Source organism: Coffea eugenioides, chromosome 11, assembly GCF_003713205.1.
Source record: "Coffea eugenioides isolate CCC68of chromosome 11, Ceug_1.0, whole genome shotgun sequence".
Classification (NCBI taxonomy): domain Eukaryota; kingdom Viridiplantae; phylum Streptophyta; class Magnoliopsida; order Gentianales; family Rubiaceae; genus Coffea; species Coffea eugenioides.
The window spans coordinates 20318523-20390611 of record NC_040045.1 but is presented as its reverse complement, the minus strand read 5'-3'; the positions used below and the strand labels follow the sequence as shown (position 1 = coordinate 20390611).

The following is a 72089-nucleotide window of genomic DNA, read 5'->3' as shown; positions in this document are numbered from 1 at the left end:
TATCCATGTCCAAATCCAGAAATTCCAAAACCAGCTGAAAGCTAAGAAACAGGGATAAATTTCATCAGAAGACCTCAACAACCAATTCGGAAGCAATTCCAGCCACAACAACCAATTACAGGCGCAATTCTTACATTCGGGTAAAACCAGAACAGCAATAGTAATTTCGACTTTTCTCATTCTACACTACTCCGATTGATCTGAAATTTTGTAGGCGCCTCTAAAATGTCATTCCCTACAACTTTCATGTTTTAAGCCAAGGCCAATTCGGCCTCTAACTAGGAGCTATAAATTCGGGCAGAATGTTCCTTCACAAAACCTAATTTTCTGAAATTTCTTCCAAAACAGAAATTGATTGCAATTGACCACTTTTTCCACCTTCTAGCTTCATTACATAACATTTCCAATCATCATACATGACCACACAATCATGCTTATATTAAAACAGAAAAATCCCCAAAAATAATAAAACTTCATCATTTCAACCACAAATCAAGAAATAATCCATAAACTTGCATCTCATACTACCACTAAGCATGATTTAAGCATCAATTAAAGAAGGAGAGTGGTTCTTCACAACTCACCTTAGAAACAAGAGAGAGAGAGCTAGTGGTCACCTTAACTTTCCAAATAACTTCACCAATCACCTCAAAATCACTAAGTGGAGGGGTTTTATGGAGTAATTGCAAGATCAAATGGTTGGATGGTTCAACTTGAGCAAGATTGGAGCCTAAAACTTGAAGAGTTTTCTTTCTTTCTTGAGAGAGAGGGTCGGCCAAGCTTGCAGAAATTTGGGTGCTTTTTGGGTCAAAATTGAGTATTAGTAAAGGTAAGAAATAATGGTCAAAGTCAAGGTTGAATAGGAAGGTGACACTTGTCACCCTTAGGTTCAAAACTTATATTTTTGTCTCTCCAATACAAATATCTTAACACATTGTAAAATAATATCACTTAATACAAAATTTCAACAAGTTGTCAAAAATATAATGCATTTACCGCACTTGCGGGTCCCACGTTCAAAATACGCTCTCAATTTCTCAAAAACTAACCGATACTAGAAAAATCATTTTAAAACTATCTTTGCTCATAAACTTTATCTGGGAAATTTTTCTAATAAAGAAAATGTAGAAAAGGCGGACGATTAAATAAAATAAACACCAGAAAATTAGAAAATTTTCGGGTTCTCACACTCATTCTTTTCGGGGCGTCACATAAATAATTAAAAGCGTATGCACGTATGCTAGTGCTCGTTTGGAGGGGAGGGATCGAGAACCAACGCGAGGCTCTAGGGTAATGTCCCCCCACCCAAATGCAATGCAAAGCGCGGAATTACATACATAAACCAATCATCCATCAAAACAATCGTATGCCAAATGGGTGAGTGAGTGAGTTGATACGCGCGAAATGGAAAAATCCTAAAAAAAAGAAAAATGCAACCCTAATATCCAAATGCTACGCATAAAAAGGGTAGAAAAAGGAAAAGAATAGCTAAATCAAATGCTTGGACCCACTTAGGAAGTCCCCAGTGGAGTCGCCAACTGTCGCGCCCCACTTTTTGAAATGTGAAAGTAGTGTGTGAGATATGTATGTGAGCCTGTGTGAGAATGAAAATAAAAGGCCGTGGGACTTGAAAATGCGACGATTTGGCCAAACAAAGTTCAAAAAGGGTTTTGAATGGAAAATGGAGTCGCCACTTGGTATAGAGTTAGGGTGTACCAAGTCACCCAAAAAGTGATTTTTGAAAAGGAAAGTAAACAAACCCTTTTTAAAGAATTTTTAGGTCTACGTAACCAAAGAAAGGGATCGAGGGTCACATTTGATAAGGGAGAAGGCAAAGGCAAAGCCTAAGGCACTCCCTTACCCTAGCCAAAGCTAGTTGCGTGACTTAGCCCTTCTTTTCCTAATTTTTCTACCCAAAGTATGCGTTGCGTGTTGGATGTGACTAATGGATATGACAAAAATGCAATCCTAAATCTAAAATGTCTCTTACGAGGCTTTTTGGTCCCAACCACATGAGTTGTGGTGGCCAATAAGGAAAGTCCTCATAGAGGTCACGAATGATGCAAATGAAGACTCCAATATGAGTGCAAGTGTGAAACTGTAAGAAAACGTGCATGTGTGCGAATGTAAGACAAGTGCATGTGTGCAAATTGGGAAAACAAAGGTGTTTGTGTGCTAATGGATGAAAATATAATAGTAGATACATATAAGTGCAATTTGGTGCAATTTGTGAGGTAAAAAAACAAGTGACAAGAAGAAAAATGTGTGAACATGGCATTTGTATTGCGAAGGATATAAGTAGTGAGAAAATGTGGATAAAAAAGTGAGGAAGTGATATGATAAGAATGAGAATGTATGAACCTATAGGAATGCATCAAGTCGGGTACGGGAATGACTCCTAAATTCATGACTTTAATTTTCCCTTTGATTAGAAGGAAGAACTAGCGTGCTAAGGCTATTTTGTAGCCACACTCGCTCGTTTCCCTTATCTAAAGGGGACCCTCAAGAAAATGTACCCTATAACTAGCATGAGGATGCAAAAACCTAAAATGAAGGGAAAAGGATTGGAGGAGCATGCCAAATGCTAGAAAACTAAGAAAAATGTATGAAAAGTAGTGAAACATGCAAGTATGAACTAGCGAAGGAAATCCCTAAGGGTCTAGCGTTGGACTAGCCCATATCTATGAATTCCGACTAGCGTTGGACTAGTGGAAAACGGGACAATGAGCCACAACTAGCGTTGGACTAGTGTGGTGACGTGCATTCATCCATTACATTCATCTATGACTATAGAAAGCAAGTAGACATGCCAATCACCTATAAACACGTAGCACATAACACTTAGCATGCTCGACTAAATGCAAGAGCCTAATAAAGTAAATTAACACATAGCAACAAAAGCAAGCAATCAAGCTAATGAACCTATTACATTTGCTAACTAAAACAAAAGGGGAAGGGGAAAAATGGACAAAAATGCTCGCCAGGCCCTATCTATTACAAGCCAAGAGGTGTACACATACCCCATAAATAAATAAAAGAAAGACTTAATAAAAAAGCAAAAATAAATGAAATAAATGAAAGGAATTAAGGAAAAACAAGGAAAGCAAAGTAGACATGCAATTCTCACTTAGCACGTTTGATCACATAGGGTCAAATAAGGTCAAAATAAGGGATAGAGTGTACCTCCCTTGAATCGATGCCCTAACGAAGTGAAATTACTAATTGACCCTCCAAAATAATAAAAAGGTCAAGGTACCACTTTAATTAACAAAATCATATGAAATGGTAATAAACATGAAATTTAATCAAACAAATCATTCAAATGAAAATGAACGACCCCTATTCATCAAATTGAAACAAACAAAGACCCATTTGAAAGAATCGAAGAAGTTTCAAGGGATCAACGTATTATTACAAAAATTAAGGGTCTAAAAGGAAATAACTTGAAATGAACTTTAGGTGAAACCTATCCCAAACCAAATGATAAAGTTCGCAAAAATAAATGAAAACTAATTTGCTATGACTAAACAACAAAATTTCCAAAATTCACCAAAATAATTCAAATCAAAACTACAAGTCTAGAGCAAGTTACTAAACCCTTCAAATTCATCCTAAAACTCATTAAGAATCTATACAAAAATCATGTTAAGACATATTAAAAAAAAACATGTTAAGGGGGGGCAAAATTGATTAAGTTACCCAATTAGTTGGGCCATAGTAAAACAAATGGAGACTTGGGGGCCAAAGGGAATTTTTTAGAAATTATTTCATGCAATCTTCATGCAAGCTACGTAGACAAAAAAGCTTCTGCAACTACTTTCTATTAAGCTTCAATCAACCGAGAATGAAACTGCTGCACTTTTCATTCAACAATTTTTGCAACTTCAAGAAACTTTCGGCCAGCCAGATTCATGCCAAGCCTTGATTTCCAACATGGCTACAACTTAATAACAATGAGATTCTTGGAAGACTTTCATGCAAGTGTTATGCAGCAAAAGAAAACAAGAAAGTTTCTACAACTAGAGCTCACATGTTTCTGCAACCGAAAAAAAAACATCACTGCAACCTCCATTTCCGTGCGCAAAACATCAATCTTAAACATGAATTTGATCAGAACTTTTTCGACCCAACATCCCAAAACTTAATCTAAGCAATAAGGCTCACGATTTCAGCATCCAAACAAACCAAAACATAGCAGGGAATTTGCACAAAAATGCTAGAAAATGGCTCGGTCAATCCTGGTTTGTCCATTTTTCAGAAATCATCTGGTCATAGTTCAAGTGTTTAAGACCCAAACATGCAAATTCCAGCACCAAACTTTCCATTTCTTCCATTCAACATAAGATTAAACATGCAACTTAAGTGTAAAGATTCATTGAACAGCCATGGAAAAGAAAACAGCAAGAAAAATGCAACAGCTTTTTGCTTTGCTACGAATTTTGCAGCTTCAGGCTTGCGTGGATTAAATGCCGAAAACATTGTATTAGACCCACCATTTATCTACCAAACCACACATAATCTTCAAACATCTGTCTATCACTGGTCAAGCATGGCTGCCTACCCCCCCCAAAGTGCCCCAACCGAGATGGTCCAGGTCCAAAACAGCAAGAACAATACAGAATTGGCGGCAAAGAAACTCAGACGAAACATATGCACATACTATTTCAATCGATCGAAACATGCTTACACAAATGATTCAAGTACATCCCCACTCATTCAATCCCGAAATGCATAGACTTGAAACAAAGGGAAGGGAAAATATCTAACAAAGCTTTCGAACTCAAAATTGCAGCAAAACGATCTAGAAAGGCATGCTAACTCTGACTCAAATTTCCAGAAAATAAAGCAGCCAAAACCTGAACTAAGAGACCTCATTAAGCTATCAACTTTGATAGAAAAAGGAACAGATCCTTGGGCAAAGAATGGACTGAAGAAAAGGTGGAGGGAAGCAACAGGGAAAAGATCGAAGATTACCTCTTCACTGCCTTCGGACTTGAATCTGCAGCCGGCGTCTGCAAGAGGTTGAAGAGACCCTACCAGAGATCGAAAAGATGAATCTTTGCAGACTTTGGTGAAGAAAGCGCGGGCTTGAGATCCTGGCCTCTGAGCTTCTTCCCTTCTTGGTCTGGTTTTCCTACTCCTTCAACTCTCTCGGCTCCATTTCTGTCTCTTCCGCTGTCATCCTCTCGTTTGATTTCTTTGCCCAGAAAGCTCTTCCTTTTCCGTTCTTTTCTCTAGCTATCTCCCGCTTTTGCCCTCACAAACTCTCTCTTCCTCTTTCCTCTTTCACCCTCAGCCTTACCCAGTTCTCTGTTTCTTGCTCTCTCCCCAGAACCCTCGTAGCTTTTCCTCGACAGCCGTCAACTGCAATCCCCCTCTTCGGCTGCGGTTCCTCCTTTTCTTTTTTATATCCAGATAGCAGCCCCCAAAACCCTCCATTCAATGGCTACAAATCATCTCATCGGAAGCCCTTTCCCTTGACCATCCGATTCATCCGACAAAAATCCATGAAAATGATATAAGAAAATTCATGCCGCATGCATGTGCGGTTTTTTTTTTTTTTTTTTTAAAGAAATAATTTAACAAAATTGATAATAAAATTAAGTAAAGAAAAACAACAATTTAATTAACATCGGATAAATAAACTAGAGACAATGAACAGCAAAGTTGCAATTTTTCCATTTTTTCTTTTCTTTTCTTCATTTTTTCAAGAAAACATTGAATTTAAATCACAAACAACTAAAACATATTTTTTAAATGCTTTTTTTTCTTGTTGTTTTTCCTTTTCGAGAAATTCTATACTAAAAACTTAAAAATAAAAATAATAAAATAAAAACTAAAAAACTAAAAACTAAAAAGTGAATAAAACTAACACGACAAATAAAAAAACTAAAAAATAAATAGCAAATGAAATTACACTAAAATTTTGGTGTCTACATACACAATTTTCCAAAATTATTTGCTTTACTCTAGGATTTAAATCACATATTATATGCTATTGCATTATATTCCCTATGTGTTACAACATTTTTATGTATTCCATTTCATTTCCTTTTATTTGAAGTAAAACATTTTCTTGAGTTGGTTTTAATTAATTCACCACTTGCATTTTGCCAAGTGTTCTTTTATTAGTGGTAGAGACTTTACATGTAGGATTAGAGGTGTTAAAGAGTTATTGGTACATTTGGAAAGGTTAGTATATCATTAGTCAAAGATTAAGAAAGGATTGGACAAGGATGGAGCCAAGTGGCAAAACCCTAGCCATGGATCTTGTTTGACCAAGGGATTAGAAAGAATTTAATCCATCTTGGAGCTTTTCTTTCCTTAGCTTGGCCGACTTTCTTAAGCCCTCAAAAGAAGGAGAGAAACTCCATTTTCTTGCTTTCTAAACTTAGTTTGATCTTGAGAGAAAAATCAAAGAGAAAGATCTTGAGTTAGTAAGAAACTTTCCTCCAACCCTAAGTGTTTGATTCAAGCTTGAAGCTCTCATTTTGGTGGACTGATTTGGTGATTCAAGTTACCTACAAGAGAGGTAAATATTCTTTAAATGATGGTTTTATGGTGTTTTATCATGCACTTGAAGTTTTAATGGCAATATACAAGTTGTTTGGTTGAGATTTGGGGTTAATCTATTGAATTAAACAAGTAGTAGTTGAGTTAGTTAGTATGCCTACCAAGTGTTTGATGAAATATTTGAACCTTGTTCATGGTTGTTTATGATGTATTTACATGTTTTAAACCTCTTTTGAGTTAGATTTAGCACTTGATATGTGGTTTAAGTGAAAATCATTTGAGGAGGAAGGTTGGTTGAATAGAGAAAATTGTGGACTGTTTTCATCCTCTTGGCTGACCGGCATGAGAAGAAGGGGTTTCATCTGGATTTTTGTGGTTTATTTACACCTTAATCATGCCTAAGAAACTTGGCTAGAGAATGGTTGAGCTCATGTGTGAATTGGAATGAAATTTGAGTGAGGAAAGTAGTGGTTTGATCTATATAGTGGATTGGTTTTGTTTTCTTGAAGGCTAGGCTGCTATGGTTATTTATTTCATGTTGATGTGTGATATTTTGAACTCAAATGGCCCTTGGTGATGTGACCCCCTGTAGATGAATATTTGAGAACTGATTTGGGTGAATTTGGACTAAAACAAATGAAGATAGCACCAAGAACCAATGTAGTTGGGCGTGCAGTTAGGGCTGATCCAGGATTGGAAAAACAGCCAAATTGTCCGAGCTACTGGTACTTCTAGGAGATGAAATAGAGTTTTTAATTGATACCGTTGGAAAGCCCTTCAAGTCTAGTTTCCAACACCACTGACGGCACCTAATTCTGACCTTCCTACAGTGAGATATAGCCGTTTTACCGAGACTGCACGGGCACGACTGTTTTACACGCGAAGAACGATTTAACCTAGAATGAAACTTATCTTTTGCCCAACTTTCATGCACTTATCGAACTTGTTTTCTCATGACCTTTTACTGCATTTTGGGCCAAATTTGCATGATGAATTGTGTGGCTTTAACCACTCGCTTGGTTTCTTAATGAGCCTACGATTGAGTGAGAATGAATCTAATTGTTAATGGTTTTCGCTCGTTGCCTTAGGAGTGGGAAACGAAGGTGGTCGTAACCGAGACACTTGACGTTTAACTACTGCTTTGCTCGACAGGTGAGTGTTCCACTACTTGCTACCTGTTATGTGAAATATCTGAATATTTGAAATACTTGACTGATAACTGTTAGAGCCAAATACTGTTTTGATAAAATGGAGGCGAGTGTGTACTTAATCGCACTCGACCTCCCTTGTTTTTTTTACTGAAGCTCTATATACTGTTATTGTGAGATGTGATATCTCTATGTATGACTGTGTTTGAGTTGTTTGGGTGATATCCCATCAACCACTGCTATTGTTTGGGTACCCAACCTCATTGGTGAGTCGAACGTATCGAGCCAGCAAGGGCTTGGTCGATAAGGCCGACAAACCTTGGGAACTAATTACTAAACACTGGAAACCGGTATACTTGAGTATTACCAAACTACTGTTTATGGCGTGCGGGTCCGATAGGGTGTTGATTGGTGGATGGAGATCGGTGAAAGTGGTGTTCTACGGACTAGATATTCTGCGTATACAAGTATTGACGGAGAGTCAACGGGGACATTTATGATCAAGCTCAAGGGAATTTTGGCTTCTGAAAGCCACCCGTATCCTTGAATTCAACTATATTTAAACTATCTTTCCATTGTATGGTTTATTTGGTTATTTTGTGCCCTTATTTGGTTATGTGATTATTTGCTTTGCTTGGAACCTCACTGGGTTTTAGCTCACCCCACTCCCTTTGTTTTCCTTAACAGATTGGGGATGGACTAGCGGTCGAGCGCTTTCTTAGCTTTATCTTGCTTAAACTTGTAACCCTTTTGTTAAGACGACTTTACTTTTGACTTTTGTAAGCTTGAATACATAAGTTCAACTTATGTTATGTAACTGTAGTATGGAGTGGTAAGTGTGACTTTTAGCTTACCATTTTATGTTTGGGAAAGTTGGCTTGACGTTTATATGCCATTAGGGTTTGTACGCTTTGATTTGAAGTTCTTTCACCAGTTATTTTGGGTTGTTAGTTCTTTGATCGACTGAGCTCCGGTGAGAGTTGGGCAGGCAGTCCACTGATACCCTAGGGTTCGCCCTAGGGAGAGGCGGGGCTGTCACATTTCTTCCCTCCAAGTGCTTCAAATAACTAATTAGCACCCTTAAACTTTCACATAAGGTTTCAAACACAATTAAGGTATTTGGTCCTAGTGCATATAGTGAAATAAAATGATGCCAATTTAAGGAGATGTTACAATTCATGTGGAAAAGCAATGCAATGCAATGCAAGGAAATGTTACAATTTATTTAGTCTTTAGGCAATACAAGTGATTTAGGAGAATTTTTATTTTTAAGTGAGGGTTCTCACATCCGTTCATCCCTTTAAGTTTGTTATTCCTTAACAGGAATTTGAAGCGAAGAATTGGAGGTGCTAAACTAGCCACATTTGTGTAAAGATAGTGTAATTCCCTGAGCGACTTTTGGACATTTTGGAAGTGTAAATTTCATTTGTATTTGAAATATTATGATTGTAATAGTTTACGGTATCGTCTAAGGATTGCTGCTATTATTATTCAAGTAATTTCTTGGTTTTAAGAAATTGTTAGGATTGAAAATCTTGATTCGGTTCAAGTGAGCGCGTGAATCCTGGTGAGAGTTGGGCAAGCGGTCCGCCAAACCTTTGGGCTCGCCCTAGGAGGAGGTGGGGCTATCACAAACTACTTCTTGCTTATGATGGGAGTTTTGACAAGACATTTTGGTGACTTTTGTCATTTAAATTCTTCAAGCAATTTTTTGTCAAGAGTTCACATCTGGGAAAAAGAAACCTTCTTTTGTGTTGAAAAAGAAATAGAACAAAGAAACTTATATAGAATTCTTTATAAATAGGGGCTTGTTCTCCTCATTTAATAGGTTAGCTTTTGAGAGCTTGGAGGAAAGAAGAAAATCACTAAAAATGTAGCTTTAAAGCTGCAAGCTCCTAGCAGTTAGTTTAGGAGTTGAATAGGATAGTGTAATTGTTATCGATTCTTACACTTGTACATAGACTTAGAAGAAGATTTGAGGAGAAAAGATAAAGAGGGTGGGACCTTATATGATAAGGGTGACCTCTCTCCTACTATGTTTTCTCATGTATTTGATTTCATGGTTTAGCCATAATACAAGTTTGTTTATTTTTTAAAATTTTTACTATATTGTTCTAAAGTTTCATGCCTAAGTAGGTTTAATCTCTTCTTTAATGGATGAAATGAACTTGCTGTATTTGTCCTTTGAGCAAGTGTTTAGCACTTTTTGTTTGTAACTCATAATTAACTAACCATTAATGTCATTATCTAAAGGTGTGTTAGATCATAACGAGAATTGAGATTTAATACTAGCTTAAGGAAGTGCTAAATTTAGGGAGTACAATCATGAGAGTAGAGTTGGAATTTGATGCTTGTTCAAGGTGTTTATTTATGGTTCTTAGTATAGTTTTATTATCTTCTTCTTGTCATTAGTCTAAATAATAAAGCAATTGGAATAATATCGATAGTTGGATATCTTTCCTTGTAGGATCGAAACTCAAATATTCCTATACTCGTGTATGACCTATACACTTGTAATAGTGGAAGTTTTAGTATAATTTAAAACTCATGAATTTGGCCAAAAAAAAGACCACTCCCTTCTTCTTCTTCAGCCTCCCTATAGAGATTGTGAGCGTTGAGCATGGCCTTCAAACCATACAAAACCATGATTAATGCTCTCTACGTAAAGACAATTATAGCATTTTCTCTAGAAGAACTTCTCCTATTGCTTGTCCTATCTAGAACATCAGTCATGTCAAAGATTATAGTACAAGCATCCTTATCCTTGTGAAACTACAATTACAAATTATATCTCCTGAGAATAGGTCCTTCTATGTTTGCTATCCTTTGGTGGGGATCATCCTTTACCTCACTCAAAAACTTGCGGGAGCTGTGCTTTCCATTTATTTGTCTTCACCACTTGTTCTGACGTTGAGAATTGCAAATCTATTGTGTGTGCTACTATTGAACAAACTTTACTGCCTCTTTACTTGGGGAGTGGAGGTGTTTGGAACGTAGTCACGTTGTGAAGCATGTGTTTTATGAAATAATTGGAGCTTGTCAGAACTTAATGACAGTATTGACTAGTAGATATGTTTCAATGTTTCCTATGGTCATTTATAAGGGCTATTAATATGTACAAATTTGGCACCTTCTTGCTCTTATCTTATTTATTCTGTCTACTTAGCTGCACTTGAAAAAAAAGAGCAAAGGTGGTTTTCGTACTTAGTTTATTTTGATTAATGAAAAGTAGAACTTGGAGCTTAATGTGGAGTATCAAAATCATTGACCTAATGTAATTAATGATGCATAATAAAAAATGAATTACAACAATGATCATAGAGTAGGAAGGAACATATTGTAGTAATGGCTATACAATTTGAATTAAAAGTCTATGCGGTTGTTGCTTTGGTGGTTAGGGTTCTACAATAGTTTTCTAATATTGGGAAAAACAAATTAATGCACATAAATTGCAAAAAGAGATCTTGTTCTGAGCATAGGCTATTCAATCTCGCACTTGTACTATCAAGCAGCTATAAAGAAGTTTGGTTCTAGCACTTAATATCCCATTGTGATGAGGGAATTCACTTGAAATACTTCATTGCACTGCCTTCCATGTGTGGTTGTAGGGCAGGGCTTTCAAGACTCAGCATAGGGACTTCATCCTCAATTTTTAAGGATGTCTGGGAAGTGCTTGAAGATTTTTCAATTTGCTGCTCAACATGGATCCATAAACTTAATGCATAAGCTAATTATCTCATCATTTTTATATAGTCTGCTATAAAAAACTTCAAAAATTGAAATGGTTGTGTGATCATTGTAGCTCACTGTGACGCCCCACTTCTCCCAAGGGCGAACCCAAGGGTATCGGTGGAACGCCTGCCTAGCTCTCGCCAGGACTTGGTACTAACTCAATTTACACTCAATAATAAACAATCGATACTAAAAATCGAAGAGATAAAAGAAGGTCAATTCCTCCATAAACATTCAAGTCTTACATCATAAGTTACTCGACATTCCCAAAATATACAGCTTCCAAAATCAAATTCTAAACAAATACATTCACAACTCTAATCAAGTGAAGCATCAAGTAAGCTTCTCCAGAATTCCTCCCATTGCAGCTCCTGTTAAATAAGACAAATCTAACGGGATGAGCGGATGCTCGTGAGGCCAAGAAAACATGCAAGACAAGTAATTCAATAGCAATAGTACTTACACAATAGTGACAACTATAACATTCAATAACAATAGCACTTACACAATAGTGGCAACTATAACATTCAAGAAATTAACAATTTATAATAAACCCCCTTAAGTAGGATGTAGGAGCTCTTAGGAGCTAAATCTTTGTTTACTTTGCTCCAAATTCAATTCAATACCTTCTCGTGACGACACCCCGTCACCCGGGTAGATAATTAAATGCATAACACTTTACGTATTCCATTGAGACGACTCGAGAGGCACCTCTCACCCAAATCGGTGTGGTATTTACTATCACCCAATTTATAGGTCTGAGACGATTCGAGCGGTACCTCCCACCAAATTGGTGTGGTACTTGCTATCGTTCACAGGTCGATGAGACACCACTCCAATCGACTTAAAATACTTAATGGTTCTGAGACAATTCGAGAGGTACCTCCCACCCGAATCGGTGTGGTACTTGTTCTCGTTCAGAAGTCTAGGGTACTGAGACGACTCGAGAGGTACCTCCCACCAAATCGATGTGGTACTTACAATCGTTCAGTGGTCAATGAGACATCGCTCCAATCGATTTAAAATAGTTTATGATTCTGAGACGACACGAGAGGTACCTCCCACCAAATCGGTGTGGTACTTACTATCGCTCAGTGGTCGATGAAACATCGCTCCAATCGACTTATGCAACCATAGCATAATTAATCACTGAAACACTTCACGTAATTCACTTAACAAGTCACTTCAAGCAATTCCCTTCAAGTAGTTCAAGTACACTTCACGTAAATATTCACTTCAAGTATTTCATGTCAAGTAATTCAATTACACTTCACGTAAATGAGAACGAGTGCGGTAAAGTTCACACTCGACTGAGCATTTTCAAAATATTCAATCACTAATAATGATTAATCACTTGAAGTTTAGGCGTTCATCGTGGGATCCTTTTGAAGGTCCTCGTGTGAGCCTGAGCAATTAATAGTGAACTATTATGTATAAATTCCAATTATCATGAATGATTGTACACTTGTATAATCTAAGAAAATTTCACGAAAGCAAGCCTAAATTATTCGCGAATCAAGGCTCAAAAGTGGGGTTTTTAAAGCACAAGAGAAATCGATTTTTCATCTTTGAAATCAAGTATAAAACGTTCAAGTGATATCGAGGGAAAAAGGAAAATTCGAAAAACTCTATTTCCTTAAGTTTCGAAAATTTCAGCTTTGATACTAGATTTTTGAAAAATCATATCTCACTCATTATAACTCCAAAATTGGAAACATTGGTACCGTTGGAAACTTCTTCCAAAGCACTAAAAGTTCCTAGAAGACACTTTTCCATGATTCCAAATGGATGACATTCGAAATGTGGCTCAAAGTGGCTGTTTTGGACCATTAAGACAGTTTTGGATTGATTTTCGGCAAAGTTTGGAAATTCGGAAAAATTCACACAATGCGAACTAGCCTCTAAAATTTGGAATGCAGTTAGAGTTACAATCAAAGTTTAAACAGAACAATTGGAATAGGAATCGGAGTTTTGAGTATCGAAAGACATCAGTCCAAAGTTGGTCACATTTTGCAAACTATTCAGTCATTTTCCAGATTTAAAGACTATGTTTGAAATATCATTTGGCCATCGATTTGGCATTAGAAATACATCAAAATTGGTACACTAAATCTTCCATGTGTGAACAACATTTCTACCAAGTTTCATGCAAAAATTCCCATGGGAAGGCAGTCATTAAAACAACCAAAGTTCAAGAAATATTTCCAAGCTAATCTGCCTTCTCACTTTTCTTTTGCTTGCAAATGTTTTGTGCAATGAAATCAGTTCTAAATCACTCCATTTTCGAAACCAAGAGTCCATAGACATCCACTAAGCAATTTAAAGGTAATGGACATCACAATTTTTGAAATATAATTCCTCAAATCAAATTTGACCATTCGGCCAAGAGAAAAGGAAAAGTTTTCCAGATTCGAAGAGCAAATTTGGAACATCATTTGTATATCGAAATGTCTTAGATTGACACCAAAATTGGTACAATTCAACTTCGATATGAGGACTACTCCTCTACCAAATTTCATAGAAAAATACGTACGGGAAGTTGGTTAACAAAATCATTAAAACTCCAAGAACTTCCAAGACAAAACTGCCTTGTGGTCCCGTTTTCCGTTTTCAAAACGTTTGGCCAACAAAATGTCTCAAGCATGGTCCATTTGTGCAGACAATGTCTAAGAAACATCAAGATACATTTGGTAGGTGATCAACACCAAGAATTTCAAAACAACAAGTCCCAATCAAGATTTAGGCATTTACTAGCCAAAAAGAGGGTTTCAAATCTTTGAATCAGTTTCGGATTTCGGCCACAACTCACTCAATTAAACTTGGAATTGAGCATGGTTGGTGGCGTTAAAAACTAGATTCATAAAGCTACAATTTCTTAGAAGAAATCATTTCCAAAATCTGTCCACAGCTAGCTCATATTTGAGCACCAATTCGCTGCTCAAAACAGAGCTCCCAGTGTAAATGCGAAACAGGACAGTCATGTTCAAATGATTGGTATGGACTACTCAGGTGGAACCAGGATGTACATTTTATACCGTTGGAAAGATGGGAATGTCTAGTTTCCAGTGCCACAAACGACACTCGATTTTGACATCGGAACAAAAAGTTATAGCCAAAAAAAAACACTGCCAGAGCAGTTACGGGAAATTTCTAGTTTTTGCTGACTTCCGAAAACACATCATTTGGCCAACCAAATCATGAAATTTTTTGATGAAACATTCTACACCACCCACACAACATGTATATATCATAAACAATTCATTAGAACCACAAACAATTGCTCTAAGGGCCACGGCATGTACAGGGGCAGAATTGGAAAAATTTCCTCATCATTTCCTTTGAGTTTTCCATCAACAATACAACCTATTTCAACTAGATTAAACACTAATCCAACATTAATAACATCAAAACACAACAAATCAGTCCATCAAGCCATAGTGGGAGTTCATAGAGCCCACACACCAAATTTCTAACAATTTAAAACTACCCATGAGAATCCAAGAGCTCATGAGTGTAATATAACTTATATAAACTAAGATTTTTGAGGTTGATCGTTCATTACCTCTTTGGATGAGCAAGACAGAAATTTTCGGCCTCTTGAAGCTCAACAAAATCGTGGAAAGCAAGCTCTCTTCCTAGCTAATGTGGCTCACCAAGTGTTTAGCAAGTTGTCCGTAAAATTTGAGGTGATTTAGACAAGAAATGAGCAAGAAAATGGAGAGCTTTTGGATCTTGTTTCTTCCTTCTCCTTTGGCCAGCTGAAATGAGGGAGAGAGGAGAGTGTTTGGGCTGCAATGAAGCTTCCAAGAAAAGCTAAAATGTGTGGCTCTAAATCATTTCAAAAGTCAACTCTCTCTCCCACGCGTACGCGCACGTTTCATGCTCGATTCCTCTCGAGTTTGTTTCACTTGTACACTAAACCTCTAATGCACTTCCAATCATATTATTATTATTCACTCTTAATAGTCTAAAAATAATAGTCTTAAGTCCCTCAATTAATCGCGTACGGAAAGACGCGTACTTCCTATTTGTGCCCGATAAAGTGGAATTTTCAAGAAATTCTTATAACGATAGTATCACTAACTAATAATTGAACACTTAGACATAAAAATACCAATTTCAAGACTAATGTACAAGTCTTTAATTTTTCAAGCTTATTGTATTTTCGAATCGATTATTGGCTCCAAACGCACATTCACTATTCTCACTTAATGAGCCTTTCGAAAATTAAATTTTGAAACGAGTCATTTTAAAAATATAAGCAAGTCATAGTTCCATGCAATTGGGTCTAAAAAGATTGAAATAAATTATTTGGAGAAAACAGGTGGATAAATAATTAATTAAGCCATTAAAATAAGATTAAAATAAGTAAAAATTCGGGTCCTCACACTCACACTCTTTCACGGACCAGGTGAGGAGACTAGTGTTTGCTATCATAGTGTACCAATTGTGGAGAACAACAAACCAAGTTATTTGTCAACAAGGTATGGTATCTGCTGTTGGCATAATTTCTGTTGTGCTTGATTCCGCGAAGGATGTAGTTGCAAGTTTGAGATGCATGCCTTTAGCAAAGCAAAACTAGGACTTGGCTATGGAGCTGGGGCTAGGTCACATGTGTTTCAATAGATGAGTATTCTAGCTGACTGATGATTAAGTTGTGTAATAGTAATAGTGCTAGCTACAGATGCAGTTGGGATGAGTACATTCCTTTGTATACACTTTCATTGCTAACCAATTGGTTAACTATGATTGATGACTATAGCGATTTGCTCATAGGAACAAAAATAATGTTGTTGACATTTTTGGATAGTCTGGAGTAGAAACTCAAGAGCACAACAGAAGAACACTCAAAAGTTATAGGCAGGAACTTTGGTTAACCATGATTGATGAAGATAGCAATTTGCTCATAGGAACAGAAATGGTGCTATTGACATTTTTGGATAGTCTAGAGCAGAAACTTCAAGGGCACAGCAGAAGAACACTCAAAAGTTGTAGGCAGGAACTTTGGTTAACCATGATTAATGAAAACTATTGTAGGGAACATACTCAAATTTTCATGAATTTCATGATAAGCCAGGCAAATGCTGCCTTCCTGGCAATTTTAAAGCCTTGCTCTATTATGAAATCTCAAAGAAAATTAATAATTTTCCCTTATGAACCATTACCAAGTTAAAGAAGGAAACTAAGAAGAAAGCTGCTTAGTTTTGCATAGTATGAAAACAACACTGATTTTTATTTCTTCTAGGGATTTTGCTCCCTTAATAATACAAAGGATTCTTATATAAGAGAATTCTTGATGTTTCAAACTTATGAAAGGTCTCTTGAAAATAAAGCAAACTTGACCTTTTGTACAGTAATTTGACTTTTTGAAAAAGTAAAGCCCACTTAGACATTTATTTCCACATCAGAGGTGTGTCTGATGGAGTGCTATCAGGATCAGTAATATTATAATCAGTAATATATTCCTAATGCCTTCTCCTATTGTGCCTTTTGTTGAGTGCACGTCTGGCCTCTGCTCTACTTTTATACTTTGGTGAGAGCCTACTGGTACTTTCAGGATACGGATCTTGTGAATCTTGCATCATGCTGTTTGTCATCATACTAGAGTAATCTTGCCTAACTTTAGCAATGGCTTCCCAATAGGGATGGGAGGATGAGAAATTCCACAATCCATATGGTCCTGGCCACATTTCAGGGGGAATGGTCCTGTTTTCTTGAAAAATGTATCTTTGTGCTTTAGCATATTCTTGCTCTTAATCAATGATGGTGTGAGAAAGTTGTCTGTAAATTGTGATGCATGGTAGAGCTTGGATTTCCTATCCTTGAACATGAACTGGTCTATAAAAATTGATACTCAAATACCCTGAATGTTGCGAAAATAGATCAGTCCAGAAAGAAAGAGGTTTAAACCATTGCGAGAAGATTTTGAGATTTGGTTAAATGATGCAATCTCGACCCAGCAATAACCTCTCTTGAAGAATCGAATCGATCAGGCAACGGAAGGATCTATCTTGATTAGGTTACAGATTCTAGATAATCAAGGACTGCTTGAGATTGAATAGAAAGGTAGAATGACGCCACAATTCAACATGATCTTGAATTGATAAGTCAATTGAAAAACTCAAGAATCCTCTCAAGTATTCAAGTTGGATCTCTTGGACAAGAGATGTTGCTAACACAAAGTGTTTGCTAGAAATTTTCTTTCCTAATTCACCTCCCAAAAAATGTTGGACTTTAAAGCTCTTTTATAGCCTTTACAAAGATTCAAAAGGAATCTAACTAGATTAGGAAACTTCTTAACTAAACCTAACTCAACCTTGACTTAAGGCTTAACTATTGGTCCACATGACCTAACCATTTATCATTAAAGTAATGGCTCAACATGACCTTAACTTAACCAATCATTGCTAAAAATTAATGACAAATGACACCAACAACGAAATAACCATTGCAACTCAAATAAATACTCTAAAACCAAGGAAGGAATGGATTTGTAGAGCTCCAATAGATCAACCACTCATACGTCTTGAATCATCATTCGAATTTGACACCATGGATCCCATGTTCACATCATTGAAGGGATTGAGTTTGTGCAAAGAAAGAACACTGGAATTCCATGAGAATGTGGAATTGTAAGCACAGATACCAGAAAAACCATAGAAGAGACTCAGTATAATTTCCATTTTGAGCAATGAAAATTTGTCCAAATAGGTATTGAGGATTTACTTCATAAGGATTGAGAATTGAACCTCCATAAGATTTGAAGACTTCAATCTCATGATTGATTCTATTTCTCTCTAAATCCTCCTTTTGCCATGGGATAGGTATAGAAAAGAGACTAGGTGGATAAGGAAGGGCATCTGGAGTAAACATCAGAAAACTGGTTGGTTTAGATGGTGGTCTTGAAAAGAAACTTGCAACAATGTTGGATTTCCCTTTTATATGTTTGACTTCAAAGGTGTATTGGGAAAACCAATTGGTTATCTAAGAAGCTGAGGATTTGGTACAATTTTTTGCTTGAACTGCAACATCTTTGGGAAGCTGGACATATCCATCTCAATTAGAAAATTGTGAGAAATAAGATAAAAAGAGAACTTTTTAATCCTATTTTTGATAGTTAATATATCCTTAAAAGAAGAATGGTAGTGTTGTTCACATGGTTTGAACTTGCCACTCACGAATCCACAACATTTTCAAATTCCTTTGTAAGTTTCTTCAATAAGAATTGCTCTCCAATACTTATCACTGGCATCAATTTGAAAAATTCTTTTGCCGGTGTTTGGAATATGGAGAGTAGGAAGCTTCTGCAATTGTTCTTTCAACTTTCTAACAACTTGTGTTTGAGGTTGTCCCCAAGAGGGTGCATTTTTTCTCAACATTTTTGTCAAGGGATTGATGAGTTGTGAGGTTTTAGGAATGAAATCTCTCACATAATTCACAATTCCAAGGAATTGTTGAATTTGGGTTTTTGTCAAACTTTCCTCAAGGAAATTGAGAATGGATTCTCTAATGTGTTGTTTAGGAGTGCAAGATCCAACAGATATTTTCATACCAAGAAAATTGATATGGCTTTGACCCAAAATCATTTTTTTCTCTAAAAGCATCACACCATATTTTTGAACAATATCTGCAAACTAATATAGTAACTATATATGCTCTTCAATAGTAGAACTAAATAATAATATCATCTATATACACTAATGCTAAATGAAGAATAGGTTGAAAAATCCGAATCATTGCTTTGTGGAAAAAAGAAAGAGCAGTCTTCAACCCAAAGGGCATAACTATCCAATTAAAATGATGATTTGGGATACAAGAGTTTTTCAAAAATTAGTTTTTCAAATGCTATTAAAATTTTTAAAAAGTACTCTAAAAGGTACTCTAAAAAATTTTTAAAAAATATTTGAAAATATATTCTAAAAACTCTTCTACTCTTAAATATTTCAAAATATTTTCTAAAAATATCCCAAAATATACTATAAAAACTCTGCTACAGTAAAATTTTTCAAAAATACCCCTAAAAACAGCTAATCCAAACGGAGCTCCATTTTTGTGTTGCCTATCTTCAATATGAATGCCAAGCTGCCAAAATCCAGATTATAGATCAGATTTTGAAAATCATTTGGCAGTAGCAATTTGTGAAAATAAAGGCAATCTATTTGGTATGGGGAACTTATCATCCATCAAAAAACTGGTATAATGGCCGATAGTTTATGACAAGCCATAATTAATTTCTGACCTGTTCAGACCTTTTGTTAACATAAAAAGATTGATAGGACCTATTAGGAAGTTGATATTTCAATAAGCTCAAATTCAAGAATCTCAAAGCACTCTTTTTCAACAAGTTTAGAATGCTCAGGGTTCGTGCCAGAATGATTGGCTTTTGTGGAGTTTATGTCTTCATTCTTCTTGAAAGGAAGTTTGATAAAGAAATCAAAATTTTTCCAAAGGGGATGGTGGCATTTGGTCAAGAACTCTTTATGATTTTTTGCACAGGACTGTTGAACAATCATGTTCTTGAAGGAATTGATTTGCTCAGAAGGTTCTTGGTGAGGTTGAAGGTAGATTTTTGGAATATCAATGTACTCTTTGAAAAACCTCTTCGATTTGATAGCATTAGGCATCAACAAAAAATCCCCTTTTTCATAAAAATCAAATCCAATGATGATATCTTTTCCAGTAAAATCTGCTCCAAGAATGTGGGTTTGAATCCTACAATCTGGCAAGAGTTGGATGATGATAGGATTTTTAGTGACAATGCTGGTTGCAAATACTTCGCCATTTGCTACTCAGAACTTGCGAATTTCTTTTTTCCAATATTATTCAAGAAGGATTTTTTGGTTAAGAATAAACATGGATGCTCCTGAATCAAAGAAAGCAATGGCAAGTATAGGCTTGTCATATTTGGTGGGAAGAACATGGATAGGGGTTTGAGGACATGTTTTGGCAGGATTAAGGCTTTTTCGTCATAACTACAAGGATAGTCATCTCAAAACACCTGCAAAGCCAAAAGAATATCATCAATAGGTACACTTTCTTCAGAAAACAGATTCAAGATCATCTGGAATATGAACTTGTAATTGGTTTGTAATCTCTAAAATAAGATGTACTGCCTTTTGATTTTGAGGCTAGTCCTTTGCAAACTGTCCTTTTTTGTGACAGAAGAAACATTTATCTCTTTTTCGGTCTTCTCTTAATGCCTTGGATGTTCTCTTTTTCCTAAAGTACCGCCATGTAATCTTCCTGTAAGAGGACTTACTAGATATCCCGAATTTTTTGAACTTTTTCCTTAATTTCCCTTTTGGATTTTTGCATGTAAGACATTTTCCTTTAAGTTCCAATTCAGGTTTCTTGCACGCTTGATCCATGCAAGCATCTCCTTTTAAGTATTCTCGGACAATTCTTTTCTTGTGACACAAGTCTTCGAAAGCTAGGAATACAGCTTGTTTAATTTGTCCTGCGATAAGATTCAAAATAGAACCATACTTCTTGTGAATATATAATTCAACACCATCAGCCAAGGGTTTTGGAAGAGAACTTGAAAAAGTTTGTTTCAAATTTTATATTAGCCTCGAGGGTAAAGAAAATTTGAACCATCCTTTTGAAATGCTTGTTAAGATCCTTGCGATAATAAGAAAAACATTTCATTTGGAAAACTCTTTTCTTTTTAATTCTTTATTTTCACATACATCTCATAAGAAAATGAAGTGAAGAAGATTGATAGTTTCAATAAACTCTTGATGGGTCAAAAAATGTAATTTATCAGATTCTCCTAAAGTTGGCCACCAATCCTTTAGCATGCTAGAAAATCTTGCATTGAAATCAGACAAGATTTCAAAATGAGATTCTTTTTTAAGATTTTGAATAGTCAACCAAGCATGAAAATCTTAGAATCTTGATTCCCATTGTGAAGAAGGGATATCATCAAGAGTAAAAATTTGAGTACTTCCCTGAGTTTTAGGCTTGCTTCTGCTGGTGGATGTGAAGGTGCCAATTTCTTCCTCTAGTTCTTTTGGATGTTCTACCTTACTCTCAGTATTTGTTGCCATTTGAATACGAGAGATATCAATGTCTTCAAAATCTCAAAAAGGTGTAGAACATTTTGAAAATTCCTCTTTTGAAGATTCCTCTTGTCAGAGGACCCTTACTCCTCTAAAGATTCTTGTTCAGTATGAATCTCAATTGTTGAGATTTGTGGAGTTTGGTGCTGCTGAACTTCCTTTTGTTTTTCTTTTTCTTGCTCCTTTTCTTTTTCCTTCTTTGCCTTTTGTACAGCTTTTTGTTCTTCTTTCCTTTTAGCTTGTTACTTCCTGCACCATTTAGCAATGTCAAACTCAGGTTTTTGTAGGGTAGCCATTTGGCTAGGAAACATAGCTAGTGGTTGGCTTGTGGTATTGGTAAATAACATGATGTAGGAAAAGAATTTATTGGCTGTGCACCAAAAGCAGCTGTAGCTTGACTTGCTTGAGAGTCGGGCTTTATTGTGAATTCTCCTGTACTTCTAAGGCTGGCAATTTGCCTCTTCAAAAAATTTTCTTCCTTGTCTTGTTGTTTCTTAAAATGGGAAAGAGAGACATTAGTAGAAGGTAAAACAAACTTAAGATCATTTAGTCTCTTTTCTAAAACTGAGATCATATGGGAAGTTTGAGAATTATTAGTTTGCTGAGTTTCCATATGATCAAGCTTAGAAGATACCTAGGTGACCTTTTCTTGAAGAGAAGTCAGTGCTTTGTTCTGAGTCAATGAGTTTTCTGTTTGCCAATTTAGAACTTCTTCTGCCTTGCTCAGAGGAGAGGCTTGTCCAGATGGCAAGATGGTTGGAGAAGCATTATAAATTTTGGTAGAATGCCTAGCATGATTTTTTGTAAAAGGCTCAAGAGGGGGGAAAATCAGCTGGATCAAACATGAAGACCTCTGGAACGGTTAATGAAGAAGAAACAACTGGATATTTCTCCTTTTGTAAGGACGTCAAGGCACTTTTTGTAGTATGGACACAAGTCTTTATTTTTTTCCACTTTTTTGGTCTTTTCAATCCAATGGTTTAGGATTTGTATCCCATCAAATTTACTTCTACTCGAAATAAATAAAGGGGGCAATCCATTCTCATTGTTTTCTGGCTTTAATGGGGATTTGCATTTTTGTTCATCAACTATTTTCTTTTTCCTCCTTTTGGGAAAATCGTCTTCCCAATCATCCCAACAATTATCACAGAAGCATACGTCAAAAATAAATATGACCTGAAAATGGTTCTCAGAATACCTCATTTCCTTGGTTATCAAAATGATGAATTAAGTCTTGTGAATGATCTGTCCGTTCTTCATATGCTCCAAGTTGTTCATATAATGAATTCGAATATTGAACTAGAACCTCCATCATAGAAATAGATGGAAAAGATTTAGTCTTGTCTATTTTAAGATGAGAATCATCAAACCTAATAGACATAGATCCATCCATTTGAGTAGAAATCTTAGAATCAGAAGATTCTATTGGTTGATTTGCTGCTTGATGTAGTTTTTCATAATTAGTTATCCAAACTTTTAGAAGCAATTGGATAAGTTCTGATTTTGAGATCTATCTTGGGACATGGGTACAAGTAGCTGAATGCTTTTCGTCAACTTTGATTAAAAGAGCATCTTCTCCTCCTGGTAGTGTTAAATCTAGAGCATGGTTTTGCATCCGATAAACCATCTGATAGCATGGTTTTGATCTGCTCCAGTAATCTGTACCCGAACCTTTAAAGCTTCTAAAAGATGTGAATCAGATAAAGCCATATTAAAGTTAGGAAAGAGTGTGACAAAAACTATTCCTGCATTCAAGGTAGTTTCCACAATTGTAATACATGCATGTTGGTACTTGACAAACCTGGTATCCAAGAGTGCAATTCTAGCTACCACTGGTAATCCTTTTCTTCCATGGAAAGATAAAGGGAACCATATTGCACCAAAATGGACATGAGTGTGGCCTTCTTGTTGCCACTGAGATGCAAAATATGCATGCATTCAATTTTTTAAATAGAAATTGATCCTATACTTCTGGTGCCTGCAGAAAATTTCAACCAGAATACGCGTATAGTTAAAGTTACACATTTCTAAACTTGTTTTTAAATTAAATAAACTATTCTGCTGTGACACCCATATAATCTCCTCTTTTATGAAAGCCATCTCCAGCAAGGACTCCATACGGCAAGTGTTCACCTATAATCTATTATTTAGACTTCCAGTATGTTGTAAGACAAGATCTTACCTGGTCAGAAAATCACTGTAGTTGTCTAATGAAAAGCTTGCTTTCCTGCAATTTGCTGTAAAAGAGGAAAACTTTGCTTCAAAAATTATTATTCAATTTGTCAAGCAAAGAAGCATAACAGAAGGAAATTGTTTTATGTAAAACAGAAGAAAATGGGAAGGCAATGCAAGAATCTCATTTTTAGAGCTCCAGCAAGTTGATAGAGTGCAAATGCTTAAGGAACAAGGAAAGGAAACAAATCTTTCAAGGCCCAATGTACCTGGTGATGGATGACTCCTGCAACATATGTCTTGAGTAATTGTCATTCAACCTTCACAATGTTACCATTTACAAATGCAGTAATCAAAAGTTCAGATAAAGCATAAACTAACCTTGTTCCAATTCATTATATTAGATAACAAAACTAGTAGGAAGTGTACCTCTACATACAACAAATTTAATTTGTCCAATCTTGAACTTCTAGACATCAAAAAGTTGAGGGACTTGTAACTGACATGCAGATTCAAAGCAGCGGAATGGATTGCAAATGGTAAACTCTAATGCTTGCAGATAAACAATCTTAAGGACAAAGGAGACCAAAATCCCTATCATCCTTTCTCAAAGGATATCTAACATCTTGATCCTGCACCGTCAGCCCTGACAAATAAACTCATACAAGGTCTACAAACCATAATCTTATTCAGCATAGCTTCTTGAAAACTGGCAAGGTAGAAAATAATAGACCAGAGGAGTGTATAATATTAGTCAAAATTAAATTTTTAGCTTTATTGCGCATATCCTTTTATGCTACCATCAGCAACCCATTTTAATGCAATAAGAACCAGAAGGACAGAGACATATTTAGAAATAATTCTATGTTTAACATAGAAGTGCAAAAATCATTCACTACATAAAATAAGATTAATCAGGTGACACGTAAAGATCCATAAAGTTGCTGGACATTTCAATTTTGGATGTAACAAAGAATATCATCACCCATACCTTTATTTACTCCAAACTAGAGTTCATCACTGAAGAATCCTGAAGCTTCAGGAAACCAAATTGACATCTCATTTCTAAACTAAAGTATGAACAACTGTATATCTCTTCAACCTTCTAAATAGGAGAATACTCCACGGGACTAACTTAGGAGCAAAAGGGGGAAGAGAGAGAGAGAGAGAGCGCCCATGCGTAGGTCAAACTGGATCATGTTTGGTACGCAGTGCAAAGAGGGAGAGCCACAAATACGAGAGGGCACTCTAACCTATATAATCATGCTCTATGATGCTATACTAGGAGGCATAAACCGCGTGATGTGCAGTAGTAACTAAACAGTACATGTCCAGTTAAGTGTAAAATATGGAGGCACTCCCCTATTCATGTTCCTATGTATGTACATCTTTATCTATAATATATATATATTTGTTATTAATGCAAGTCATTGTAGAAAAGCATTCCGAACCAGATACAAACATTATAAACCAATAAAAAGCCTAATCTCTGAAGCAGCTTTTGTCACAAGCATGTATTTTTCTTAAATCAGGGTCAGACAGAAAGCTTCGCCCAATCATTTGAAGATTAATCTATCCCAGCTATCATCCAAATATTATACTTGTTTGCACTATTCTTTTCTACATCACATATCCCAGCGTCAAACCAACTATATTTTCTTTTCCAATTAAAAAAATCGTTACACTCTGGCATGTATGCACAACTTCAAAACAATCCCAAACAAAGTCTCGAAATTCTCCAAAGCAACCACAACCAGAGACTCCATAGTCTGGATGGCTGGTGTTGAAGATATGTGTAAATATTAGGAAAGATGTGATTATAGGTATCATGTATTAATTAGGTATCATATGATTATAGTATCATGTATTAATTAGGTATCATATGATTATAGTATCATATATTAATTAGGTAGTTACATTTGTGTATATATATATGTATATTGTGTAGTCCAAAGGTATGAAAAGAAAAGTATTTTCTCTCCCTTTTTCTTAGTTTTCATGGTATCAGAGCCCTACCATCAAGGTTAGGGTCTCTGTCCGCTGCCAGAAAATTCATTAGTCATCATTCGGTTCATCTGGTTCTGTATAGGACACATCTGTGTTCTATTCTTCACTCTTGTTTTAAAGAGTTCAATCTGTCCTTTTTTTTGTTAATTCTGAACCCATGGCAGAAACGAAATCTGTCGTTACGTCTGATGTGGTTCCTGTGATGTCTAAGATCACGGACCACAAACTCAACAATTCTAACTATCTTGATTGGAGCAAAACAGTTCGTCTTTATCTGCGAAGCATTGATAAAGACAATCATCTGACTGATGATCCTCCAAAAGATGGTTCAAGACAGACATGGCTAAGGGAAGATGCTAGATTGTTCCTGCAAATACGGAATTCTATTGACAGTGAGGTAATTAGCTTAATTAATCACTGTGAATTTGTTAAGGAGTTAATGGAGCATTTAGAATTTTTGTATTCTGCTAAAAGGAATATTTCTCACATATATGAGGTGTGTCGAGCCTTTTATCGTGCAGAGAAACAAGATAAGTCCATCATGACTTATTTTATGGATTTTAAGAAAACTTATGAGGAGCTTAATCTGTTATTACCGTTTAGTTCTGACGTGAAAGTGCAGCAAACTCAACGGGAACAGATGGTAATTATGAGTTTTTTGGCTGGTCTTTCACCTGAATTTGAAGCTGCTAAATCTCAGATTCTTTCCAGTCCTGAGATCTCATCCTTGCAAGATGTGTTTAGTAGGGTGCTTCGCACAGAGAATATCCAGTGTTGACCTTGGTCGATCAATCCTTGGTTTTGATGATTAACAAACCAAAATGTAGATTTGGGCTAATGTTTTTATGTGAGCAATTTGTTAGAACAGATTCTTGTGGCACAAAAGAAGAAGCAAAAACAGGGCACTCATGTCGGACGTCCGAAAAGAAGCTATCGGACGTCCGAAAGGATGAAGAACATCAAGAAGGAAACTCTGTCGGACGCTCGTGAGGAAGCATCGGACGTCCGGAAATATCGGACGCACGCATCAGACGCACATCGATCACATCGGACGTACGAGAAATTTCGCAAAGATTTGATGTCTCTCCGACGACGTTCGGACGCAGGGTTCGGACGTCCGACAGGTGGTTTGGACGTAAGGTTCGGACGTCCGACAGGTGGTTCGGACGTCCGACAGGCCAACGGCTAGTTTTGACAGCATTTAATATTTGACCGTTGGAGAGTCTTTTGGAGCCATTTCTCACCTTCTATAAACACCCCAAAGCACAAGAAGACAAAGGACTTTTGCCAACACAAAATACAAGCTTACAAGTGAGATTTTTGAGTAGAAAGATTCTTTGTTGGTTGTATAAGGGGTTGGGGAAGTTGGGTTGTGAGGTTGCTCAAGTGAAAGTTACTCTCTAGGAGAAGTAAAACCTTGGTGAAGGTGAACCTATCACTTGAAGTGGTAAAACCTTGGTGAAGGTTGCCTCATTTGTTTAAAATAGTTCTTAATTGGGTGAGTGATCTTTCAAGTGTAGGTTGTTGAGGGTTAACTAGAATAGTTGTAAAACTCCTTGGCTCAACCAAAGTGTGTTTGGGGTGAGGAAGGAGTGAGCCTTCACTTGTACATCTTGGTTAGCATCGCCATCTATTGAAGAGGCTATTGGATTGATATTTGGTTTGCATTTCTTATCTTTTCTCTTTAATTAAGTTTTCTTTATTGTGCTTAAATTTGATATATCTTTGTGCATCATTGTGAAATTGTTTGTACTCATTGGGTTGCACCAGGCCTTACATCCAGTCTGTTCAGTCCAGCAGTGCTCTTGTTGGTCTTGGAAAACAGCAATACAAAGGTGGTAAAGGAATTGACACTCAGGGACAGAATACAGAAGTGGTAGCGTGTCACTATTGTCATAAGCCGGGTCATATGAAGCGTGATTGTAAGAAATTGCAGTACAGGAACCAGAGAACTCAATCCGCACATATTGCCTCTACTAATGATGTTATTAACCATGAAAAGTCTGTTACGATCTTTGCAAATGAATTTGCTAAATTTTCTCAGTATCAAGAATCATTAAAGTCTTCATCTACTCCCGTAACTGCCATCGCTGAGTCAGGTAAACCAAAAACATGCCTTGTGTCCTTGTCCTCCAAATGGGTAGTTGATTCTGGTGCCACAGATCATATGACAGGTAATTCTAGTCTATTTTCTACCTTTCAACCACACACATCCGCACCTACAGTTACCTTAGCTGATGGGTCAAAATCTCGTGTTCTTGGATCAGGCCCAGTTAACCCCACTCCATTAATCTCATTGTCATCTGTCTTAAGTTTGCCTGAGTTGTCTTTTAATCTAATTTCTGTGAGTAAACTTACTCGTGCCCTCAATTGTTCTGCCCAATTCTATCCTGACTATTGCTTGTTTCAGGATCTTACGACGAAGCAGATTATTGGTAAAGGGCATGAATCTGGAGGTCTTTACATTCTTGATACACAGATATCACAGTCCATAGCTTGTTCTGGAATTGTAACTCCATTTGAAGTACATTGTAGGCTGGGTCATCCTTCTCTCCCGTTGTTAAAGATACTTTGTCCACAATTTCAGAGTTTGTCTTTATTAGATTGTGAGTCGTGTCAGTTTGCCAAACATCATCGTGTTAATCTAAGTCCTAGAGTCAATAAACGAGCGGATGCTCCTTTTGCATTAGGTCATTCGGATGTCTGGGGACCTGGTACTGGATTCAAGTATTTTGTTACTTTTGTTGATGACCATTCTCGTATGACTTGGTTATATTTAATGAAAAATCGGTCAGAGTTGTTTTCTAATTTTTGTACTTTTTGTGCTGAGATCAAGAGTCAATTTAAGCGTTCTGTACAAATATTGCGAAGTGACAATGCCAAAGAATATTTATTCGTACCTTTTCAATCTTATATGGTGCAAAATGACATTATTCATCAAACCTCTTGTGTGGATACACCATCCCAAAACGGGGTTGCAGAACGAAAGAATAGACATTTGCTAGAAACTGCAAGAGCCTTATCATTTCAAATGCATGTTCCTAAACATTTTTGGGCTGATGCAGTGTCCACATCTTGCTTTCTAATTAATCATCTGCCTTCATCTGTTCTGAATCGTGGGACTCCTTATAACACTCTTTTTCCAAATAGACCTTTGTTTCCCATCGAACCTAAAATCTTTGGGTGTACATGTTTTGTCCGTGACTCTCGTCCCCAAGTCACTAAATTAGACCCCAAATCATTGAAATGTATTTTTCTGGATTATTCCCGTGTCCAAAAAGGATATAGATGTTATTGTCCTAGTCTCGGCAGGTACATTGTGTCAGTTGATGTTACTTTTCTTGAAAATACATCTTTTACCCCATCCTCATCTCATTCATGTCAGGAAGAGGATGATGATTTGTTAATCTATACTGTCACATCCTCAAATTCTTCCCCTGCTAAACCTCCAATTACTCAGGTATATTTTCGACGACAAAAGTCTCCTGATGCATGCCCTGAACCAGTTCCTTTGTTACTAGATCCTGTCTCAAGTGATGATCTTCCTATTGCTCTTCGCAAAGGTAAGCGTCAATGCACTTATCCTGTGTCTTCGTGTGTATCTTATAATCATTTACCCACCTCTTCTTGTTCCTTTATTACATCTATTGATTCTATCTCCCTTCCTAAAATTGTTCATGAAGCCCTATCCCATCCCGGATGGCGCAATGCTATGATAGAGGAGATGAATGCTCTAGATGGTAATGATACTTGGAACTTAGTAAATTTACCTGCAGGAAAGAAGGCTATTGGGAGTAAGTGGGTTTTTGCAGTTAAATTCAATCCTGATGGGTCGGTTGCTCGGTTAAAAGCTCGCCTTGTTGCCAAAGGCTATGCCCAAATCTATGGAGAGGATTATTCTGACACTTTTTCCCCTGTTGCTAAGTTAACATCTGTCAGGTTATTCATTTCTATGGCAGCCACTCATAATTGGCCTTTGCATCAACTAGATATCAAGAATGCCTTTTTTCATGGAGACCTCCAAGAGGAAGTTTATATGGAGCAACTACCAGGGTTTGTTGCTTAAGGGGAGTCTGGGAAGGTTTATTATCTTCGGAAGTCCTTGTATGGATTGAAACAAAGTCCTCGTGCTTGGTTTCAGTCCATACAAGGACTTCCGAAGATGACAAACCTTCCTAGATGGTATCAGAGCTTCGGGTTTTTAGTCATGGTCAGATTTTGGGTTCTTGATGACAATAACAAGTTTTGGGTGCTACAAAAAGTGAAGAAAAAAAATTTTGTAGGAGTTTTGTTGGGTGTTGAAGAAGAGTTATTTGACCCGTTGGAACTCGTCAAGGGTTTGGAGAAGATGGAGAAAGATTACTATGTTTGTGGTTTTTAACCCGTTGGGATCTATTGAACCTTCTGTGAGATTTGGCCCGTTGGGACCTATTGAGCCTTTTGCATTTTGATTCGTTGGTGGCTCGTTGTGGTTCGATGGGACTTTTGTGGTTCGTTGACATCCGTTAGGACTTTTATGGAGAAGGTGGAGCTTATTTGCTATTCGTCTATTATTTGCTGATGTTGGATACACGCCAAGGTGGAGATTTGTTGGGTGTGTCTTTTGTATCCCACATCGGGAGTTTAACAAAGAAAGCTCTCATTGTGGTAGTTATAAATATAGTAGGCTTAAGTGAGTTTAAGTGTGCTAAGGGCACTAGCCCAAGTGCCATGTGCACCAATCCAAGAGAGTTTTTAGGGGGCCCACACCCCAATCTGAGAGGAGTTCTGGTTTGGCATCAAACCAAATGAGCAAGTCATGGGCCTTTGGGCCATTAAGTTTTTACTACTATTTAGGCTCTTTTATGTTTTCAGTTTAGGTGCCTTTTGGGCCTGAAAATTATTTCCTAAGGTTTTGTATTTTCTCTTCTGTACTCTCTTTCTGTTATAATAAATCTGCTACCCCTTCGCTTGTGGACGTAGGTCAATTGGACCGAATCACGTAAATTTCGTGTTTCTCTGTTTGATTTATTTATTATGTTATTGTCATTATTGAGTTGGCAAGAACCCTATTGTTCTCGTTGATCAATTTCCTGGGACCAGACCTAACAAACTGGAAAATTTAGTCAAGCAGTTGAAAGGTTTGGGATGCAGAAAAGCAAATCTGATCATTCTGTTTTCTACAAACAGTCTGAAGCTGGTATTTTTTTTTTGTTGGTAGTATATGTGGATGATATTGTTATCACTGGGAATGATACTACAGGTATTTCATCTCTTAAAACTTTTCTCCATAGTCAATTTCAGACAAAGGATTTGGGACTGTTAAAGGATTTTTTGGGCATTGAGGTAGCAAAGAGTATGAAGGGGATATTCCTGTCCCAAAGAAAATATGTTCTTGACTTACTATCTGAAACGGAAAAATTGGGGGCTAAACCAGCTAGTACCCTAATGATTCCTAACTTGCAGCTCACAAAAGAAAGTGAATTGTTAGAAGATCCTGGGAGGTATAGAAGATTGGTTGGAAAGTTGAATTATCTTACGGTGACTCGTCCAGATATCGCGTATTCAGTTAGTGTTGTTGGTCAATATATGTCTAATCCTACTGTTAATCATTGGGCAACTGTAGAACAAATTTTGTGTTATTTAAAAGGAGCTCCTGGACGTGGTATTCTGTATAAAAATCATGGTCATACTAGGATTGAGTGTTGTTTAGATGCTGATTGGGCAGGATCCAAGGCAGATCGAAGATCCACAACTGGATTTTGTGTCTTTGTTGGAGGAAACCTGGTCTCATGGAAGAGTAAGAAGCAGAATGTTGTCTCGCGATCGAGTGCAGAGTCAGAATATAGAGCTATGGCACAATCGATATGTGAAATCATGTGGATAAATCAACTTCTAACTGAAGTAGGTCTCAAAACTTCAATGCCTGCAAAATTGTGGTGTGATAACCAAGCAGCTCTTCATATTGCATCCAATCCCGTATTTTATGAGCGAACAAAACACATCGAAATAGATTATCATTTTGTTTGTGAGAAAATACAGCAGGGCTTGATTTCTACAGGATTTGTAAGGACTGGAGAACAATTGGGAAATCTCTTTACGAAGGCTCTACATGGGGTTCGAGTTGATTACCTTTGTAACAAGCTGGGCATGAGCAACATCTATGCTCCAACTTGAGGGGGAGTGTTGAAGATATGTGTAAATATTAGAAAAAATGTGATTATAGTATCATGTATTAATTAGGTATCATATGATTATAGTATCATGTATTAATTAGGTATCATATGATTATAGTATCATATATTAATTAGGTAGTTACACTTGTGTATATATATATGTATATTGTGTAGTCCAAAGGTTTGAAGAAAAGTATTTTCTCTCCCTTTTTCTTAGTTTTCAGCTGGCCTTATCAAAATATCTCCTACCAGTAAGCCTAGGCAGAGGACAGCAATCTCCTCTTATAAGTGGTAAAAAACTAGCACACAGCTTAGCATCAATTCAACATAATCAATAAGGAGACAAATGCAACAATAGTGCTGTCTTCCAATCTTTCAATACCATTATATAGAGCACTTGATCACTAATTGCAAGTAAATGCTCAAAGCACTGAGAATGAAGAATGCCACAAACCTATTAGACCTCTTAGATACAAAATTCATGACCTTTATTTACTGGAATTCAGAGTAAAAAGTGAAACTGGAGCACAGGCTGCAAGCTGTCAACTCTATCAGCTTGATTTCAGTGGTGCCAAGGCCGATCAAAAGCTGTTCTCAATGGTTTTACATACAACCTCATATCTCTATAACCAAACCCCGTAAATGCAGAACCAATGTCCCCAACCTGCCACATAGAATGATGAAACCAGCATCCTAATGCTCAAAAACTAAATGAAACTGATACTAAGGGTGCCTGTTGATGCCACCTAGCTGCAGTATACAGGTTAAACTTTCTTCAATTTCCATCTAAAAGATATGGAAAAAAATGAACTCGTGCAAAAGTAAAAATACAATAACTAAATTAACAAAAGTTCTGTATCTTTTCAGTGACAAGAAGCATCAAGGACAAATGTTCTGATTAGCATGTGAAAAGATTTTGGAACCTCAGAGTAGATGTTTAATACCTTAGCAAATGATTGAAGCAAAATTGGGACATAATTAGCATTGCCACGTACATTGATCAAATCAAATATGAAGCCTCATAATGAATCTAGATTCTGCTGTCTAAAAACTGAACGTAACACTCTTCAACTCTAGATTAAAACCCCAAAACAGAAGACAAGAGCTATTCACGAGTATCAGAAAACAACAAAGCTAATTTACAAAACTTTCACCCTCTGTAGATGCATCAGTTCCACAAGTCAGAATACATCATTCAATTTTGATATCAGCTGTATCTGTTAAAAAGAGAAAAATGACAAGAAGAAACAGTGCCAAATTAACATTCTTCTGTATGTTGATACCAAAACCATTATGTTGCAGCCAACAACCTCAAACATTTTTTAAGGTCTCAATTGTAATTTTGCAGCTCAAAAGATGCCAATGTTAGCAATAAGCTATTAATTTCAGCCAATTAATGTGCCCCTCTCTGCAGATAAAATGATGCCAGAGTTTACCTTCAAGATTGACCAGGAAAATTGTGAAGTAGACATCTAGCATTGTGCTAAACAGCAATGGTCTCCTTATTTGAGGCACCAAGCAACCATAGTTCCTGAATCTCCTCCTCCCACTTATCCATATATGTTCCTTGTGGATTCTGTAGACATACATGCTTCAGCCAAAAACAAATAAATAAAAATAAAAATTACACCAACCTGATCTTGAAAACCTAATACCTACTTTTCCAATGACGCACACAATTAATCTTTCTTCAAATTCATGACTAAGATCCTTCAGCATTAACTTCCCTGATTCCAGCAGCTCAGACACCTTCATCAGGTAAAAATGAAATCCAGCACAGAATTTATATTCAGACAAACTGAAACCAGGCCCACCATAATTACTTGCAATCAAGGAAGGTGATCTTTCAAACTTTTACTTCTAGAATTACACCATGCCTAAGCAAATAGGACTGTTTTCCTTAATATATTTTTCTGGTTCTTTTGAAATTTTGGACTCTCCACATTTCACTTTTCCCCTCAACTGATCTTTTCACGAAAAGACAGGGTAGAGCAAAACTACCAGCTGAGTAAAGCGATTAATCTTCTAATGAATGTGAGCAATCTCCATCATCATTTGTTCAAAGCCAACAATGGTGTTGCCCTCGCCCTCAGTGTCTTCGCCTGAAACCCACCCAATTCGATTCCTATCATCCTCTGCCACGCTATCCATCTGTTTGATTAAGTGACAGAAACAAGGACATAGTTTAATTATAATGATATTAGCATTTTACAGATCAGAATGCCAAGGGTTTAATCACTGAAGGTTTCATGTGCGCCTCACCGTACTCTCCAGTTTCCATTTCACCTTGTAGTTGCAATTACTGCAGAAAATTATTAAACTACAGAGAACCAATCCTTATATCATGAAATCTCAATCAAATCAGGCACAAATAATTTTCTCTGCTATCATCCAATCTTACCGGGTTTTTTTTTTAAAAAAAAAAAAATTATGAGTTTTTTTCTCGTAATGTAGCAGAAGATGAACATCAACCAGGAGAAGCAAACAGAAAAGGAATTGAACTTTAATTAGATGAAAACACAATCAAGTATGACAATTAGAGAAACATATCAGAACTTAATCAAGCAACTCAAGCAAGACACACATTCAACATGCTCATAGTCGACAATGATGTAGTCTCTTACAACTGTTGGACCTCCTGCACGATAAACCTCTCTTGGAGGCAAGGCACAGAGGACAAATCCAATGACGTCTTTGGGCAGCAAAACCAAACAAGGTAAATCACAGGCTCTCAGCAAATTAAATAAAAGGGAAAAAAGGCACAAATCCACAAGAATTTTACATAAGAAATTGTCTGTATTAGCAACAAAGTGAAAGGTATTGCATGATCTCAGATCAAAATAGTATGGTAGATTTGGAGTTTCAGCCTGTTTAACTTCCTGGATAACAGTCTTGTCAGTTAGAACCCAAAAAAATGATGTGTCTCACCATCAGGAGAATCTGGTATTTCATAAACCATAGACTTTGAGATGCAGTACTTCTTAAAGGACACAAGCAAGCCATCAAAATGAGCAATATTGTCAGCATTTGCAAGTGCAGAAACTTTAACAACCTGCAAAATATAAGCTACAACCTATGAAGACAGAAAGATACAAAGAAAGGGAAAACAAAGACACAAGGATCATACCATACCTGAAAATCATCAAAAACAAATCACCGGAATTTCTTTGGTGACTCGCCACCAGAGGTCTTCTCAACATGTGTCATCTCAATCAATTGAACCTGCAATGTCCATCCAGACGCATAGCTATGAACCTTAGGCACACGCAACTTCCCTTCGACAAACCCCAACCATGTGACTTCAAAACATCGAGAAACAGAACCAACAATATCAAAAGTTATGCTTCTCAATTTATAAAAACCACAAGTTCAAACAAACAAAAGGGAAAAATCAGCCAAAGGAGAACAATGCTTAAACATCTGAATAGGTATCATAGGAAGAGAAACAAAGAAAAATCTCCTGTACAAGACTTATGATCACAACATTAATTTCAGATGAATTTTGAAAAGTCAGGATACTAAAATCTCAGGAAAAAAATAAGCAAACCACCCAGAAAAGAAGAAAAATAAAAAGGAACACAGGGAGATGCAGAGAGAGAGAGAGAGTCAGAAGAACGCAAGCTTAGAAGCATATGCAGGAAGGGAAAATACACCAATAGCCAAACCAAAAACAGGAGAAAACAAAGCTTGAAAAAAAAAAATAAAGGCTCAAAAGAACATACTCTCAGAAACACATAACAAAATAGAAGCAAGTTACAAAAACACAAACTCATAAAGGCAAAAAGAAAAAAATCTGAATAAGCATCATAGGAAGAGAAACAAAGAAAGATCTCTTGTAGAAAGCTTACTGTCACTACAATAATTCCAAATAAAACTCTAAAAAAATCACAAGACTTGAACTCCATATAGAAAAGAAGAAGAAAAAAGGAGAGGCAAAGAGAGGCAAAAAAAAAGCCTCAGAAAAATGCAAACTCAGAACCATATGCAGGGAGGGAAAAACATTAGAATTAGCAAAACAGGGAGAGAAGCAAAGGAAGACATATCATACAAAACCATAGACAAAGCAACGCAAAAGCAGGAACCATTCAAACTAAAAAATAGTAGGAAAAGAAAGCTAAAAAAAAAAAAATAAAGGCTGAAAATAACACAGACCCAGAAACATATAGAATAAAAAAGAAAGAACAGAATAGCCATCATTTCTGTCTTACAAAACCATAGATAAACCATCATAAAATCAAGAATAAACCAAATCGAGAATAGAGGTAAAACCAAAGACCCAAAGATTGATTTCAAACCTCGCAACAAAAAAGAAGATCCACTGCATAAAGCAGTTTAGTCTCGCAAGCGGAAAATCACCTGCAGGCCAACTCAAACAGACGCAGACAAACAGATGCAAAATCAGAAAACAAATTTCTGGCCATAATAAAATGAAAGACATAACTGGGAAATAGCATGAGGAACTAAATAAGGCACTGAGGAAAATTACTGAACAGAGAATGATTGTAAACACAGAGAAAACCCACAGTTCATGGAGGTTGCACAAAGAAATGAGAGAAAGAATAAAAGAAGGGGGCACAAGGTAATAGATTAATGACATGGCAAAGACACTCAGTCCACTAATTTCTAACCCAGCTGTTCATACAAAAATTGCACTGCAAAAGGGAAAAAAAAAAAGGTTATCACTAGTATCCCTACACCTGAACGAACAAAATCAAATAATATACATACTATTACTAATAATAGATAGACAAAAAAAGGCATTATCAGCCAGTAAAGATTGTCCAGCAAACAAGACTACATTAACATAGTGCAGATGAGAAAGGGGAATAAAAACAAAAGAAGGAAAATGCGGGGAAAAAAAAACAAAGAAGAAGTACAGAGGATACTTACTTTACTATTGGGAGAAAGCCAAATGGTATTGAATGCATTAATAATCATCAGCATTGACAAATGAGCAAAAAAAGGGGAGCCATGAGCACTGCACATGCTTGGCTGACAACGAAAGATTGTGGTTGAATTCCTTTCATGCTTCTCCTATTTATGTTGAAAAGCCTACAACCCATACCAATTCACATTTTTGTGTATTAAGTTTGTAGGTCTAACAGCTGAAAGTAATTAAAGGTCCCTTTGATACACGTGAACTGGGTTACGTAGGTGTATGGGCTGCATGTGCGTGCATGGGTTGCATGTGGGTGTGCATGGGGTTTGCATGGAGGGCCGCAGCTGGAATTTGTTATAGTTAGTTACGGGAATTTGTTACAGTTAGTTAGTAATGATTTGTAAGATTCTTATGACATCAGCAGATGTCATAAGTTTGTTAGCCGACTATAAGCTCACCACCTTAGCTCACTTATAAAAAGGTGAAGCTGGGCACCAGTAGCGGAAGACTTTTGATTTGTTAAATCTGCACTTTCCATTTCTTCTGTAATCTTTCTTCTTTCCATCTTTATTCAAGTCAACAAAGCTCTCTTGGTTTTCGGATTACTTCTCCGCCAGTTTTTGTAACCCCTAAGCCAGAGATTGAGGACCTCTACTGCTCTTTGCATCACCCTTGCAATCCAGTTTAAGTCACTTCATATATCAGCCCTGCTTGGTGTGCAACCGCACATAAAGATCTACTAGGCAAATATTCCTAGAAAATGCTTGGGAGAGTTAAACAAATTTTTATAACAACAATTTTCTGCTAGCAGACAGATTTAATGCGGAAGCAAATAACCTAGATGCACACAAAAGAATAACTAATAATAGAAATGTTAATAGCATCTGGTTCCAGCCTTGGCACCTTTCTCCAGTCCACCCACTCCCCCCCCCCCTACCCCAAGAAAAAGAAAAGATAAAAAGGGAAAATCCAAAAAATCATGAGAAGAAGAATAAGAAATCAGCAAAAGGTATTGGTCTACTCCTATCTCAAGCACAACTCAGGAAACCAACAAACTAGTGTTAAACCATGTTTACTATGGAAACATAACCAGCAATATTCCATCTGAACAAAAATGCATACACTGAATTGGTTGCTATTCAAATGGTAGTCGCTCATAATCATGTACGAAACAGGGTTAAGATATCATCCAAACACAGGAAACCATTTAAGAAAACAAAGTTCTATCTATTTTTTCAGTAACAGAACAAGATGAACTGCAAGTATATTGTAGGCACCTGCATTTGCAGTTCCATAGCCAGTGGGGGCTAGCACAAATTAAGATTGTTACATAGAATAATGAGATTAGCATAAACATGGTTAAATATCTTACTCTATTTGCTTCTTAATTCTATGGAATTGTTCTTCCCCTTTGAATAGGATAGTGTTAAGGGGCTATGCAGGGTAGAGGGGAATTTTGCAAAACACAGAGGATACAAGCATGGAGGAGTATTCTGACCTTAATATATCATTCCCCGCCACTGCTTCTAAAGTATAATGCCTATACATCACAAATAACATGCCTTTACTCTTTGTACACAACATATATATCTAAAATTAGCTCACTTGGAAACTTCTCAGTATTATCGGAAAATAGCAATTCATGATCCTAATATAATATAGAAAAGGAAGAGTGGTTCTGCCAATAATTGAGGATGCACTATGCCTAACCATCCAACTGAGGAATATTGAATAAAATGAATTCAAGCAATCAAAATTGAAATTTCGTAAAACTCATGTCAAAGATAGAATAGTTCAAATTCAGGATTTCTTTCTCCTTTCTTACCAACTAATTAGAACAGAAAAGAATTTACAGGAAAGGAAGCAAACTCATAATTTACACGTTAAGGAGCATAAAAGAAGCTCTGAAGTTCCATGTTTCTCTAAATTCTAATAGCAGACTCAAAGAAAGATTTTGTAATCAAAACTCTCTCTTATTATTATTCTCTGGAACATACAACCAAAAACAAGCACAAAAATTACTGTAATTCTAACTTACAGTTTATATTGTAAGAAGCAACACTTTGTTTTGTCAGAAGGTGTAGAAAAATGAGGACGAAAAAGGGAACATAGAATGTTGGAGGTAGAAAAATTCTTGCATCACCAGTAATCACACCACAGGAAAAAGTCCCATTTTTTAATCTACGAAATCTGCTGGCATCCCTCCACTACAATTTCTTGCCTTGCAACCAAACTCATCAATTACATCATGATGATCCAACGGCTCAGGACAAGAAGGTTAAACTGTTTTTGTATCCACATATCACATCACCAGTAATCACCACAGGAACAAGTCCCACTTTTAAATCGATGAAATCTGCTGCCATCCCTGATGACAATTTCTCGCTTTGTAACCAAACTCATCAATTTGATTGCATTATGACAATCACAACAGATCCTATGGCTCTGGACAAGATGCAATGGTGTCAAATCAACTGTGTTGATTAGACCAAAGGAAATTGCCAACCTTTCACTATGATGAAGTCGTAATTCTTCTTCATGATTGTCCACATCAGCAAGAAACGACTTGCTTTCGAGAACATAGCCATGTTCAGAGATCTCTTGCATCATTTTGTCTAATTTTGCATAGATTTCATTGGTTTGGGGGTGCCACTTATCTCCAGAGAAGAAAACATAGGGTTGCTTTTTGATGTCTATCCAAGTGCATGCAGGAAACATTCTCAGACCCTTTTTCTTCAAAGTTTGTACAACGCCAGCTGCTTCCTGCAACTTTCCAGAGTTATTGTAGATATTCAAGAGAACTATGTAATTACTCAGCTTTTCTGGCTCCATCCCATAAAGTTTCTCGGCAGCAAATTTCCCAAGCACAAGATTTTTATGGACCCTACAGGCAGTAAGCAAGGCAGCCCACATATTCAAGGTTGGCTCAAATGGAGCATCTCTTATTAATGAAAAAGCTTCATCCAGAAGTCCTTCTTGACCTAGCAACTCAATCATACACGCGTAGTGCATTGCTCGAGGCTTTATTTTGTAAACTTTACTCATTGACTCAAATATTTTCCAGCCATGGTCTGATAACCCTGAATAACTACAAGCGGATAAAACAGCAAGAAATGTCACATGATTAGGAACAAACCCTTCAGAAATCATTCGCTCAAATAGCTCAACAGCCTCAATTCCTCGACCATGATTACCATATCCAGCTATCAGCGCATTCCAAGAAATAACGTTCTTTCGGGGCATTTTCTCAAAAACATTTCTTGCATCCTCTAATCGGCCCCATTTGCTATAGAAGTCCATAAGCGCAGTATTAGCAACAATGTCCAACCCAAAACCATGACGAACTAGGCCTGCATGAGCTTGTTTGGCATGCTCTAGCGAAGCCAACCTCGTACATGCTCTTATAATGATTGAAAATGTGAAATGGTCCATCTTTACACCCGAACCTTGCATTTCATAATACATGTTCATAACTTCCTCGCTATAACCATGTAATGCATAGCCTGCCATAATACTGTTCCACCCTACTGTAGTTTTCTCTGGCATTTCATCAAAAATACACCTCGCATTTGCAATGTTACCACATTTGCTATACATGTCAATCAAAGCACAAGACACATAAATATCATCTGTAGCATCCATCTTTAAAGCCAAAGAGTGTAATTGTCTTCCTGGAGAGATTAACTGCAAACCAGCAGATGCTCGAATCATCATTGCAAATGTGCGCGACCCTGCATCAGGAAACTCCTCCCACATCATGAAGAACAACCGAAATGCCTCAAGATAGTCCCCAGAGTCCACAAGCCCCCCAATTATCATATTCCATGAAACCAGGTTTCTTTCAGGCATGTCATCGAATAACTTCCGGGCATCTATCATCATACCACATTTCACATGCATCAGCAACAACCTGTTGCTCAAGTACTGATCTGGCTTAAACCCACAGCTAACCATACAATTTAACACCCGTTTGACTCCCCTAACAGATTTCAAGCCAATACAAGCGCGCACCATAGCATCATAAGTACTGCTATTCAGTAGATTATCCTCAATGGATTTGCATTCTAAGATCTCAAACAATTCAAGAGCTTCATGGTACTTCCCCTGCAAAACCAATTTCTCTATCTTCCCACAAATTCCAGAGCTGAAACTTCCATCCACCATCACTTCAGCATGTTCATTCCCCCAACTCTGCTTATTTTTCATAGGTTTAGGAACAGGATTATGAAGTTTTGGACGTGGTTTCAATCCCTGTTCTGTAAAACTACATCTAATCTTCTGAGAAAACGAGCTTCTGTTATAACATATTTTCTGATTAGACAGCCAAAAACTCTCCTTTTCTCCAAACAATATCGTGGGCTCTATCACTGGATAGGAAAGTTTAGTCCGACTACGTATCTGATCCACCCCAACCCACATATCCATCTCAATCTTTAAACTAACAATCTGAACCAGTGATGGAAAATGTGAAGAGCAAAATCAAGGCTATAATTGCCAAGAATAATCAGAATCTAATCGTTTTGGTGACAATCATCATATTCTGCAGTGGGAAGCTTAAGAATTGGAAAAAGCATAAAGAGTAAAACCCATACTTAGTTCATAGATTGAGGAGTAATTGTCTTGCCTGTGTAGATTAGGACTATGGAGGTTGAAGAAAGACCAGAGCGAGCTGAAGCTTCAGCACCAGAGGCAGCCAGCCAAGAAGAAAGAAGAAGAAACTGTCAGCATGGAAATGTCCGCCAAAACCAAAACTACCAATTCTCCCTAATCGTTTTTGTTATTAGAGCGAGTTGGGACTTGGGCGTAGCGGTAATTGTATCAACTAAAAGTTAGGCAAGTTGGTTATTGGTTGTTAAAACGGAAAAAAAAAAAAAAAAAAAAAAGAGACAACTTCCTTTCTCGTAGGTAGAGGTTTTCTCTCTCTTGAAAAAGGGGTCATCTCTCCTTGGTGAGAGTTCATTCCGCCAAAATTTGCCAAAAATTCAAAATTCCAAACCAATGACAACAGACCAAAAATCATAGCATTAACTCGGAGCAATCTCTGCATTTAATGTGCAAGAACACCATTTACTACAATGTGCTGAGTAGAAAATTGATACCAGAATGTCAGAGAAACATCGGAGGAGTAATACTGAAGCTGAACAAGCAGCTAAAAGGGTAGGACACTTCAAATTTTGCGGGTGGGTGAAGGGAAAACCAGCTAACTAGCAGGAAAGGGGAAGAATGAAGTGATGAAGGAGGGTTCAGGAGCTGGAGAACTTGGACTTCCCTGTGTTTGCTGCAGATAGGTAAGTTTATCGCCTTACAGCCTATTAACCTTTGCCCATCGTGTCTAAGTAGTAGCACCAGTCTTCGTGTTAGCCTTGCTTTACTTGGCTTGTATTGTTTGGGACGTTGCAATAACTCGGTAAAGTTGCATCCTTTTCTTTATTCCTTAGTAGAAGTTGTTAGATCCAATGTTTTTAAACTCGGACAGGAGAATGAATGGAAAAACCTTTCGGTTCATAGTTCAACTGGTTCAATTGACTCGATCTCGGTTTAAAGGTTTAATAATTTTTTATTTATTTTAGTATTAAAAATTTTGAATAAAGTTAAATATTTATTTTAGAAAATAAATACTTAATAAAAATCGGCTGAACCTCTCGATTTTTATTGGTTCAACCGGCTCTTGATCGATTTAATTAATTCTTTGGATTTTTTAATTGAATCGGACCGAAGGCATCACCGGTTCGTGATTCAACCGATCGAACCGATCAATCCGCGGTTTAATCGATCGAACCGGTCGATCCGGTCCAGTCCAGTCCGATTTTCAAAACATTGGTTAAATCTTATTTATCTGAGGTAAATAGAAAAGTTAATTCCCTCTGGATATCTCATTGTTGACATGGTCGTAGAGCTAGTGGAAATAATGCAAAAATTTGCTTTGTCTAGTAAAGGGATAGGAGGAACACAAATTGATACAAGAGATATGGACTCAAGAGTGGTGGGGTGTCAGGCAAGTTTGATAAGAAAAATAAGGGAGGAAAAAGTCGCCAACTTCACAAGAGTTAAAAAGTTTGTTACTATGGCTTAGGGCTATCCAAAGGAGTTAAGGGTTATAGAGTTAGTACCAAATCTGTTCCAATTTTACTTACCAGAGGAAAAGAAGAGAGAGAGAGAGAGAGAGAGAGAATTTGAAAAGGAGAACCATGGATCCTTGATAATCAAATTATCGTACTAAGTAAGTAGGAAGAAGGAATTGAAAAGGATGACTCTACATTTAACCTGTCCCTTCTATAGGTGAAAGTGTGGGGGCTACCAATTCATTGGTACTCTAAGCAAGTTGGAAGGAAAATTGGAACAGTGTTTCAGGAAGTTAAGGATGTTATAACTCCATAGATAGGGGGCAAGGAAGAAAGACACATAAAGATTCTGGTCACTGCTGACATTAGTAGCCACTATTAAGAGGAACTATGGTTTAGATGAATGGATTAACTAAGTAGGCTAATTTCAAATATGAAAAGTGCCCAGATTTCTGTTACAGTTGTGGTATAATAGAACACAGTGAGAAGAGTTGCACAGAAAGTGTTGGGATATACAAAGGACAAAATTAAAACCGGTATGGACCTTGGCTTAGAGTTTCAACTGGAAGAAATTCTCCTTGGAAAAAGAGCCATCAGAATATTTGAACCCCATATGGACAACATTGGAGGGCTAGAGATAAGGAGTTGATAAGGAACGCATTAGCTTTAAATCAGGAGAATCAGGCAAGAAAAAGTAATGTGTCGAGAGAATCGAGCGAGGAGATGTGGACAGAAAGGAAAGGACAAGGTCAAGGGAGAGCCAATGGAAAAGATCCAAACAAGTGAAAAGTAAGGAGTACAAAAGCCATAACAGAAGTGGAGAAAATAAAAGGGCAAGAACTTACTGGATCAAGGGAAGGGAATGAGACATTAAATGGAAGGCAAGAGGAAAAGAGATAGGAAGTAAAAAATGCAAATAAAGAAATAGTCCCTTGGAGCAATAATGAAATGCAGGATCTAGGAAGAATCTAAATAAGAAGAGTCAAAAGGAAATAAAAGAGAAGAAGAAGGCAATGCAATTCAGATTGAACCAGATGAAGAAGAGGTGAAGAAAAAACTCCAACAATCTAGGAAGAAATTCAGAAGAAGAGCATAGGAAACTAAGAGAGGTAGAATACCTTTGATAGAAATTGACAACAATTGTGAAGAGGCATTATGTCAAGGGAAAGGAAAATTCCAACTCAAAGGTGAAGAAATGATAGAAGCAGATGAGTAATTTACAGAAGGAAAAAAATGGAAAAAAGGACTAGTGCAGAACTGGAGCATTGAATAGCAAGGGGGAGGAGAGGCCAATCCACTCTGGTCCCTTAACAATCAATGAGAGTAGTGGTGTGGAGTTGTCAAGGTGCTGGAAACCCCTTGACAATTTCCCATCTGAAGGAGGTTTGCAACCTCCTCTCCCCAAGTATAGTTTTCTTGAGTGAAATAAAAACAAAGAGAAATACATGGAGAAGGTTAGAAGGATACTAAATTTTGATGGAAAATTTGTAGTGGATGCTATGAACAAGACAGGAGGGATGTGTCTACTATGGAATAATGATATTAATGTCAAGAAGTTTACTCATACATCCTTTACTATAGAAGCCTTGATTGAAGATCTAGAAGTGAGAGAAGAGTGGTGGATGATAGGGATATATGCTAGTTGTGATCAACAAATTAGAAAGAGCCAGTAGGTAGTGATCAAAAGAAGAAATGAATTGTGAGGGGAACAAATGGATCATAATTGGAGACTTCAATGATCTATGCTCCAATGAAGAGAATTTGGGAGGGGAGGCAGAAGTAGAAAAGAATGGAGTTTTAAAGACTTTAGAAACTTCATCAATGAGAATCAATTGGTGGACATAGAGCACGAAGGAAATCCCAGGACGTGGAGTAATAATTGGGAGAATGGGGAAATTAAACAAAGGCTGGACAGAGAACTTAATAGTGTAGACTGGTCAACAATGTTTGATAAGCCAAAGTGTATACACACTAAGAGTTTGGCTTCTACTCACAGTATGCTAGTATTGGATACTATGAGCAATGGTAGGAAAAAGAAGTGATTCTTCTTTGACAAGAGATGGATCCAAAAAGAAGGAATAGAGGAAGTAATAAAAAGGGCATGGAGGAAAGATGTGACGGGTCCAGAATGTACAAGGTGGTGAGCAAGGTGAAAAAAATGCAGAGTTGCACTGCTGAGATAGAGAAATGGTATTAGGAAAACTCAAAGGAAAAATTCAGGCAAATTAAGGAAGATTTGGATAAAGAGAAAACATCAGAAGAAGAACGAAAGAGAGGGAGAATTGCAGCCTTGAAAGTTAAGCTTCATGAAACATATAAAGAAGAAGAACAATATTGGAGTTAGAAAGCCAGAATTCAATGGTTATAGGAAGGGCAAAGAAATACCCAATATTTCCATGTTGTAGTGAAAGGCAAGAGAATGAGCAACAGAATTATGAATCTACAAATAATGATAGCTCTTGGACCAAAAATGACATAGAAGTAGGAAGAGAGGTTGCTAATTACTATAAAAAGCTTTTCACCTCTTCTGCCATGGTAAAGGTGAGGATATGCTAGAAGGAATACCTTGTTCTATTACCTCACAGATAAATGAAAATCTTATTAAACCTACTAAGGAAGAAGAGATAAAAGCTGCTATTTTTTCAATGAATCCCAATAAGGCCCCTGGACCAGATGGGATGACACCTCTCTTCTTTTAAAAGTACTGGAATATAATTAAAGAGAAGGTGGTTAATGCAATCAATTTTTTCCCATTCTAGTTTTATGTTTGAGTCCTTAAACCATACCATCATTTCTTTGATCCCCAAAGCAGCCAATCCTATAGACCTTATAAACTACAAACCTATTAGCCTATGTAAAATTCTCTATAAGATTATATCCAAAATTCTTGTCAATAGATTCAAGACGACGCTTGACAGATGCATCAGTAGAAACCAATCTGCTTTTGTCCCAAACAAACAAATTCTAGATAACATAATCATTTCCCATGAATGATGCACTCTTCAAAAATAAAAGGCAAGGTAAAACAAGCTATATGGCTATAAAACTGGACATGTCTAAAGCTTAAAATAGAGTAGAATGGGCCTTTTTGAAAGCTATAATGGAAAAAATGGGATACAATGCATTACTTTTGTATCTCACTCATTTAACATCAATGGAAAGCCTAAAGAATATATCACTATAGAGAGGGGTTTGAGACAGGGAGACCCACTTTCACCATATCTACTTTTGATCTATTATAAGGGATTCTCTAATCTTTTGAAGAGAGCAGAAAGTCAAAAGGAGATACGTGGATTAAGGATCAGTAGATAGGGACCAGCAATTACTCACTTGTTCTTTGCTGATAACACTTGAGTGTTTTGTAAAGCTAGCAAGGAGAAAGCTTAGAAACTAAAATCCATCTTGCTCTAGTATGAGAAAGGATCTAGCCACCTTATCAACTTGGAAAAATCCTCAATTTTGTTCAACAAGAATACCATAACAGAGGTGAAGGAAGAGGTTTGTAGGCAACTTAGTGGCATTTCATTATTGACTCAAGGCAAGTATCTGGGCCTTCTAATAGTGGTTTCAAGATCTAAAAACCAGGTTTTAAGGTTCATCAAGAATAACATTAAAAAAAGACCGGGAAGTGGGAGAGCCCTTAGAAACCTCCGGTCCTTCCATCTGAAGAAGCGGGGGGCCCTCCATATTGACTTGGAATCCCTCAGACCTCAGAAGACCGAGAAGCCTATGAGGCTAGAGATTGGGAATGAGGTTGAGAAAGTCATCTTGCTACTTGACAAGTCTTATCAAAACACTTGCATCAGCTCAGCCCTATCTCGGGAAGATACAGCTAGTTGGCCTATTGAACGATTTCAGTGAAAATTTTGCATGGACCATTGATGACATGGTAGTCTTGCTAAAAGTTTTATGGTTTACAATCTAACGTGGATCCCCAAGTCCAGTCTGTTGAACAAAAGAAATGAAACTTTGGCTGAGCCTTTCGATTTGAGGATCATAGGTCAATACTCGACATGATTGTCTAGCCCCATCATGGTGAAGAACGAAATGAGAGGTTGAAGGATGTGCATATAATTTATGGATTTGAACAAGACTTGTCCAAAGGATTGTTACTCCATTCCTCAACTAGAAGTAGGAGCTTTGGTAAACTCCATAGTTGATCATGACGTGTTCTGCTTCTTGGATGCTTTTAAGGGCTATCATCAAATCGGCATGGAGAAAGAAGATCAAGAGAACAGTTTTTATTACTGATTGAGATGTGTTCTATTACATTACTATGTCTTTCGATCTCAAAAATGCCACGGCCCCATATCAGAGGCTAGTTAATAAATTCTTTTGAGGGCAAATCAACAAGAACATGGAAGCTTATTTCGATGACCTCCTTGTCAAAAGCAAAAAGTGCAAATGTTTAGTCGAAGACTTAATAGAAATCTTCAAAATATTGAAAGAAAGTCAAATGCGCAATAATCCCAAGAAATGTATTTATGGAGTTTCTTCAAAAAAAAATTTGGAATTTCTAGTCTCCAAGAATGGTATTGAAGCCAATCTTGACAAAGTTCATGTGATTTGAGATATCGCTACTCCCATTACAGTTCAGAAAGTGTAATGATTAACTAGTCAGATGGCTTCTTTAAGTGGGTTCTTATCTCGATTTGCGGAATGGGGTCTCTCATTCTTTAAAATTCTGAAGAAGGAAGATTAATGTGAATGGACCATAGCATGTCAAAAAGCTTTTGAAGACCTCATGGAGCACCTAACCGCCTTGTCAACTTTAGCTTCGCCAGATACGAGAGAAATTTTGTACTTATATTTGGTTGCCGCTCCCAAAGCCATCAGTGTCGCTGTTGTTAAATAAGATAAGGGAATACATAGACACGTTTACTATGTGAATCAAGCTCTCCAAGAAGTCAAACAAAGATATCCAAATGGGATAAGTGTTTATTATTAGTATTATTAAGTAGTATTTTGTGCTTATTTTTTATACAAATTAGGATGATTTAAAATGTAACTTGCTCCCTAAGCTTCTAAATTTTGTGAATTTCATTTGAGCAACTTAATGTACAAATGTTGGTTATATTTGCAGGAATTGAGAAGAGTATCAAATCTTGGATCAAGTAGGACACACTTCAAATCCATTAGAGCTCGATAAAACAATAACTTAGAAAGGAAGTTGGTTTTTCAAGGCAATCATTCTTGAAGTAATGCATGAAGTCAACTAAAGACATCTTGTTTTGAGTCTTAGAATTAAATTGGAGCAGAAAAGAAGCAAGAAAATGTACCTAAAGACAATACGCGACCTTGAATATGTGAGATAAGATCATGTATTGCAGGTTGCGTATTGTGTACAATTTATCTGCAACTTGTTTTGCTACTTGCTCTATTTTCACATTACTTTCTCACTCAATTCTAGCATAGAATTTTGGCTACATATGCTCAAGAAACCCTAGGGGAGTGGAATGGAAACTTTATGTCTTGTCATTAGACACTTTTTGATTCTCTTAACATTATATATATATATATATATGAATCATTAGACAAGAGAGAAGTTAGTCATTAGGAAGAGATTTATCCAATTTTAGCTCTATAGCTTAGTATTACTCTTTTCTTGCTCTTTCTAACAAGAAAATTGTTAGAACAATTAGAAACTTCATTGTACAACTCATTTTTGTTAAAAAAAAATATAAGATCATTGGGAACTTGTTCATCATCTTGACTAAGATTTCTTTATCTATCTTTTTACTTCTGATTCAATATGTGTTTATGCAATGAAACTATGTTCTTCCTTGTTATATATCATATGAGTAGCTAAATTTCTAGATCTAAGGAGTAGATGAAACTTATGATTACTTGATATAAGTTGAATATGATTTACACTTGTTACATGGATATGGGACTAGCTAGTTTTAAAGTTTATCAAGCCTGTTTGCATCAAACTAGAGTTGTTTCATTGCGTCTTGGCCGAATGGTCTCCTTTATGAGTTGTTTATCGCTTATTTCCATTGTTTTATATCATTTGGTTAATTCCAAAATTTGAATTTGGTCATCTTAGCCAATTAGTTAATAAAAGGGCTCAAGGTCATGTTGACCATAGTTAGTAGCCCAATTGGAGTTAATTCATAGAATTATTTAGAGTTAGGGTTAAGTTTCTTACTTCTTAGTTGGATTAGGAGTTTGGTCTTGTAAAAGGCTATAAAAAGCCTTTGCTTTAATGTTTTATGATTGATTGAATAAAATTGAGAAAATTTTTCAGATTCTTTCGTGAGTGAAAGTGCTCTTCTTGGCTTGTGAAGCCACCATTGAACATCTTAGATTTGCCCTAAGGTGATTCGTCAACTTATCAATCAAGTAGTCACCTTGATTGTGGTGTTGTCCTACCCGTTCTAGTCTTTCTTGTGTGGTCCAAGATAGATTACGAACTCCATCACCAAGCATTGATTCCTAACCTAGATCCGGGCTTATGGTTCATGTTCTTGATTCGTTTTTGGCGCTTCAAGAATCACATCAGTTGGTATCAAGATCTAGTTGGAGGTATCAACGTTATATCCCTTTTTGTTTTGTGTCGTTTAGGGTTTTGTTTGTCTCAATCTTGCTGTCCGAATTTGTGCAGTCCAATTCGTGACTTGTCTTGGTGTTTTCCTTCATAAATCATGTCTTGTTTTGTGTGTTTTTTCTTCATTGTTTCTTGTCTTGTGTGTTAGCAAACCTGTCCGAAATTTTCCTTGTTGAAATGCTAGGGTTTCTTGTGTCTCCATAGCTGTTCTTGTTTGTTCATTACTGTCCATTGTTGTTCCTTGGTCCAAGTCATGTTTGAGTCTTGATTTTGTGTCTTGTTGTCTTGTTTCTTCAAGTCTTGTGTCAACTAGAGTTAAAAACATTCTGGTCAAACCTCTTTCTTAAAGAATCTGTGGCTGTTTTCTTGCTTTGGTTGTAGTTCGTGGCTGATTGTTCTTGTAGCTTAGAAGTATTCAAAGTTCTTGGAATTTTTGGACAAAAATCTTGACTTTCTTGAAGTTCCTTGAATGAAATCTTGAAAATCTTGGAGTCCTTGGGTAGCATAATAGGGTTTCTTGAAATTCTTAAACCAAAAGTTTCCAAATATTGACATTCTTGGAAACCCTAGTTCGTGTCTTGGTTTGTGAATTGCGACTGCCTTGTTTCTTGATTAGTGGAAAAAAAAGAAGAAAAAAGAATCTAGTCTTGGTCTATATTAAAAAAAAAAGAAAAAAAAAGACAACACAAACGGATCACCATCTTGAATTCTTGAATAGGCAGCCAATTGTGAATTGGAGAACCAAAGTGACTTGGATCTTTGCTTCCAAGCTGGACAAAGAATTCTAGTTCAATTTGGTTTATAATATCCCATTCCCAAAATCGAAATTACACCTGGACAATATCCCAAAGCCACACCTTATCTCCCAAAAGGTGAAGCCAATAACCATTCGCAGCAGCTTCTAAATTTCCAACCATGGCACCTAGTTGGGTAGAATAATTTCTAGGCTTCCAAATTTCTGCCATAGTGTCTTGTTGCTCCAGTATTTTCTATTCTTCCAGCCACGAAATAACTTTATGTGGAGTCATATTCTCAGTTTAGTCATGTCTTGTTAGTTCCAAATCAGTCCAAATCAATTTAGGACTTTAAGAATAATAGTTTCCTAATTTGAGTTGTTCTTGTCTTTCCAAATTCGTGTGTCATTCTTACTGAGGACCAGTGTTTTAACCCCAATTTCCAGCCACTATATAAGTGTCATTTGAGTGCCAAAATCAAGTCTGAAATTGAGTTCAAACAGCTCAGATAATCTATCATTCATTCGAGTTTTCTTGGGGATTCCTTGTGCACAAGTTAAATCTGGAATTTCCAGCACCTTTGAACGTAGTTCATCCTTGTTGATTACTTGTGAAATTCTGACCGTGCCATGCTCTTGTACTTACTACTTGATAAGTGGAGTTTCAACTTGATGAAAGCTCTAAGCTATTCAATAAGGCAACTAATAGCCTTGAGAGCTTATTTGTGAGCTTAGAGGGATTAAACACTTGAGCGCAAACACAAGTGTGAGGGTAAACACTCAGGGAGTGAAGTGAGGAATTTTACTACTAACCTTTCTCTTTTACAGGTTGAACTAAATATGTCTCAAAGCATTGGAACTGTTAATACTCCTTATGACATGGGGCATATCGTCGAGGCATTGAATCAATTGAACTAACGGTTTGACGCATTGGCAAGTAAGATGGAACAATCTGGTCCATCAAAAAGTACCATCAAAAGGAAACCTCATTTGGATGAATCAAGTGATTTGAATAATGAGGATGACTATGAGGCCCCTGAGGACCGAACTAGAGGAGCAAAGTGAAATTCCAAGTGCAGAGATGATGATGAAATCAGAAGGATTAAACTCAAAATTCCTCCTTTCGAAGGCAAGTCCGATCCGGAGGCTTACCTAGAGTGGGAAAGGAAGACGAAACTGATCTTTGAATGCCAATCTTATTCGGAGAGTCAAAAGGTTAAGCTCGCAGCTATTGAATTTACCGATTATGCAGCAATTTGGTGGGATCAACTTCATGCAAGTTGGAGGAGAAATGATGAACATCCCATGGGATGAGCTTGAAAAATTGATGCGGAAACGCTTTATTCCAATTTACTACCATAGAGATTTGCACAACAAATTGCAAACTCTTACTCAAGGTAGTATGACAGTTGAAGATTATTTTAAGGAAATGGGAATGGCATGTTCATGAGGATTTGGACGCCACTACGGCTAGATTTTTCCGTGGATTGAGGAATGAAATTGCTGAGATTATGGAGCTGCATGACTACCTTTGTGACGCCTCCACTTCTCCCAAGGGCGAACCCAAGGGTATCCGCGGGATGCCTGCCCAACTTTCGTCAGGACTCAAGATAATTCAATTCGAACTTAACGATACATACCAAATAACACAAGTCTAAAATGAAGAAAAGTCACTTCCTTAACTGAATATCCAAATCTTACATCATATTCTCAAAAGATATATCAAGTCCCAAAATATAACCATTAAAAGTCGACTAAACATTTACAACCAAGATTCCAATCAAAAGTAGAACCTAGTCGACTTTTCCAAAATCTTCCAATCCACTTGTTAAGGAAAACAAATCTATGGGGTAAGCGATTGCTCATGAGGCCAAGAAACACTTATGCAGATACATAGTTCAAGCAACAATCACTTACACAGTAGATAAAACTGTAACATCCAATTCATTAATGGTTCAAGTAGAGAAAGTAAACATAAACAATTCAAGGATATGGTAGCTCTCAAGAGCGAAGTTCCACTTGTTTCGCCTAACCTCGATCGAATATCTTCCCGCGATGACACTCCGTCAATCGGGTCGGTATTTTAAGTCCGTAGAACTCCACTTACTTCACAGTTCCATCCACCATATACCGCACTGGGCCCGAACTATTATAAAGGCACTGCTACATCAGTAGACCAAGCAAGATCTCTCAAATAGAACAAGCTTTTAGTTATCTCATGGCTCACCAAGGTTCCTAACCAAGCCCATGCCAACTCGAGTCCAAGGTCAGTCGATGAGTTTGGGCGTCCCCCAATTCAGTTGTATATCGAGGAGATTCACTCCAACGATATGTATACAGTTCAGTTATAGATCGAGGAGATTCACTCCAATGACATATGCAGCCATAGCATATAATTCAGTTCAATTCAGTTCAGGTAATTTAATTCAATTCAGGCAATTTAATTTCAATTCATTTAAATAAGAAGTGCGATAAAATACACACTCGACTCAGCAGCTATCAATTATTCAGTCCATAAGGAGCAATTCACATAATTGAAACAAAACATGTACTTGACACTCACCAATCAAAAACAAGGAAGTAGTGCCTCAATGAGGGTTTAGGTGTCCACTGTGAGATCCTCTTGAAGGTCTCCTTGAGTGCCTGAGCAAATAATAATTTACTATTATGCACTATCGCTTAAAAAAACCCCTAGTTAACAAGGGAGGTTGTATAATTGTACAATCTAAGAAAACTTCATGAAAGAGAGCCTTAATTACTCGTAAATCGAGACTCAAAAGCAGGGTTTAATAATGCAAGGAAAAACTATTTTTCCTCAAGAAATCAAGTCTAAAACGGTCATTCAATATCGAAGGGTAGTGATGTTGATCTTAGTCGCTATCTTTTGATGTTTACAAAACAAATGGATGATACTAATATCTCTTCAAGATATACTTTCAATTATGAAGCAAATCAGATTCAAAGATCAAACATAATTGAAAGAAACAAAGGTTGCTGAAAGCTATCGGACGCTTGTGAAGACAGGATCGGACGTCCGATAATCATTGCGTAACTTCGGATGCATGAAAAACTCCATCACCGGACGTTCGAAGGAAATAAGACATTCTCCCTATCTCACTGACCTCGATCAGACACAAGCATCGGATGCCCGATAGGATCCTTCAAACTCGACGAAAGCTGTCGGACGCTCACAAAGACAATACCGGACGTCCGATAGAATTGAGATATTCTTTCTAACTCATTGTTTGCTTTCGGACGCAAGTACTGGACCTCTGATAGAATCGAAGAAAATCTGTTAAACTCACTGCCTGCTGTCGAACACAAGAAACTAGACTACCGGACGCCCGATACCCCAACGGCTAGTTGACTGTTCAACTACTTTCTATCCGTTGGAAGCATTAATGAATCACTTTCTTGGTCTTGTATAAATAGTGCAAGATCAAAAATTTCAAACAACTTTTGCACACTGAAAATACAAAAGATGTAGAGTAGTTTTAGTGAGAAAACACTCCAAGAAAGATTTGTAGTCTTAGTGGTGTGAGGTTTATTGTAAGCTTTTCATTTGTGAGTGAATACTTCATGAGTGTATCTCTGTGAGGGTTGTCCTGAGGGATAGTAAAACTTCCTAACTTGACCGAGTGGAGTTCGGGGGTAAGGAGGAGGTGAACCTTCCTTTGTACACAAGAGTGATTGTAACTCATCAACTTGAAAAGCTTGTTTGAATTAATCTACAAGCTCAAAAGGAGCTGAGTAGTTAATTGGTTTGTAATTCTTTCCTTTTTATTTACTTGTTGTTACGTTTGTGATCTTTACATTGCTTATCTCTTGTATTTCTCTCAGTGATTTTATTCATTCATTAATTGATTCATTGTGTGATCACTTAGAAAATAGGGTAAATTTCATATTGAGTAAAAAATACCCATAACTTAATTAGGTTTTTAATCAACCTAACTATGAAGGAAAATATGAGAAATGACATGAAATGCATGTGGATAGTGACATGTTGCTAACTCTCAAGAGCCCAAAAAATTTTTGCGTACCATATATTAGTTCTTGATCTCTTGTGTAGGTGAATTTGGTGAACATTATTAAGGAAGCAAAGTGGGTTCATTCACAAGACACGTGACCGGTGATCTATCACAATTCATCAAAACTCAAGCCAAATTCTTGTGGCAAGTAATATTTGGAGATGACATGAAAACTAAAACAATTGAAATAGGAGATATTGGTAAGATTGGTGAGATTCTTGTTCATAATATTCTTTTATAATCTTCTTTTGATGTTTCTGATGCTTTGAACTGAGTTTTTTCTTGATATTTTTTGGATATTACTGAATTTTTACTATGACAAAAAGGGGGAGAAAAGAATAATACTGATCTAATGATTGTGATGCTCCCACTTCTCCCAAGGGTGAACCCAAGGGTATCCACGGGATGCCTGTTCAACTCTCGCCAGGACTCGAGACAAATTCCAATTCAAATCCAATCTAATACTAACAATGAAAGTTGAAATAAAGGTACGGAGTCATTTTCATACATAAATATCCAGTCTTACATCACCATTTCAAATTTACAATCACTTTTCTCAAAATATACAACATCCAAAAAGCGTCTAGTCGATTACAATCAAAACACTATTACAAAAGTGCCTCAAGTCGGCATTTGCTTAACTCCTTCCAATCGGGTTCCTGTTAAGGAAAACAAACTAATGGGATGAGCCAATACTCAGTGAGACTAAGAAACACACATGCAAACACATAATCCAAGTAGCAACAACAATTACATTGTAGGTAAAGCTATCAAGTTCGAATAATTCACACTTCGAATAGGAAAAATAAACAGAAACAATTCAAGGATACTGTAACTCTTAGGAGCTAAAGTCTACGTAGTCGAGTCAAAGTCTTGATCACAGCTCATGTTGACACTTCTTCAACCACATAAGTATCAATTCCGTAGATACACCACTTTTCTTCGAATCCCATCACCGTTACACACCCTTACCGGGCCCGCTCATCAAAGTTTTGATAATACTCGAGTATATCATGGCAATACTGCGCGAGTAATGCCTAGCAAGATCTCTCCAATAGATCATAGTCTACAAATAACTCATGGTTTGCTAAGCTTATCGACCAGGCCCATGCTGGCTTAAATCGCAAAGTTAACCAACAAGTTTGGGCGTCTCCCGAATTCGAATACGAATACGAATATAAGTCGATGAGCAACACTCAAATCGACGATTCCAAATAGGAATCACATCCACATTACTATGTATAAGTCGAATATGAATTCACATAGCAAAATACGAATATTATTTCATTTGAAAGAGAAGGAGTGCAGTAAAGTACACACTCGTCTCAAAATTTCAAATTCACATAACGGATAAGAAACAGTTAACCACTTAGCAACAAATTCATGCACTTAACACTCACCAATCGAAACAAGGGAGTAAGTGCGTAAACGAGCCTTTAGGTGTTCCCCTCGAGATCCTCTTGAAGGTCTCCTTAAGCACCTAAGCTGATATAGGCAACCCTAGGGGAAGACCCTCCTAGAACCTCCCAACCTTGTAATTATCAGAGTTGGATCTTTTCTCCCAACAGAAATTGAACTCGATTGTTCTCATGAACTCAAGACCTCTGACACACAAAGGTAATCAGCAGCCTTAAGCAAATAAGGATGGATGAAGCGACACCACGATTAGGGAACAAGCTAATCGATAAAGTCTGATTTGAATCCTAAGCTATGAACTCAAGAATTCAAGAGTAAGTTCGATTAAGAACTTGAAGAAAAATTCCTCACGATTTCTGGTTGTAATATTCTGTCTTTACTCATACAAGAGGTGCCTTTTTATAGGCTAAAACTAGGGCAAAATCCGGCCCACATAAACCTGGAAGAAATTCGGTCCGCATAAAGAGCTTAAAGAGCCAGCTCTTTAAGGCTTTCCGATAAGGCCCAATAAGTAATAAAATACTCAACGCCTAACAACTACTAAACTAGACAGTTTTAAAACAACTACCAACTAAGCTAACAAGTATGAGATCATTCCTTCACTTCAAACGTACAAGTGAACAAAGTAATTTCATGGTCCATCAAATCTTCAAACTTAGCTTGTTCCTTGCTTGTATGGTGAATGATCAAGGCTCGTAAAGCTTCCTTCACCTTCTTGGTTCTTGATCTTGTCATCGGACCACCAATGTTGATCAAAGGGTCCTTGACCCAAGGTTGAAGTTGTTGCGCACCCGTATCCGCATCATTCCCTCCCTCCTCGAAAGGATTCGTCCTCGAATCTTCAAAGTCTGTATCAAAGTCAAAAGGGGATAGGTCAGACACATTAAAAGATGCGCTTATGCCATACTCACTTGGAAGTTCCAATTTGTATGCATTGTCGTTGATCCTCTCTAGGACTTGAAAAGGTCCGTCGCCTCTTGGATGTAACTTGGTCCGTCGAGATGTTGGAAACCTTTCCTTCCTCATGTGTACCCAAACCCAATCACCGGGTTCGAATACAACATGTTTTCTACCCTTATTCGCATGTTGTGCATATTGCGCATTTTTCTTCTCAATTTGAGCTCGAACTCTCTCATGCAAGGTCCGAACAGCCTCTGCCTTTTTGACACCATCTGCGCTTAAACACTCATCAACAGGAATAGGTGATAAATCTAGAGGGGTTAGCGGCTGAAACCCATAAACAATTTCAAAAGAAGAATGATTAGTAGTAGAATGAGTGGTTCGGTTATATGCAAACTCGGCAATAGGCAAACATTCTTCCCACTTTTTCAAGTTCTTTTGAACAATGGCTCGAAGTAAAGCTCCAAGGGTTCGATTGGTTACCTCAGTCTGACCATCCGTTTGGGGATGACTAGAAGTAGAAAACAGCAACTTAGTTCCTAACTTTCCCCAAAGTGATTTCCAGAAATAGCTTAAGAATTTCACATCCCTATCACTTACAATAGTACGCGGTACTCCATGCAATCTTACCACATCCTTGAAGAATAGATCAGCAACATGGCGCGCATCATTTGTTTTCCTACAAGGGATAAAATGAGCCATTTTAGAAAATCTATCCACTACAACAAAGATACTATCCATACCTCTAGAAGATCTTGGTAAACCAAGCACAAAATCCGTGGATAAGTCTGTCCAAGGAGCATGAGGTACGGGTAAAGGAGTATACAATCCATGAGGGTTACTCATTGACTTTGCCTGCTTACACTTTAAACACTTATCACAAATGTTAGCAATGTCACGCCTCATTTTAGGCCAATAAAAATGTTCATGCAAAATGTCAAGAGTTTTATTAATACCGAAATGTCCCATCAACCCTCCACCATGGGCTTCTCTAACAAGTAATTTCCTAAGCGAACAATTGGGAATACATAGGCGATTTTCTTTGAACAAGAAACCTTCATGCCTATAGTACTTTTGAAATGCAACATGTTCACAAGCTTGAAACACATTAGAAAAATCGTCATCATGTGCATACATGTTTTTAATGTGTTCAAAACCAAGTAACTTAGTGCTCATGTTAGTGATCAAAGTATACCTCCTAGACAATGCATCCGTAACGACATTATCTTTCCCCTTCTTATACTTAATGATGTACGGAAAGGAATCAATAAATGCAATCCACTTCGCATGTCTTTTATGCAACTTTCCCTGACCCTTAAGGAATTTAATTGATTCATGATCAGTATGTATCACAAATTCCTTAGGCATAAGATAATGCTGCCACACTTCAAGGGCATGCACAACAACATACAATTCTTTATCATAAGTAGGGTAATTAAGAGCTCCCCCACTCAACTTTTCACTGAAATATGCCAAGGGTCTATTATTTGGATGTAAGACAGCCCCTATGCCGATCCCACTAGCATCACATTCAACTTCAAACGTCACATCAAAATTAGGCAAAGCAAGAATGGGTACTGAAGTTAACAAATCCTTAAACTTATTAAATGACTCTTCTTGCTCTTTTCCCCATTGAAACCCCACAGTCTTTTTAATTGTCTCATTCAAAGGTGCTGCAATAGTACTAAAGTCTTTAACAAATCTCCTATAGAAACTTGCAAGACCATGAAAAGACCTTACTTGAGACACATTGGTTGGAGTCGGCCACTCTAAGATGGCTTTTACCTTGGCGGGATCAACACTTATGCCATTTGCACCAACAATATATCCAAGGAAATTAACTTCAGGAGTGCAGAAGACACATTTTTCCATGTTAGCAAACAACCTATTTTCACGCAGGGCACTTAAAACAAGTCGCAAATTCTCAACATGTTCATCTAAAGACTTGCTAAAGATCAATATATCATCAAAATAAACAACAACAAACTTCCCAAAAAATGCCTTAAAACATGGTTCATTAACCTCATGAAAGTACTTGGAGCGTTTGTTAAGCCGAAAGGCATCACAAGCCACTCATAAAGACCATACTTTGTTTTGAAAGCAGTTTTCTATTCGTCTCCTTCCTTTATCCTTATTTGATGATAACCAGATCTTAAGTCAATTTTAGTGAAAATGATTGCCCCATGCAATTCTTCTAACATATCATCTAACCTAGGAATAGGATGACAATACTTAACAGTAATTTTATTAATTGCACGACAATCTGTACACATTCTCCAAGTCCCTTCTTTCTTAGGTACTAAAATGACTGGAACTGCACAAGGACTAAGAGATTCACATACCTGGTCCTTTTCAAGGAGGGAATCGACTTGCCTTCGGATTTCCTTTGTTTCCTCCGGATTTGCTCTATAGGCTGGTCGATTTGGTAGAATTGCTCCAGGAACAAAGTCGATTTGATGTTCGATACCTCGAATTGGAGGTAATCCTTTTGGTAGTTCCTCCGGAAACACATCTTTGAATTCCTGCAAAAGAGAGTAGATTGCACTAGGAAGAGAATCGGTTATGCCTAGTGTGTAAAAAGAAGAATAATCAGCTTCCCTGTACAGAAGTACTATGAGAAGACTTTGTGCATTCAAAGCCCTATCTACCTCACACACACTTGCATAGAAGCTCTTTTTGTTCACTTTCAAGCTCTCGGCCTCACTAAGTTTTTTTTCACTCGAATTTTCTTTTTCACTCAACTCGGCCTCTACTTTCTTTTTTCCCTCATCCTCAGGCACATTCGGCTTTTTCTTTACCTCTCTCAGTTGCCTTTTCTCTCGCTCTTTTCTTAGATGCAATTGTTCCTCATACACTTGTGTAGGTGTCAAGGGTGAAAGAGTGATCTTGAGGTTGTCCATAATGAACTTATACTTATTAGTGAGTCCAATATGATCAGCCTGCCGATCATACTCCCACGGACGCCCTAACAAAACATGACTAGCTTGCATAGGAATTACATCACATAAAACTTGGTCCTTGTATCGACCAATAGAAAAAGCGATTAAAGCTTGTTTGGTCACCTTGACTTCCCCCCCATCATTTAACCAAGATAGTCTATAGGGTTTAGGGTGGTAAGTCCATGGAAGGTGCTTTCGCTCGACAAAGTCAGCAGCTACGCAATTAGTACAAGAGCCACTATCAATGATCATGAGACATACCTCATCTCCAATTTTGCAGATCATCTTCTTGAGCTTGTGCATTTAGCACTCTCATGGTCACCATAGTTCGAGCCACGGGGTCCTCTTCTATTTCAACTAGGTCAGCATCCTTCCCCTCTTCTTCAAGCGGTGGCATGTCCGCATATTCCTCCTCTCTTTCGCTTTGCCACATTCCCTCTTCATTCATGTACATGATGCTTCGGTTAGGGCATTAAGCCATGAGGTGGCCAATTCCCTTGCATTTGAAACATGTCTTTGGCTGGTTGGTAGACGTATTTGCCCTTGGAAGAGTCGGCCGCGGGGTTGGTTTAGAAGGAGTTGCACTCGGATGGAACGGTTGCTCCATTCGCCTGTTTTCTCTTTCTTTATTGCCTTGCCTCGGCCAAGAATTGGATGTTGGCAATTGATCTCTTCTCCAAGGTGTGGAAGAGGATGTGGTGGTTCGGCCACTAGGTGTCTTTATAGGTAAGGCTTGCTTTTCCACCTTCTCTGCATAAGACACCATTTGTTATAGCTCAAAGTGGTCTTGAAGCTCAACCTTCTTCCTAATTTCAGGATTTAATCCATTAAGGAATCTTGCCATGGTTGCTTCTGAATCCTCTTGTATATTGGCCCTTATCATTGCTACCTCCATTTGTTTGTGGTACTCATCAACCGAACTGGACCCTTGGGTGAGTCGTTGGAGCCGATTGTACAGGTCCGTGGTGTAATGGAAGGGTACAAATCATTTCCTCATCACTTGCTTCATTTCAGCCCAAGTGTCAATTGGTTGTTCCCTATTTCTCCTCCTTGTGGCACATACTTGCTCCCACCAAATGGATGCATAATCTTCAAATTCAATAGCCGCAAGTTTCACCTTTTTCTCTTCAGAGTAATTATGGACTTCAAACACTTGCTCAACTCTCCTAACCCAATCTAAATAAGCTTCAAGATCATTTTTCCCATGAAAGGTAGGCATCTTAGTCTTGATGGAACAAAGATTGTCATCGGTTCTCCTAGGTCGGTCTCGGCCTTCCCTCGCTTCCCTGTGGCTTTCCCTTGATCGGAATGAGGTGTTAGAATGATACCCCTCATCATCCGCATCATGCTCAACACTCTGAGCACTTGAAGCCCTATTGGAAATATTTCCAGTACCTCGCATCTCAATGGCAGCCACCCTGTCGGATAGTTGTGTCACCACAAATTCAAGCCTCCCCGCTTGTTTTTGGAGAGTTTGGAGCACCAATTTGAGTGACACGTCGGTCTCAGACGGCTCAGGCATGTTCCCCTCTTGAGACATATTGTCAAACCTGCAAAACAAGTGTATTCTAGTCTACTGTGCAAAGCACTCGTGTATCGCTCAAGGAAAAAAAAAACACTCACTCTCACTTTTCCTTCTCAAAGTTCTTAAAACAACTCAACTCTCAAAAATTCCAGAATTAATTACCCTATAAGCAAGTAATAAGACACAAAGCAGAATTTTGTAAATCCTAGAAAAACAAAAACTCTACCTGAAGCTGGAACTTTTTTTTTTTCAGCTGTTGCCTTGCTGAGTTTCTGGTCAGTATTTTGGAGTATAAATGGTGCTTTCGGGGTGCTCAAATAATGTACGAACCAGTCCTCAAATTTCAGTCAAATCGGGTTGCAAAACTAGCTCAACCGATTTTAGAAACTCAAGAACTCCCAAGGCGGTTTGGTTAAGGTGTTTGGTTTGGTTTTGAAAACGGAATTGGGTGTGTTTGGGGCTAGTTAGGTCGTTTGGGGTCTTTGGAATTCAATCAAGATTGGAACTCAAGAGTTGGAAACCAATCAAGATTAGGAAACTCAAGTTTTGGGAATTCAACCAAGATTTGGAGACTAATCAAGATTTGGGAACCCACCAAGAATTGGAAACTCGCGATTTTTTTTTGGAAACTTGATTTCCTTTGTATGAGAGCCAATTCCTTCTCTTCTTCCTTTTTTTTTCTCTTTCATTTTTTTTCCCGGCTCTTCAAGGAACACAAATTCAGATCACACCAACAAGTTCAAGAAAACGGATGAAAGGTTATGCCAATTCCAAGAAAACCCTAGTTCTTGGTTTATTGTTCAAGAAATTTCAAAACAAGACTTGGTGGTCCAAGAACTTCAAGAATTTGTTCAAGAAACACAAGAATTTCCCCAAATTATGTTGCGGTGTCTAGGGTTTGCAAAAACAACAACCAATTCTCAAGAAATAGGCAAAACAGAATTTCAGAAATACTCAAAAGAAAGTAATTCGGAACAGTAACGACGAACAGTAATCGCTACAGTTTTTTTTTTGACAAAAGACACAACTAACAAGATATGAACAACTTTAATTAAAAGAGAATTAACCTGATGCTCTGATTACCAACTGATATAGGCAACCCTAGGGGAAGACCCTCCTAGAACCTCCCAACCTTGTAATTATCAGAGTTGGATCTTTTCTCCCAACAGAAATTGAACTCGATTGTTCTCATGAACTCAAGACCTTTGACACACAAAGGTAATCAGCAGCCTTAAGCAAATAAGGATGGATGAAGCGACACCACGATTAGGGAACAAGCTAATCGATAAAGTCTGATTTGAATCCTAAGCTATGAACTCAAGAATTCAAGAGTAAGTTCGATTAAGAACTTGAAGAAAAATTCCTCACGATTTTTGGTTGTAATATTCTGTCTTTACTCATACAAGAGGTGTCTTTTTATAGGCTAAAACTAGGGCAAAATCCGGCCCACATAAACCTGGAAGAAATTCGGTCCGCATAAAGAGATTAAAGAGCCAGCTCTTTAAGGCTTTCCGATAAGGCCCAATAAGTAATAAAATACTCAACGCCTAACAACTACTAAACTAGACAGTTTTAAAACAACTACCAACTAAGCTAACAAGTATGAGATCATTCCTTCACTTCAAACGTACAAGTGAACAAAGTAATTTCATGGTCCATCAAATCTTCAAACTTAGCTTGTTCTGTGACGCCCCGAAAAGTATAAGTGTGAGAACCCGAAAATTTTCTAATTTTCTAGGGTTTATTTTATTTAATCGCCCGCCTTTTCTACATTTTCTTTATTAGAAAAATTCCCCAGATAAAGTTTATGAGCAAAGATAGTTTTAAAATGATTTTTCTAGTATCGGTTAGTTTTTGAGAAATTAAGAGCGTATTTTTGACGTGGGACCCGCTAGTGCGGTAAATGCATTATATTTTTGACAACTTGTTGGAATTTTGTATTAAGTGATATTATTTTACAAAGTGTTAAGATATTTGTATTGGAGAGACAAAAAGATAAGTTTTAAACCTAAAGGTGACAAGTGTCACCATCCAATTTACTCTTGACTTTGACCATTTAACTTTACCTTTACCTTTACCAAATAAATACTAAAAATTGACCAAAATTACTACAATTTTGCAAGCTTCTTGGCCGACTTTCTTGCTCAAAGAAAGAAAGAAAAGCTCTCAATTTTCTAGTCTCCAATCTTGCCCAATCTTTCAATTAAACCGATTAATCTTCCAATTACTCCATAAAACCTCTTAGTTTGGTGGAGTTGAGCTTGGTTGTGAAGTTGTTTGGAAAGCTAAGGTGACTAGTTGCTCTCTTTCTTGTATTGCTAAGGTGAGTTGTGAAGGACCCCTCTCCTTCCTCTAATGATGTTCAATTCATGATTAGTGGTAGTATGAGATGCAATATTATGGATTATTTATTGATTTGTGGTTGAAGTGATGAAGTTTTATTATTTTTGGGGATTTTTCTGTTTTAATATAAGCATGGTTGTGTGGCTATCTATGATGATTGGAAATGGTATATAATGATTCTAGAAGGTGGAAAAAGTGGACAATTGCAATCAATTTCTGTTTTGGAAGAAATTTCAGAAAATTAGGTTTTGTGAAGGAACATTCTGCCCGAATTTTTAGCTCATAGATAGAGGCCGAATTGGCCTTGGCTTAAAACATAAAAGTTGTAGGGAATGACATTTTGGAGGTGCCTACAAAATTTCAGGTCAATCGGAGTAGTGTAGAATGAGAAAAGTCGAAATTACTATTGCTGTTCTGGTTTTACCCGAATGTAAGAATTGCGCCTGTAATTGGTTGTTTTGGCTGGAATTTCTTCCGAATTGGTTGTTTAGGTCTTCTGATGAAATTTATCTCTGTTTCTTATCTTTTAGCTAGTTTTGGAATTTCTGGATTTCGACTTGGATAGCCTGATTTATGATGTTTCCGCTAGAATGCGTTCTGTGAATCTGTTTTTGTGATTCTGGTATGGTATCTTGCATTTTTGACCTGGTTACGCTCGAAACTGGGTTGAGTGACCTTCTGAAATATTGTAGCCCTGTCTCTTAGCTTCGAAACGGTGGGTCTTGCACCTTCATCCGACAATCGTAGCGCCTTTGGTACCATTACCGTAAAATGACGTCAAAAACTATTTTTCTGGTTTTGAGCTTAACTTTCATTTCCGGACTTTTCCCTAGCTTGACTTGTACGAGTACTACTTGGAGCTTGCTGAATGGCTATTGGATGAACTTGTTGTTGTGTGTGTACCTTTGGAATGGAATGAGGAAATAATGAAGCCATGATGGCTGGAAAAGTTAGCAAATTCAGGGGAAGTGCTGTCCGAACTTTGAAGGGATTTGTTTGCATTGAGTTTGTGATCTAAGACTTGGATTTGAACAAGGCAATGTTATATGATGGATGATTTCTGAGCCATTGAGGTGAGTGACCTCAAACTATTTCTAAAGTTATTTATGAACCGTTTCCTGCATTATTTACTTTTGAACTGTTTTCTTGTCTTATTTACTTTTGACCTGTTTCTAAAGTTACTTTTGAACTGTTTTCTTACATTATTTACTTGTGAACTGTTTCTAAAGTTACTTTTGAACTATTTTCTTGCATTATTTACTTTTAAACTGTTTTCTTGCATATCATGCGTGCTTGCATATGAGTGTTCCTTGTCTGCTATATTTTCTTGACTTCATGCCTTGTATTACTGTTCGATTATGTGTTAAGTGCTTTCAATGATTTCCGAAATGAGTTTTCTCGGCGAGTGTGTACTTTATCGCACTCGACCTAAACAAATGTGAAATTTCAAGGATTTAATGATTGAAATATTAGTTGCGCATGTATGTAAGCCGTTTGGCTGAACTGGCCACAGCCCTTTGTTACCGATCGACTCGAGCCAGAAGCGGACTCGGTCGGACGATATGGTGACCCTGGGTGAATTTGGTATACTCGAGTATTACCTTGTAGTCCGGCTACGTCCGGATGGGTGGAGTCCGGCTACGTCCGGATGGGTGGAGTCCGGTCAACGTCCGGAAAGGGGATGAATGAACAAAAGGATGAACAAGGGTTTATTTATAAAAATGAAATTTTCAAATGATTGGAGGAATAAGGGGAAATGACAAGAGAACGAACGTATCCTTTAATGAATGTTACTATCGCTTTCCATTGTACATGTTTCTTGCATTATTGATACTCCATATTTAATGTTTTGTAAATGTTGTAATTGTTTCTGGACTTATCATTTGATTTATGACATCATTGAAATGAACTATTGTGAAACCGATTTGATTACTGATTTTACCGGTTACTCGCTGAACTTCTAGCTCACCCCAAAAATATTTTATTCCCCTCCACAGGGCTCAAGGCGAAGGAAGGACTTGTAGTACTTGTGCACGTGATTGGATGGCCTATGTTTTGTACTATTTGGATTTGGAAATCATTTTATGTATAGTTGGGAACTGTTTCCGCTTCGCTTATGACATGTAATTTTTGGAGAATTTGATGTATATTGGAGATTTATATTGTAATATTTGAGGTTTATTCTTGCAATTTATTGAGGATTGTAGTGAACGACTGAGTCCCGGCGAGAGCTGGGCAGGCGGCCCGCCGAACCCTCTGGTTCGCCTTAGGGGGAGGTGGGGCTGTCACATGTTCCTTGCTTGTATGGTGAATGATCAAGGCTCGTAAAGCTTCCTTCACCTTCTTGGTTCTTGATCTTGTCATCGGACCACCAATGTTGATCAAAGGGTCCTTGACCCAATGTTGAAATTGTTGCGCACCCGTATCCGCATCATAAGCAAATAGTAATTATCTGTTACACACTATCACTTAAAACCCCTAATTATCGAGGAAGATTGCACACTTGTACAATCTAAAAAAATCTCATGAAAATGAGCCCTATTTACTCGCAAATCGAGGCTCAAAGGTGGGGTTTTAAAGCACAAGAGAAATCTGGTTTTCATCTCTAAATTCAAGTGTAAAAAGATCATGTGATATCGAAGGAAAAAGGAGAATTCGAAAAACTCCATTTCCTTAAGTTTCGAAAATTTTAGCTTTGATACGAGATTTTGAAAAATCGTATCTTACTTTTTACAAGTCTAAAATTGGAAAACTTGATACCATTGGAAACCTTTTCCAAAGTACTAAAAGTTCCTGGAAGACACTTTTCCATGATTCCAAATGAAAGGTATTCAAAATTTGGCTCAAAGTTACTGTTTTAGGCTATCAAGGCAGTTTCGGGGTTGGTTTTTGGCCAATTTTGGAAATTCAGCAAAATTCACAAAATTTGAACTAGCCTCTCAAATTTGAAACTCAATTAGAGTTACAATCAGAGTTTAAAAAAAAATAAGCAGAATAAGAATCGGAGTTTTGAGCACCAAGATATAGTAGCTCAAATTTGCTGAAAAATTGAGACGGTTAGGCAAATTTCCAAGTTCAAATTACAAATTTTGGGACTTTGTTTAAGCATCGAAATGAGCTTGAAATGGCACCAAATTTGGTAGTATTATCCTACCATATAAGATCTATTCCTCTACCAAATTTCATAGGAAAATTCATTCGGAAAGTTGGTTAATAAAACTATCAAAGTTTCCAAATCTCCAAGGCAAAATTGCCTTGCACCACTAGTTCTCTTTTTCTCAAACCTTTGGCCAATAAAATGGCTAAAACATGTCTCATTTATGATAACCAGGTCTAATAAGGATCAAACATACATTTTGTAGGTGATTTACACCAAGAATTTTGAGTAACAAGTCCCAAGTCAAGATTGGTTACAAATCTGTTCAAAATGAGGGTTTTCTCCCACAAAATCAGTTTCAAAATCTGGTCATAAATCACTCAATTCAACTTCGAATTGAGCGTGGCTAGTGGTGTTGAAAACTAGATTTATAAAGCTACAATTTCATAGAAGAAATCATTTTTAAAATCTGTCCACAACTAGGTCACATTTGAGCATCGATTCACTGCTCAAAACAGAGCTCCCAGTGTAGACGCGAAACAGGATAGTCATGTTTAAATGATTGGTATGGACTACTCAGGTGGAATCAAAATGTGTATTTTACACCGCTGGAAAGCTGGGAATGTCTAGTTTTCAGTGCCATAAACAGAACTCAATTTCAACATTAGAACAAAAAGTTATAGCCAAAACAAAAACACTGCCAGAGCAGTTACGGGAAACATTTCCAGTTTTACTGATTTCCGAAAATACATCATTTGGCCAACCAAATCATGAAAGTTTTTGATGAAACTTCGTACACAACCTATAGTACTCATATACATCAGAAACAAGTCATTAGAACCTCAAAAATTTGCACTAAAGTGCACAAAATCCACAAGGGCAGAATCGAAAAAATTCTCCCATTGACCTCTTTTGGGTTTTCATCCTTAACATCACTCATTTCTAGTATAACAAGCACTAAAATAATATTAATAACACCATAATTCATCAAATCAGTCCATCCATATGAGAACCCTAAAAATTTTCATATTTTCTTAGCCTTTTCTTTATTCTCACTCTCCGTTTCAAATGAAAATTTGTTAACCATTTGTTTTAAAAGGAAGTTTTTGTTATAAATGTGAGTATGTAGTTGTGTATATTAAGTGTCTTTGCGTGAGATTATGAGTATATATATATTTGTTGGACGTACGGACGAACGTGGCGTGTGAGTTTGGAAAAGAAAATTTTTGCTGAAAGTGCTTGGTACCAAATCCGGCCGCAAATCCGACTAGTTCTTGGCCGGATTGTTAGCCGGATTGCTTGAGGGATTTTAAAAAAATTGGATCTACCACTGCCTTGAATCCAGCCTGGAATCCGGCCAGAAACCGGCCGGATTCTGACGTGTCATGTCCAGCAGCCAACTTTGACCAGTTGTTTTCTTCATATTTATCTTGACTTGGCTGCAATTGCTCTTCATTTTCTTTCCTTGCTTGGTCGGCTGTTTTTGGGAGCAAAACAAAGAGAGACAAAACTCCATTTTCTTTCCCTTTGATTCCTTCACAAAATCATGAGATTTAACCATTATTTTTGCAAAGTGCTCTGATTAACTTCTTATCTAAGGTGATTGCTAGCTGTTGTTGGAGGGGTTTTGGAAGAAAGGCCTTAAGTTGCTACCTTTCTTGAGTTGTAAGGTGAGTTGCTAAGGAAGTTACTGTTTTGTTTGAATAATGGTATATTGATGGATTATGAAGGTTAAAGATGCTATATTGTGGATGATTTCATGGTTTTAGGTCAAGTTGGACCATTTTCTGATTTATTGGGGATTTTTCTGATTTTATATGAAAGTCATGGATTGGTCTTGGATTGATGGATTGAAATGGTTTTAAATGGAACCTTTGTGTGCTAATTGCGATTGGTTGCGAAAAATTTCCGCTTGTGGTGTGAATTTCCGGTTCTAGGGTTTAATTTGGCGAATTTTCTATGGTTGGCTTATAAGCTTCTAATTAGCTTTGATTGAAGGGTTTTGTGGCCTAATTGGATGTGTTTTGTTGTTTATGAGTTATATGTATGATTGTGGTTAAATTGCTATGAGAATGGGTTTATTGATTATGGGGTGGAAGTGAAATATTTAGGGGGAAATGCCGTCCGTTTATTTTCTTGTAATTGAGTGAGTTAAAGTGGTTTGGAATGTGCTTTTGTGTCAAGATAGATGTATTTTATTGAGTACTCCTTTGGTTCTCCTGAAGGAGATTAGTTGAGCTATATGTTGCGTAAACTTTTATACTTTCATATAATGAAGGTGGTGACCATTCTAACCGTTTTCAAACATGATACATAGCTACAACTATCTCATTTTCACCATCAACTGATTACTTATTTCTTGCCAAAAATAAAGAGGACTAGTTTTGTGCGCGATAAATTGGAATTTTTAAGAATTTCTTATAACGATAGTATCACTAACTAATAATTGAATACTTAAACATAAAAATACCTATTTCAAAACTAATGTACAAGTCTCCAATTTTTCAAACTTATTGTATTCTCGAATCGATTATTATTTCCAATCGCGTATTCACTATTCTCATTTTACAAGTTTTCAAAAATTAAATTTTGAAACGAGTCGTTTTAAAAATATAAGTAAATCATAGTTCCATATAACTGAGTATAAAGATGTTGAAATAAAATATTCGAGGCAAACGGGCACTTAAATATTGAAATAAGCTAGTAATAGGGGCTTAAAATAGGAAATTTTGCGAGTCCTCACATAAGTCGAGTTTTAATTCCTCAAATCTCCAATTAATTTTTCTTAATCAACTATTGATCAGTCTTACTTCTCCAAAATTAATACACTCTCAATTCAAATATAGTCTCGAAAAATGTGTACTCGTTGTTCCGAACTAAACGAATTTTTGAAAAGTAAATTTTCTAACAAAACGCTTTAAAAACATAAGAGAGGCATTTTTCCATATAAAAGGATTTTAAGTATCGAATTAAATAATTCGGAGAAAAAGAATGAATAACTATTTAAATAAACCAGCAATATTTGACAAAAATAAGAAAATTTTTTGATCCTCACAATGATGGTTTGGTTTGATAGTTACTTTGACTGTTATTTCTCTGTTTGGTATCAATTTTCTATTTTTTGGCAGATGATTGCTGAATGTTGGTATGTTGATGATTGCTGAATTCTGGAATCATTTTTCTGTTTTTGTTTGAAATATTGGATTCTCTGTTATTGCTGCTGAATTATGATTGCTAATTTTTTCTCTCATCTTATGATGACAAAAAGGGGGAGAAATGGATGCTATGTGTAAGGGGGAGTTATTATAAATTTGAAATTTTCGATGCAATGAGTAAGTGGGAGCTTATGTTCAAATTTTTTTTCTTCCATCCATTATTTTGTCATCATCAAAAAGAAAAAAATTGTTAATCTTAGTCCCTATCTTTTGATGTTTACAAAACAAATGGATGACACTAATATCTTTTCAAGATAAACTTTCAGTTATGAAGCAAATCAGATTCCAAGATCAAATGCAATTGAAAGGAACAAAGGTTGCTGAAAGGTATTGGACGCTTGTGAAGATAGGATCGGACGCCCGATAATCATTGCGCAACTTCACACGTATGAAAAACTCCATCACCGGACGTTCGAAGGAAATAAGACATTCTCCCTATCTCACTGATCTCGATCGGAAGCAAGTATCAGACGTCCGATAAGATCCTTCAAACTCGACGAAAGCTGTCGGACGCTCATAAAGATAATACCGGACATCCGATAGAATTGAGATATTCTTTCTAACTCATTGTCTGTTTTCGAACGCAAGCACCGGACGTTCGATAGAATTGAAGAAAATCTATTAAACTCACTGCCTGCTATTGGACGCAAGAAATCAGACTTCCGGACGTCTGATACCCCAACGACTAGTTGACTGTTCAACTACTTTCTATCCGTTGGAAGCATTAATGAAGCACTTTTTTGGTTTTGTATAAATAGTGCATGATCAGAAATTTCAAACAACTTTTTCACACTGAAGATACAAAAGATCTAGAGTAGTTTTAGTGAGAAAACACTTTCCAAACAAGATTTGTAGTTTTAGTGGTGTGAGGTTCATTGTAAGCTTTTCATTTGTGAGTGAATATTTCATGAGTGTAGCTCTGTGAGCGTTGTCCTGAGGGATTGTAAAACTTTCTAATTTGACCGAGTGGAATTCGGCTCAAGGAGGAGGTGAATCTTCCTTTGTATGCAAGAGTGATTGTAATTCATCAATTTAAAAAAGATTGTTTGAAATAATCTACAAGCTCAAGAGGAACTGAGTAGTTAATTGGTTTGTAATTCTTTTCTTTTTATTTACTTATTGTTACATTTGTGATCTTTACACTGCTTATCTCTTCTACTTCTCTCAAGTGATTTTGTTCATTCATTAATTGATTCATTGTGTGATCACTTAGAAAAGTGGATAAATTTCCTATTGAGCAAAAAGTACCCTTAACTTAGTTAGATTTTTAATCGATTGATATTAAATTGTGATTTATTGTTAATGAAAGTCCATATGATGCTTCTATAGTAGATGATATTACTCATAGACCAAGACCAAAAACTACAAATGAATTGACTGCAGTTGGTAGAGTTCATCTCACCTTAAATGCAAAAGCTATGAATGTGTTATATTGTGATTTAGACTCAAATGAATCTATTAGAGTCAAGAGATGTAAGTCAACAAAAGAAATTTGGGACAAACTGCGAGAAATTCATAAAGGTTATGAGAATGTTAGAGAACAGAAAAAATCTATCTTGATTACTAAATATGAGTCGTTTAAGATGGAATCTCATGAAAATATTGATCAAATGTATTGTAGATTCAATGATTTTATTAAAGATCCAGAGGTTCTGGAAAAGAAATATAACTTAGGAGAGAAAAATAGAAAAATCTTGAATGCTCTGTCTAAAGATTGGGAAAATAAAGTGACTGGTGTTGAAGAGGCAAGAGATCTGAATTCTATGTCTATTGAATCTCTTGTAAATGCTCTAACATCTTCTGAGTTGAAACTTAAGTCTCAAGTGCAAGAGGAAGAGGATGCTAAGGTGAGGAGAAGCATAGCTTTAAAAGTTTCTCAAGATGAAGATGATTCGACTTACTTAGGTGGGGAAGATGTTAAAGTTGATGACAATGACCTTACTTTCATCACAAGGAGTTTCAAAAGAATTCTCAACAATAGGAGATTCAGAAGAGGAGGATCCAACAATACATTTCCAAATCAATTCAACAATACAAGAAATAAAGCAATGCAAGAGGCCAACAAAAAGTAATATGAAAAATGCTTTGAGTGCGGCCAGCCGGGACACTACATGAATGAGTGCCCAATGAAGAAAAATAAAGAAGAAAAAGTTGAACGAAAACCAAAATTTGACAACTTTCAAATCATATGGGATGATTGCAACTCGGATGGTAATATTGAAGAAGAAGAAGGATCTGTTCAAATGGCTTTTATGGCCATTGGTGACGATGAGGTAACTACTTGTAACTCTCAACTTGACAGTGATGAGGAATCTGATGATGATGTTAATTCCTTCATTGAAAGATTGCACAGCAGCTTAAATGACTTTTGTGCCAGGAACAAGGAATTAAAACAGAAAATTAATTTTCTTATTCAGGATAATGCAAATTTTTTTCGACTGAACAAGAATCTGAAAGCTGAAAATGATAACTTAAGAAAAGTTGAGACTGATCTACGTGCTGCACTTGATAGAAAAATAAAGCTTTGTGAGTTATTCAAAAAGGAGCAAAGTAGTTTGAAAAAAAGAATAGATGATCTAAATGAATTTTTTAAACACAAGAAACAAGTCTGTTT

At 36.9% G+C, this 72089-nt stretch overlaps 1 protein-coding gene and 1 pseudogene across 1 annotated transcript; both read right to left on the bottom strand.

Annotated features, from left to right (window-relative positions):
* Positions 1–33226: 33226 nt before the first annotated feature.
* Positions 33227–38220, bottom strand: LOC113752046 (annotated as a pseudogene).
* Positions 38221–38550: 330 nt separating this feature from the next.
* LOC113751392 (pentatricopeptide repeat-containing protein At5g50390, chloroplastic-like) lies at positions 38551–41499 on the bottom strand. The gene has a single exon (XM_027295400.1). The coding sequence runs from the start codon at positions 41090–41092 to the stop codon at positions 38975–38977; it is 2118 nt and encodes a 705-aa protein (XP_027151201.1). The 5' UTR covers positions 41093–41499; the 3' UTR covers positions 38551–38974.
* Between the last annotated feature and the right edge of the window lie 30590 nt (positions 41500–72089).

Coding starts and splice junctions, on each gene's coding strand:
- LOC113751392 (XM_027295400.1), bottom strand. CDS start 41,092: ATGGATATGTGGGTTGGGGTGGATCAGATACGTAGTCGGACTAAACTT.